The following is a 72,089-nucleotide window of genomic DNA, read 5'->3' as shown; positions in this document are numbered from 1 at the left end:
TGTTACCATGATTCAAAACAAGTTTTATAAGGCCCACTCACTGTTAGTTGATGAATACCAGACTTTTGGCTCATGAAATCAGGAGGGATACACTAATACACAGCTGTGTCCATGCTCCATACACAAAGACACAACATTAACATTGCTACAGTATGACAGGTTTAACCCAGTCACTTATGGATACGTGTTTGTGCACACAATAGTAGTTATTTGCTAGGCATTTGTGTTTTCAGGCAATGGCCATGGGTAGGAAGCTACAAAAGGAAAAATACTTAAAATATTTTTGTTTGCTAATTCCTGTTGCTAATGCTATTGTTTGCTAATTTGTAATACCAATGTTTGCTAATGACTTCCCCAAACAACTAACCCTCATTTTAACCACTCAAAGTTGCCAAATACTGCTTAACCCTTAATGTAACTCAAAATACTATGTACAGTAGCTATGTTGCTAATATGTTGTGCTTTGTGGAAATATGAACATGTTATTATTGTTTCTGATATACATTTGCCTACAGGAAGTGACTGTATTGGATGGGTTTGATTGAATTCTAGCCTAAGTGATCTGAGAACATTGTTCTTGAATATGTTATCATGAATATGATATGAGTTAGTTGCTCATTGAATACATCCAGCCACGTCACTTCCACAGGGCATATTGCTAACCTGTGGCCAACATTCAGTCCACACAGATACTTTGAAGTGGGACACGATTATGTATTTTGACAATCAGATGATAATAAATGTCTCTCTATCGATACCTAGCAATATGTTTGGCTATGTTGACATCTTAACCCCTATCAAACTTCCATGCTGAACTGATGATTTTGTTTTTTGTTTCCTTGAGGGTGTGTGGTGAGGCATGGATACGAATTGGACCCTGTCACGCCTGAGGTTGCTGTTCTGGTGACTCTGCTGCCGGCTCATCACCATTCATTCCGATCAGCTGTGTTTTCCTACCCTGCGTTGAGTATATATAGCCTTTTGTTCTCCTGTGTCTTTGTCGGAGATTCTCCCTGTCCGAGCATAAGTTTATCCTGTCTGCCAGTCTGTGTCCATATGATCGAGTTGTTTACCCCGTTGCCTTATCCTTGTTGGCCTGGAAATTATTATTTCTTAGTTCAATGTTTTTTCCACTTATTAAGTGTGTACCTTAGTTTATGGAGACTGGTTTTCTACACTTTTATTTTTACCCTTTATTCCAGTATATGTCTTTGTACCCTGCGCAAATCCTCTCATTAAAGAGATTCTTTATTTTTGCTATGTCTGTCGTCCTGAGTATCCATCCGCACTTGGGTTCACCCTACCAATACCCTACCAGGACCCTGAGTTTAACCTGACCAGGACCCAGACTTTGACTAGGGCCAGTCTCAGGGCCCTGCTTATAACCCATGGCAACATCACCATAGTCTTAACAAACTACACTCTGCTCTAGGGAAACATAAAGACCTCTTGAGTTTCTGTGAAGTCTGAAATCTTTTACTGAAACAGGTGGAACGTGTTACTCTTAAAGCAGAATTTGATCCTGTAATCTAATGGATTTATTGTTCACTATTCAATAGTAGACACACTTACAAAAAAACACGTTTTAAAACGACCTCCGAGTCAAAATATCTTGCTTTGAATGCCCTCATCAGTCCTGATGTTCCAAATTGCTTATTTGATACAATTCCTACAACTTCCAAGATTCCCCTCTCCATACCATGCGAGGTCCTTCTGTTGAATTCCGCAAGAGCTAGCGCGTGATGCTCTCTGGGAATCACTGGCATAGTAGAGCAGGGTCAGTGCAAAAACTCTTGTCTGACATATTGTAAGGTGGTATGAGACTTTTTTAGGAAATAAACATAGACCTTGTGTTTCTATGATGCAGCTGCATACAAAATTATGATAGTTAGAAACGGTATGCATTATGGATTGACCAGATATACACATGAAAATGGATTTCGGGTAAACTACCCCTTTAAAAGCCAGTTACAATGACTTGGCAAATATAATTGAATGTGGAACCCAGTCCAACGTGAGAACAAGTGTTTCCCTCCAATTGTTTCCCTCCTCCAGCTTCAATTAAACTATAGTACTTCATCAGGGTTCTGTCAGCATTTGTTAAGAGAGCCATAATTTGTTTGCCTAACCATATCCTCTCAACTTTGGCTCTCAGGTTGAAATAAAATACTTCAAAAATCAACTGCCCCCAGTTTTAGTAAAGGTCTCAATGATTATATATATCTATATATAGCAAATATTCTGCACAAACAAATACTGTATTGTTTAAAAAAGTGTAATTTCTATAGCTTGTTGGGCGAGACATCAGTAGACAATGAATAAACAATAGAGCATAGAGAGTCTACAGACAGTGTATTATTTTGTTCCCATATTATATTATTTAAAATATATTGTATAAGTTCGTAATATAAAAGGCAATCTTACTGTCAGATCCAATGAATCCAAAAAGGCTTCAAGAGGAGCACATGTGGAAAATGGCCTTGAATTCCTCAGCAGTGCAAAGGCTTGTGGGAAATGAGCTAACTAGTCAAACTTCCATTTGGGTTAGAAACAATCCACAGCACTTGAGAGACAAGCAATATAAAGAATCTTCAGTAATCATTCCCAGTTTTGTTCCCCTGAAAATTCTAATTTACAGCTGCAAGCAATTATTAATATGTGACCTTATGTGACCTTTAGTTGAAAATCTATCAGTATTTTGCCAGTAATGGCGTCATGCCTTTTGAATGCAAAATATGCATTATGGTCTTGACAATATTCCTGGTGAGTTTTTAGGATGGGTAAAAAGCTTAAAGGGGTAATCTATATTCAAACAATAACAAGCTAGTCTCCCCGCACCTTTTTTGGGTAAACAGATGAGGGATGGGGCTGGAGAAATGCAACTACTGACTTTGAGATGAAAATGATAGTTTCAACCATGTTTTTAAGAGAAGATACAGTGTTTGTTTATATTATATACATACATTTGTTTATATTATATTATATAGTTCTGATGGGGTAAGACAGTTGAACTAATGTCATGAGGCATTTCAAAGTTATATTAAATTCTATATATAATTAATTTAAAAGTCCAAAAATGAATGTACCAATCCTGGATTGCTACTTTAAATGGAGTATACAATTAAGTAAACAACAACTTTGTCAACTCTGCAGAGAAACAAACAATAAAGAATACTCACAACAGTACATCTGACTTTTCACTTTCGTCTTTCACTGCGGCATATTGATGCTAATTCAATGCCAATTATGATATGGTAAACTGTAAGATTATGTTTTGTTTGGTTTAAGACAGATGGTAGATAAAATCTAGTGAAAAATGAATTGTTACTGTGGAGTAAAACTTGCAATAAACTTTGATGGCAATGATTTGCTTGTTCTCTTCCCTTCACAGCTCAAAGTGTTGCAACAGTAGATTATTTTTTCTGCTCAGGTTTATTTGAATTAATCACCCCTGAGACAAAGCCCTGAGTACTGTAAGAACTCTGTATAACAAACCTCTATCAGACTGCTTGTGAAATAAACTGATCAATCTGACAGTCCTCCAGACACCATTGGAAGATTTTAATCTCTCTTCAAGTTTCAGTTTGTGTGTTTGCCAAAGTAATAGTACTAACAATGTTTAAGAAGGTGCTGAAACCATCAAAGTTTGTGTACTTGAAAATACATGGTTGGTTACATTGTTTGGTTACTGATTTCCTGACTTGCTTCCATTGTATGAGTATCTTTACATGGGCAGCTGTCTACCCAAAACACTTGGAACATCAGAAGTAAACCAGACTAAACAAAGCTCATTCACTCTCAACTGTGTTCCTAGGTTTATTTTATATTGTAAAAACATGTGTTCCCCCATTGCACAATCCCACATGCAAAATGTGTCCTAGCAATGGAAAATGTCAGTTATTTGTAAAAACTTGGGGTATGCTTTTAACAAATATGTCTCTCTAGTATCACTGGCATGCTTACATGACACGTATAATCACCAATAATTTTTATGTACTGTCAAATGTTTGGTAGATTTGACAGCCAAATATCCATTGTGTCTACTGTAGCTATCCAACCAAATACAGACACCCTCACATTGTCTGTATTGAAACTGCACACTACCTCTTTGTGTTCTGTTGATGGCAGAGGACAACTGTTGACCTATTAGTCACCTATTAGTCACTTGGAACATCTGAGATTTTCACACGTTTTCACACAAGAATAAAAGAGGCAAAAACAGTACATTTCAAGGATTTTGCTTCTTTGGCCTCACTGTGTCATAGACAGGTGATGGATGCATTCATGCATTTACTAATGTCTTCCACTAAAGCTGCCATTGACTGTCATGTATCATACATATTGGTTTCAGAACAGAACCAGAGATTCTCCAAATGTGTTATTAATTTAGATTGTTTTATATCAGCTCTTAGGGAATTCCTGAGTATAGATAAATAAATGCATTACATAAAACCTGTCATGTAGGCTTGGAAAGGTTTACAGGAAAGTCTGAGTTGGGCAAAGTCACATGTCTTAAACAGACTGAGCACGCATGTTCAGTCTTAGCACACAACTTAGCACAATTGTTCAGTAGGGACTCAGTTACACTGTTAGATTTGTCAATGTACAACTGGTGAATAAATATGACCTTACACTGGCAAAGGCCTGTAGTTTCAACTCATTTTGAGTTTTATCAGCATTCATCATTTGGGTTACTGGTAACTTAATAGTATTCATAACCATTCATCCAAGAGATTATGTAACGAAGGACGTCAGAAAGTGGGACATTGTTCGTCAGCTTCTTGTTAAATGCCTCAGCACTTTGAACGGCTGCCGAATATCTGTTTAACAAGTTGAGCCTACGTTCTCAGTAGAACTCTGCAAGTTCATGACTTCATGATAATGTGAATGTCAATATTTGTAAATGGATATTATGGATACTGGGGGTAATGGTACAACATGCTTTATGAATTGTGAACCATTGTCTGATCTGACCTCTCATCACCTCTGGTAGCCTACATTAAATGTTTTTCAGTGAGAAAACATAGTATGTCACAAGCCTCATCTCTGCAGCACACATCGTAAGTCGTCTTACATTTCCAATAAACATCAGTGCTGTATTTAGAGCTCCCAGTAAAGGCTAAAATAGGTGCTGCTTTGATAGTGGCATTGTGTTGGCTATGTATCATACTGTAGGTAAGACCACTCCATGTCTGTAGTTAATGGTGCGGCACACCATTCTTGCCATTGTCAATATATCAGGCAACATTCCATACATCACAGTTTCCATGGCGCTGTCAAGCGGCACACTCCTAATGTGTCTTCCTCATAGTATTTATTTTCACACCGTCAACACGTGTCAACATTTTTGAGCAGAAAGGAAAGGATGTCCTGAATCGTGTCTCTTGTTCATTGGCATTACCAGCATGTTAGATGATATGAGTGATGAAACATTGGAATGGTTTACAAGTTTATCTGATGGTGTCCAAGACCATATGTGAGTGTTTAGAAATCACTTGCTGTCAAATAGCTACAATATTCAAGTTCAAGGGATGGATAATATACTTCAGTAAACAATGGGGAATGACTGCAGTGAAACACTTAATTTGAATTCACATATTCTAAGAGTTGCAAGTGGCAATTTGTTTGTTTACCTCACTTGTTAACTGAGTGTTAAATGACACATTAAGCACCCAACATTGAAAAAAGAACACAATAAGCTACTCCATTGCAGGCATCTACAAATTAATGGAAAGTATTGTACCAGGGACTGGAACATTTCACATTTTCTCCCCCAAACTCTCGAAACATGAGATGGTCCAACTGGTGGAATTGAAATAGTGTGCAGTTTAGTGTTGGCCCATGTGGGCTATATCTGCAAAAAAAATTCCAAATCACTAAACCTGCTGACAAAAAAAAAACAACACTCTAATTTGATATTTGGAAGTGTTTGGCAAAGTCTATTTTGCTGGTCCACCAGCCATATTTCCATCTGACTAAACGTAATCTATTTTGATAATCACTAAATTCGTAAATATCTGCGATGATGTCTGTCAATTTGGCCTGCCAATGTCAGGAGCATGGCGCCAGGTCAGAGTCCACCACATGGCCGGTGAAAGAAGGCCACTTTCTGAGAAGTACGTGTGAGTCCATGAGGTTATAATAGGTATGCTGGGGTTGGGTGGGTTGGCGTTGGGTGGGAAATGAAGGCTGTTCTACCTCTTCCAAATCCCTTGAGAACGGAGGACATGCTCTTGGGGTCTTGTCAGGAAAAAAAAAGCCTCAATGGTTTTCTCTTCAGCTCCTCTGCTCCTCTGTGTTGAACATGTGGACCTTTTTCCGCCATACAGTATGACATTCATCGGCGAGTGGGATGTCCAGTGCATTAAGAGGCAATAAAACAATGGAAGAGAACAACTGATTTCGATTACCAAATCAGAACGAGCAAAACGTTTGACCCAAATAACCCAGTGCTCTCCTTTCCTCACATAAAGAGAGGGTGGAAAAACTATCCATCCACATTGTGATGGATCAAGCTGGGGCTGATCTATTGTTCCTACAGGTGCAGGGGTAGGTCCCTACACAGGACTCAGCCTGCTCTTCCAGGTCATTAACCACTGCAATTTTAACAAGAGTCAAGAGATTGAAGACACAGCGAGTCAAGAGCATGGTAATTGATTTACTCTACATACTGCCCCATTTCAGAAACAAAAATTGTCGTGGATTTATTTGGGACGGTTGATTTCTTTGGTGAAAACGACTGGAAGGGTTATGAACTAGAGGCCCAGTTATAGTGTTGAGTGAGCTCTCAGGATGACGAATTCAACACAACGCATGGATGACAGATTTCCCCAGGGCAAAGTGCAGATAGTGGTAATGATGATGAACTGAACCTTGAATTGAGGTTAATCACCAGTAGCAGATGCAGGCACTCCACAGGCTGGCCTGTGTCTTGAGTGTTGCTGAAGGATTTTAGAGGGGTGTGTTCAACACTGGAGTGTTTGAAATGGGGCTATGCTTTGACAAAGCCCAGGTGGCGGACCGCTGCAGTGAAGTGAGATGCAAAGGGACAAGGGGAGGGAAAACCGCAAGCAAACAAAGAGACCTGCTGACCAACTTTTGGAAACAGCAGGAAGCCATCAAGAGGTTGTGGTTTATAAAAGGTTTTAGAAGATTGTACATGTAGATCTTGAGAAGTTATGATACAAATATGAACTTTGAGTTAAATTAAATCAAATCAAAGTTGGTGCAAATCGTCAAGGCCTGAAAGCTTCAATATTTCATAAGGTAAATTACAAAGTTTTGCAGGATGCTACAACACCGTGTTGCAAGCACAGATTTAATTGAAAGTGCCATTGCAAAAATATTCCCTGATGGGGCATTACTCCACTGTAATTGTTTTTAAATCAAGTAAAATGATCATGTGACATAGTAATGATCATAGTCGATGTTATTTGTATTTGGCCCATTGTTTTATTCAGTAGGTCCAGTAGTCATTTTGAGCTTTAAAATAGTGGCAAATGGCCATGATAAATCGGAAGCGATCAAGGAATGAGATCACATGATGAAGAACGTTCAGTGAAGGGCGCTGTTTTGATCCAAACAAAGCACTTCCAAAATATGGTATGGTCGAGCACCGGGCTCCTTGTTTAAAAGGATATGCACATATTTGCCGCTATAAGAAAGCGTAGCGTATGTATATTTTCCAGTTGTCAGTGTGGCCAGAGGAGGCAGAAACATGCAAAACTACATGCTTCATCTTTAAGCAGTTCTGACTTTTAAACACCATTTGAAATAAGTGAGGGAAAATAAAGATATTTATTGGTTTCAGCCAATAAAACCCTAATAGTTTTATAGTTGTTATTCTACTTTATAGAGCTAATTTGGTCTTTGTACAGAGCATTGAACAAATCATTTCAACAGTCAGATTGATTCATTTTGAAGACATTCATTTATTTCATTACATTTGAATTGTTTTGTAACAATACTGCTGTAACTGTTTTGAGAGCGTGATCTCTAGATGAGGGTCAGTTCTGAGGAAGTCTACCAGTTTTTTCCTGGGATGTCAAAAACTCCATTCACCTGCTCTTTGTGCTTGCTTTTCTTTGACCTCCACCGCTCTCAAATAGTGCACAGATGAGAATTACAGTAGTCTTTGTACGTGTCCCCTTCATCTTCCTCCCCTTCAACTAGTGACAAGAATGTGAGAATCTGCATGCTTGGCTGGTGTCCTGCAGACTACACACGTGTACCTGGGAGTCCATTCATGGTGTATGGAAAAGAAGTAACAACCAATCAATTGGGTAATTACCACATTACCATGCAGCAACCTGAGACCCTTCGCTTTAGCTGTGTTAAAGAAAGGAAAAGGCATGAAGTGGCTGTTTGGACATCTCCAGGTAAAAGTGAATACTTCCATAAAGTTATGTCGTGGAACAAATATGTTTCTTCATCCCAACAGTATATTTGGTCTATTAGGAATGCATGGAGGTTTTTGTATTTGTTTCTCTTAAGTGTGTGTGTGTGTTGTGTGTGTGTGTGTGTGTGTGTGTGTGTGTGTGTGTGTGTGGGGGGGGGGGGTTGGCGGTCCCCAAACCAATGCCCAGACCAGGGGGAAACAAAGAGGGCATTGTACAGCAGAGAATGATTTTTCCTTTAAAGAGAAGAGTACAGCATAGAGATTGTTATATAAGCTTAGCAAACTTCGCTAAACTGGCACGATTACAGCCTCTCCTCTGGCTTCAACACTCATCATGGTGATATGTTGCAGGTGTTCAGTTGATGCTTTTGCAGAAGAAACCTTTCAATTGATTTAAGGGGCTCCTTGTTCCCAATAACAACTTCTATCAACTCAAGCCTGTCAGATCTGTTTCTCAAATTTTAAGGACATTGTCCATGCCTCATTCTGAGAATGTCTTGTGGCTTAGATGTTTTTTGGCACTGTATGTGCATGTGTACATGTTGGTGTAATGATGATTTACAAGAAATCAAGCTGTGACAATTAAATTGCTTTTTCTTTTTTTTTTTTTTAAGTTTTATTGACCAAACCAGTAAACACCTCTATTTTTCTCACGCATTTCATATTATGCCTTATAATCAGAACTCAATGAGAAAAAGGATGCGACAAATATACATTGAATTGGTCACAAGATAACTTGGGTCTGGATTTATTTTCTTGATCATATGACCTGATCAGGAATAACTGGTGAAAAACATGAACCTACTCATGACTAGCAGTCACTATGATTGTATCCTTTAGCTAGTCCACAAAAATGAAGAACATCTGTTATTTACTATCAAATAGAAACCTTTATTGCCTACTGGATGACAATGAGTCACAATCCTAATTGGTGAAACACTGTGAGAGCCATGTGCCCTACAAAGCAGGTCTGAGGTGAAGCTGTTCCTGCATGGTTGTGAGGGCCAATGTTGTACTGTAATTACCTTGTGTCTTAACCCCCTCTAATTAGTCCAAGCCCCTGCCCCCCACAAATTCTTGCTCTTACTCTCTTTTGATGTGGTATCATTTCACTTTTACTGGTTCGGGCATGAAGCCACCATGGCCCTCCAGTCGGGCAATAACAACATTTATATACGCAAGTCAAGAACATGAAACAGTAACCAGAGTTTCACAACTGTACACAGCCGTGGTGTTGACTTTGGCTACCTACATGTCACTGCTTGTTGGTCACTGTAAACTCCCTTTTACAGGAATGGGGCAACAGGGTTGTTCTGTAAAACTTAGGAGCACAAAGAGTTAATGTCTTTTTCAAGTTGCAGCATTTCCTTTTTTCTTTTAACAGCTTTTTTAAGGTCAGAATACATATATGCTTTCATTGGCTTCTGTAGCTGTATTCACACTTCTGGTGGCGGTTGGTCACTCTCTGATTTTGTCCATTGCATAATTCCGGATTAACAGAGAGTAGTATGAATCATGAACGTGTGTTCATTGAGTTGGAAGCCCGCGTTCTGTCTGGAACAACTGTCTGCCCTTTTCCTGTCGCATGCAATGGCACGTGTGGGAGGGGGCTCCTCACATAATAGGCTTGGAAGAAGTGTATGGACATCCCCCTCTGTCCCCTCCCTTCCCCCTATACTCACCCCACACCCCCACCCCCAGTCCCAGGGGCTCGCTTCTTGGTTTCTTGGCAGGACGACATGGTCACTGCCTCCCAGAGAGCTCACTGGAGGTGGTTACTCCATGGCACCACTCCACTTCTGTCAATTGTACTCAACGAGGATATGCTAAGTAGTGTACTGTGCTCCAAGCTGCTGGAAACATGGCCCTGGTTACTCCTAGTGTGCACGTGAGGCGGGGATGGCTGGGATGGGGGTGGGTCATACATCACTGCACTACTAGCCCCAGTCCCTCAATTTAGTGGTGCCCCTTGGCACCTGCATCCCAGTTGTACTTGAGCAACAAAACATTAGAAAAAAACAACACAAATAGTCATAGGGGGTGGGAAAAACCGGCGTGATGAAAAACATTTCACAGGGAAAACAGGGAAGAGAGAGAGAGAGAGTGGAGGAAAGAAAGAGTGTGAAATTCAAATGAGATTCCACACATTCACCCCCCCCCCCGTCCCCACCCCTCCCAACTCCAAGCCTGGAGAGAGTGTGTGTGGGGTTGTGATGTCAGCAGCAGGCCCCTCCCAGAACTCTCTAGGTATAGATGCTGCAGGTCCGGTAGTCCTCTCCACTCAACAGTGTGTCCACGGAGAGTGCTGCACAAATCCTTAGTGAGCTGCTACAGTACCGACTGTAAGTGAAGTTGTCCAGCATCCCCATCTGTCCATCCATACATCCATCCATCCATCCATCTTTCCAGAGATCTCCATGGCAGGCACCATGCTCCTCCAAATCTCCCTCCTGCTCCTTGCCGGGACCCTACTTCTCAGCTGCATCCCTGCTCAAAGAATCAGAGGCAAGTGCCTAGACCTAATCAAGTCAGGTGTATCTTCTCATTCATTCTTAACAGGTTTTTAGCATCCATGCATCCATGTTTTGTGGAGGATGCATTTGTAATGGACAGTATGTTCTGAGTTGTGCAGCATGCATGCCGACTGCAATGTTCTGCTGACTTTGCATTTTTTCCTAAAATGCCAATCATGTTGTATGTAAAGAAAAAGACATAGAGGTAGAGTAGAGATATAACATATGCTTTGATTTAATGATCTCTTAGATCCAGTGTGGACAGTCCCCAATCAGATTATCGAAACATCATTCCAATATTTTGCCTCCTGCATTGTAAAGCTTCCAAATGCAGTAGGCAAGTGCACACTTGACTGCAGGTACTGTAGATTACAGCAAACATGTTATATTGCTGAACTGACCCTTGATGCAATGTATTTCAGGTGCACAAACATTGTCAGGCAAACTGCCATGTGTTTGCCATATACTCGCTGTGCAAAATAATAATCTTTTTAATGTAATTCTATTTATTCAATATTTTCTTAACAAAACATATTATGTCTTATATTTAAACAATGATGAACAATGGGCAAGGACATAAACATGCACAAGAGTGAGCAATGACTACACACAAAACTTTATTAAACAAAGTTATGTAATATGACAAACTCAATTTTCAAGGAATGAAGATTAAAATGTCAGTCTTAAAACAATGGTTGCTACAGGGCATTACCTCACAATGTTATCTCTGACCAGAGGTGAGTGGCTGCAGAGTGGTGTGTGTAAATCTGTGTGTGAATATGTATGTTTTGTTGCGGAAATCTTCTCTAATGTGGTGTGTGTGTGTGTGTGTGTGTGTGTGTGTGTGTGTGTGTGTGTGTGTACGTGTGTGTGTGTGTGTACGTGTGTGTGTGGTTTCTTTGATTTCATTGTTTTTGCTGAGTGATCTCTGGAGGTAGCTCTTTAGTTGTGTGGCCAATGCTCTATGGCATTAACTGCATTGATAACTTGATTCTCTTGAGAGAATTACTATTACTACTGTATTTAAATCCTGTATTTTGAGGAAATAGAGGAAACCTCAGTATATCTGTTGCTTGGTTTATGTCATAATGGGATGTTTCTTGTACAGGTCCATTGACAAAAACAGTTTGAGAGGTAATGGAAAATGTTGGACCTGTCTAAAATCTTATCTTGAGTAATTGAGTTGCCGTCTGGTAAACTTCCCATAAGGATGTTACTGCCTTGTGATTATGCTGTCCAGGACTGTAGCTATATAGATAGCAATGGTGCCCTCAAACAAAGCAGGGAAGGGGCTGGCTTGACATGGCATAGGAGTCTGAGAAGAGATATTAGTTAGTTAAATGCTTCTGTGATCTGATCTTCCATTGACAACAGTCACGTGTAGGATCTCTGTCCCTCGGTAGGTAGATTGTAAATCTAGGTACATGTATGTACCTAGAAAGTCTGAGGTTGCTGTTAACCTAGCTCTGGTGTGCAGCTGGTGGCAGAGTTCCCCCCACCTCTCTTCATGCATGGTAAAACTTCATTAGGGCAGATCAAAGAGTGGCGGATTCCGGGTCTCATATGTCAAAAGGCTCATCAGTTGCACAACATTGCTCTGTCTAAATATTCCCCTACACATTTTTCTTTACTGCTGTTTCTTATGAGGTTGATAAACAGATGTGAAGGACAGGGTGGGCACTGGTTATCAAAGGGTGTTGCAGGACACACTTTGTACAGAACGCCACATAGTGATTGGAAATTGGAATGGAATCGATTCCATTCCAGTCAGTTTAATTGGATGTGTGAGTGTGTGCGTGTGTGCGTGTGTGCGTGTGTGCGTGTGTGTGTGTGTGCGTGCGTGCGTGCGTGCTTGTGTGCTTGCAAGCGTGCATGCTTGAGAGCGTGCCTAAGTCAGTGTATTCTCCCTCAGTAAAACTGCAATGATACCCATGACAGTTCCTGCAGCTTGCAATGCAACTACACTGGGGAGGAAAGCAGCTGTAGGGCTCTGGAATCACAGCCATACTAAATGTGACTGGAAGATATACTGTATGAGCCCAGAAGAACTGGGGGAGTGCCTCAATTTATGTTATCATGAGGTAAAGCGCTGGAAGAGAGTTGATTTATGGTAGATTTTTTAATACAGTACGCTTGAATCATTTTCAGATCGGAAGGTACTAGGATGCTCAAATTGTATTGGTAGAGATGGAGGAATCATATACTGGATACAGCACAGAGTGCACTATCTGGGGTTCATGAATGCTTTGAGGCTTCATATTCATTATTCCACAGACATAACGAACAATCACAATACAAACACAGCACTAGAACATTGCTGGAAGAGTGTATACAGCGTATCAAGATGTTTGCCAGTGGATTATATGATAACTTTAGAGTTTTCCCTGAGTTCAATACCTCTAATGCTGGTTATTGTTCATTTGAACTGAACATGGAACAAAACCATCTGTTTTCACCCGTGATCGACATCATGCTGGGTCAATCAGCTGCAGTTGGAAAGCCTTCAACTGTGAAACACATAGTCAGTGCCAAGAAGGAACTTGCATGATTACACACGTCTAAAGTGTCAACCCCCCCGAGATACTTTCCCACCATTTGAGAAGGCAACAGGATGTCAACACAATCTGCAGAACAAATACCCCAAAGAAAACGTGAAGAGACTGAAGATGGACGTACTTGATCGTTCACATTCTGTCTCTTTGAGAACTTGACTCTGCCAAACCAAACATAACCTGTCTACCTGTGTACTCTTAAACACATTTGGCATATTTTGTTCCAGATAGCTTGCTAGAATCATTCTAATAGTGTTAAAGGAGCAGGGCATACTGTAAGTCTGTTGGAAATCTGCTACCTCTGGCCACTGTGGTGAAATTCCCTAATAACTCCCTAATAATAATATAACCCCCAAAATGGACTTGCAGTGTCGGACATTAGCTGTTTTGTTTCCACTCCGCTATAACACCCCTGGTTAGTAACAACATGTTTGTATGCAAACAGTGTTGGGCGAGACACACCATTTTAGTAAGCCAAGAGGAAGAGGATGCAGTTGTCACTTTTTTGCAATCCTAGGCTTTGGTGGGACAATTATCGAGTAACCTCGTGAAGTGAGGAGCTGTCCATTTAGGTCTAAATGAAAACCATGAAAAGTTCTCCAACCAGAGGACACTGATGATATGTCCATTTGATGTTTTACTGGTTTCCCATGAGGCATCTTCAAATAATTAAATCATATTAGTGTTATCATTTAGTATTTTTCATAAATGTTTTCGCTGTAGTTAGTGGCCCATTATATTTTCACTTTTCCTGTCAACCACAAGGGGCAAATCATCATCTATAGCTGGAGTGCTCGTAAGTCTAAGGGAAACTTTTATAGATCCTGGTGGATACAAAATCCCCTCTGACTGACAACATCCTTCTCTCATTAAATTTATGAAGGGCAGCAATAACATTTGCCTTAAGCCAGGTAAGCAGAGGTTATATCACACTGCTTGGGGAAATATGTTAATTCACAGCTAGGCTCTCTTGAAAAATCGATATTGAGTTACAAAAGCAATATACTTATAATTTGACAAGCATAACATCCCTTTCCCATAACATCCCCTTTTTTAACTTCAAAAGACCCAAGATAACCCTTTTGGGTCAAGTGGAAGTATCTAAGTGGAGTTCTGCACTGATTAAAAAGTTCATGCTAAACCATGTCTTGCTTTCTAAGTAATAAATAGAATCTTCTGGAAGCCAGTGTAACAAGGCTAAAGGTGCGATGTGATCAATTCTCTTACTTCTGGTTAAAAGCCTCGCAGCTGCATTCTGCAGTTAGCTGCAGACCAGAGCGGGCCTTTCAACTGAGGCAAGAATAGCGAGTTGCAATAATTAAAAGCATGGATGACTATCTCCAGGTAAGCAAAGGACCAAACCTTATTTTGGAAATATTTTTCAAATAATAAAAGCATGACTGAACAACCAAAACACCTACTAATTACCCTACTATAGCTTTCTAGCAAACGTTTTGACATTAGTAGTCAGACAATCAAGATGACTAAGAATCAAATTAGTGGAGTTAGGAGGGCCAAATAAAACTATCTCTTATTTGTTTAGTTTTCATGAAGTTGGAGAAATGTTTTAGACATCCAACTTTTAAAGTCTGCAAAACAATCTTTAAGAGTGGCTAAGCTGTTTGAATCACTGGATTTTACAAGCAAAAAGAGCTGGGTGTCATCAGCATAGCAATGAAAATAAATATTATGTTTACAAATAATATGACCAAGTGGGAGCATATATAATGAGAAAAGAATGAGACCCAAAATGGAACCCTGAGGCACTCCACACTTGTGTCATGGGGGAAATAGAGCTACCCAAACCAACAGAGAACTGCCTTTTTGAGAGACGAGATGTAGGGCAGTGTCTATAATAATTTCTAAGATGGTCAATTAAGATGGTATGATCAATTAGAATGGGGTACTGGTATTGGTATCAGCCACTAAAATAAGGTCATTGGTGACTCTGAGTAAAGCAGTGTCTGTGCTGTGAAATGAGCGGAAACTAAATAGATCATTTCTGCTCATGAAGTCTGTTAATTGTTTATAAACAACTATCTCTAACACTTTGGATAGAAATGGAAGTTTAGAAATGGGTCTGTAATGACTAGGTATGGGGGGGTCCAGACTGGGCTTTTTAAGGAGAGGCTGGACAAGCGCACGTTTAAAGTAAGATGGCACTGAGCCAGTGGCCAGAGAGCTGTTAATGATAGAGAGACTGTTTGAGCAAACAGTTTCCTTGACCTCTTTTAGGAATCTGGTGGGAACTACAGAGTTTGGGCTGATATTGGATCAACTGAATTCAAGGTATCATTCAAATGGTAGGCAACAGTGAGAACATGTACAAGTGGAGTAATCTGATTTGTAATGTTTGTGAAAAAAAAAAAAAAGTGTGTGAAAAATAACAAAAAGCTTTTAGCATTCTTCAGGAGAGTGCTCAATATTACAGATCAACTGAGCATATACAACCTGATTAATGGTATTAAATAGTATTCTTGGATTATGACAGCTCTCAGAGATCAGAATAGAAAAATACTTCACTCTCCTAACAGAAGTATTACATTTCATCATCAAGTCCTTCATATGAATACAATAAATGTGTGAAAATGTCATGGGTTCTGGTCGTAGGTTTACTCTTTGAATTACATAGCTATTAGGCTATGTTACACATTAATTACTGTCATGCTTAAAGGATATGGAGTGCCAGAACGTCTGTTTATGTGTGGCAGGCAGTTGACTGATGTTGAGATGACACAAAACTGCCACAACATCATTTTCCGCAAACCCACCCTGATCCCCTTCATGTGGCATATTAAGCCTGCTTTTCATGAGCTTTTAAGGGCCTCTTTAACCCAACACAATCAGTCAAGTTCCTGAGAAATGGGAAACCGGTGGAAAGTGAAAGCCTGTCCTAGCTAAAGAGCTTATTACCAGGATTAAATGAGCCCCAGGACTGACGTTTATGAGATTTCCCAGACAGCTATTTAGCGTAGTTGTACAGTCGACAGAAATAGTTGTACACTTTTGGATATGATGAACCTCAATTTATTGTGTTATGAGGTATACCAACCTAACATATCTATTACTTTTACACAATTTTCAAATAATACATTGTTTTATTTTTATTTAACCTGTATTTAGGCAGGGAGTCATATTGAGACCAAGGTCTCTTTTCCAAGGGAGCCCTGCATATACACAATTTACAATTATACATCATACACAATTACAATATTATGAACACAATCAAGATGAACAGTCACATTTTACATCAAAGAGGTCTTCAATCAGTATTGTAAATTGCCTGAGTGGCACCAGAAAATACAATTTTAATGTATTTTGCTGATTGTTCCAGCAGTGAGGGGAGGTTTTAACTCAGTAATTCAACCCTACTAGTAAGATTGCACTCGTTCTAACCATAGTTCCCTCTGTGCCTTGTTCCCACAGTGAGAAGACAGAATATGAAGGTGCGCATCAATGCCACCGGCGATACCATCATCATGAAGTTTGTCCGCCCCAGCCCTGATATCAAGCTGGAGGGTTACATCCTTGGCTACGGCAGCAGCATGTTCTCTAAACAGTTCATCCAGCTGCCTGAGAATGGGGAGCCCTACGAGACTGAGATCGGTGAGATCAGCCTTATCCAGATTTTCTTAACTCAGGTCCTTGGGTATCTAGCTCATTTTTGCTCCAGCCAACTACTCACTTACCTGTTCACTTACCTCAACAACTCAACTAATTATTATGATTAATTGATTGATAAATCAGGTGTATTTGAACAGGGCTAAACCAAACATGTTTGAGGGTACATCATGACCAAAACACTGCACTTACTAACCCCCTGAACATCAGGGATCCAATCAATCATCAGGGATCCAATCAATCATCATGAGTAGGGCCAGTTTTCCAGACCATAAATCCTAAGTATTTGATAGAATGTAGCACAATATGCCTTCTTGCAGTGCTGGGGAGTTCTTCATCTGAGCGGCCTACTCACTTTCACAGAGAAGTACAACACAGAGATTCCCCCATGGAAAGGGTGAAAAGGGCACACTTCACACACTGTTTGCCTTCCTCTTTAAAACCCTTTCCTGCATTCCATCCATCATCATCAACCACACTCTCCTGTGAGATATTTTCAACATCCCAAATCCTACCTTACCAGGGCAGCAGAAGGTCAGAAGAAGAATAGCTCTGGTGCTGGTGGTTTTTGTTTTTCCCACATTTAAAAAACCCTTACAATTTGAATCTCTTTCATTTCACATATAGTACATCACAGAAATATAGTGGAAAGAATTAGAATCAACATACAACGCCAAAGTTTCTGCCATGTCACATTCACTTACATACTGTATTGATATATGACAGGCAGTACACAGGAACATGTTTTCGCTTGTCGTTGACAAGTTCTCAATGGCAAACATGTAAATCCCAGAGAAGTAGAAAGGAATCCAGGTACCAGTGAGGATTGGACACCTCACTCGGCTCCAGAATTACTGAAAAGAGGCTGTTTGTTTAACACAAAACAGCTTCTGGGTGCCCTACTATTCCTTGAGGCCTTTCCCCTGTGTTAGAGAAGTGTACAGAGGGATCACACATCGTCAATCACGGCTCCAGCTGGGACCTGCAATGTAAAAAAACCACAACGAAAAACAAAGAATTAGCAAATTGGTATCAGCTGGCCCAACTGAACAGCTGATAAAAACTCCTCTGGCTCTTTTCAGATATTCATGTCACATAGAGTAAGACTATGCAAGGTGCATTCCATGCATCTATGTATGTGATACTACAGGTATGCTAGTGTGGATGTTGAACCACGTACAGGGTGATTTTCAAAGAAACTGACTTACTTGCACATATTCCTGCATCCACGCTACACTTATGTATTGAGAAGCTATTTTCAAAGACCTTACTATACTGCACTTGGTGCGGAGGTGAGCACAAAAAGGGTCAGACACGCCTTATTTAATTAACTACTAATTCATAATTTTTAGAACAATAATTATTATTAGACTATCCCTCCAATTCATTTCTGTACTCCAAATGGACTCCAAATCCCCATACTATAACTCTGCAAAGACTCAAGAGAACAACATAGAAAATGTTTCTAAAGGCTCAGCATGTAACTCATTTGTATGATGCCCCACCCGTGACATTGTGCCAGCCAAAATCCTGCTCACCAACTCCTACACCCTTCTTCCTGGCATCTCAACTCAAATGCTCAGGCTTTGTCTATAATCCATTTAACACCCACAGGCTAATCTGGCCAAAGAAAAGGATTTCAGGCCTCGCCCCTTCACATCATGTGCTTTGCAGTTATTCCTTAACGAGTTCTCGATTACATCTCATGCAATAGAAGCACATTTTTTTGGGATCTACATTTTTATTACAGATTTTATCCAAACTGCCAGATTTGTTTTAGCTATTTTCCAAATGTACACCCATATTTTTGCCTCAATTGGCCTAGGTCATTGCCTTTTTATACAGTAGATGAGTGATAATATGAATTTGACAGGATTATATGAGATAGTGGGCTAATCTCATTATCTCTCCCAGGGAGTTTGCTAAATCTTCCCTGGAAAGACTTTGTTACATAATTCTCGGGACCAACTCCAATCCAAATGTACTGTACCCCAAAGTGACTGCACTGTATATGTTTTTGTCTGTTGTGATGTAGTGACTAGTGAATGCCTTACATCTGTGCATCTGTTTTCTATATGTTTTTTTTATGGCTGTCTACAACACTGCATGCTGTTTTTAACACCACAGACTGAAGTGACTCATCAAGAGTCTTTCTTCTTTCTTTCTTTCTTTCTTTCTTTCTTTCTTTCTTTCTTTCTTTCTTTCTTTCACCCTACTCTCACTGTCAGGAAAATATTGTGTGTGTGTGTATGTGTGCGTGTGTGTGTGTGTGTGTGTGTGTGTGTCTGTTTCATACAACTGTATGTGTTTGCCTGTGTGTATGTGTACAATGATTTTTTTAAATGTTTTTTTTCCACAATTTTAGATGCAGAGCCCAAGTATCTGGTTGCTGTCCAACCCATTCCATCCAACGATGTCAAGAAACAATGTACAGGTATAGTGAAGACATGCATAATGTTTAACACTACATTATAAAGGTTGCAGAACGGTGTGTGAACTTTGACCCGTGCCCTCACAGGAAAGGTAAATCTGGACAAACCCCTCCACCTGGTAATTGGCTCCATCACCCCGACCTCTGTGCTCCTGTCCTGGGGAACCTACCTGAAGACGCCTTATGAAGGCAGCATTATGAACGACTGTCTGGAAGATGGGTAAGTGATAGCAAATTACCAGCAGCGGGACATCTGGTTTCTGTTTCATGTTGCCTTTTCGGGCCAAAGCGTTCCACATGAATAGGTTCAGATCCAAATGGATGACAGGTGAAACATTGGTACAGATTGTTTAAGGATTGGGAGGATCTTTACAAAGGAATAATATCTAGTTGTCATAACATGCAGACTAAGGCTGGGATTCAATCAATTGTAGATAATAGCTTTCTGTACTGAACATTCAGAAGTGCATTTTATTTGAACACCAGTGTGTGTAGTGTGCCCAGGATGGAGGCAATTGACACCTCAATTTAGCAGTTTTTTTTAACTCCCTCTATTTGGGGAAATTATGTTGTGCAAATCAAACCCACACCTTCAAGTGCAGTCCGGAAAGCTACAGAATTCCAGCCTCAGTCTTAAAAAACATGGTATCATCCCACTATGAAACATTTACATTTTTTTTGTGCATGTGTCCAAACAAGCTTTCCGCTCAATGTAAAGTCAAACGTGGGATGATTCATGATGAATAACAGTCCTACAGAGAAACATTAAGGAAGCGTGTGATTTCTCTTGCATGGAAAATGGCGTGGGGATGGAGGTGTTTTCCACAGCAGGTGTGTGCAGGAGTTGAGTGAGCATACACGGACTGCTGGGACACACTGACACACTTTTCCACTACTCTCATTTTCTCTGCCTTTCTTTGATACATTATATTATTTTTTCCATGTTTGAAAAGGGGAGAAAGTTGGAAAAGCCATTGGAAATCTTGACCAAAGCTGTACAGCTGAGAGTGTCTCCTTCCATTTGGGGTTCTTATTAAAAAACCTAATGTCAGTTCCTTCTGTTTACTGCCCTGGCTACTGCTAGGAGCGTTACTGCGAAAAGAAAATACATGAGGGAACCAAAACGGATCACTTGACACTGACAAGTTGACTGGTGATATTCCAGCCATAATTAACAATACCTAATGGGAGAAGTTTGTTCCAGATTGAGTCACAGTGGTCCATCAGAGCTACCCACACACATACTGTACTATACCTCAGATGTGGTTTTAGTGTGGCCGACCAGGTTTCGAACATGGGTCCTCTCAAAACAACGTTTGCCCAACGTTTGAGGTAATATGAGTCTTCAGGTTAGGGAAAGGTTACTTATCTCGAGAAAGTAGATCGCTTAATGACTGTGCCTTGTTTGTCCCTCCCCATGCAGACACTACACCATCAGATACAGAGAAAGGAACAGGAAGTGGATCTACCAGACCTGCCCTACCAGTGACACAGTGATTGACAACCTGAAGCCCAACACGCCCTACGAGTTCGGGGTCCGTCCCAACAAGGAGGACCGCAGCGGAGTGTGGAGCAAGCCAGTCATTCACAACACCAACATGGGTGGTACGCAGTGTTGGGGACTACATGTAGCTCAACTATTAGTTTAACTACATTATGCAGTGGCTTGGTGATAGTAAATTCAAATTACCAGAAACTTCTAACCAAAATAAAATAGCAGGAACTTCTTATCATCCTCAGGAGGTGTTAGGGCAGGGCTGGAACAAAAGTGTGAAGCCATTTAGCTCTCCAGCAATAGCTCTCCAGCTACCCTTTATGGATAAAAGGAAACAGAAAAACTGAAAGCAAGCAACAGATAGCATTTTGTGTTACTGTTTGTGCCAGACCTGCTGCCCTCTTCTTCAAACTGCAGTTGTTTTCATCTGTTTTCCCTTGTTTTCCAGACAAAAGCATCCAGAAACCCTACAAGCACAGGACCCCTATTGTGAAGCCAATGGTATGTGTTGTGTGTTGTCGCCCATAATCCTGCAGCATCGGGGCTATGACCCTACAGGACAATCTCTGCATTTAATCACTTCCACAGACACTGCTCTGCCATTGCCATGACATTTTTATTTCAGAAAATCATACTTTTATCAATTTATCTGCAATGGGAAAAGAATCCATTTGCAGTGAGAGGGCGATAATTAGAGCTCATTTGCATAATCCCAGTGTAGACTAGCATCTGCTTTCTCACCACTGACCCCAAGTCACCCTCCCCATTCCTGGGAGACACTTTAATGCGGGTTAAAGAGGGTCATACTCGCACCCCAGCTGCAGCAACACAAACATGTCCTCCTGTTCTGCAGTCCTGCCTGCTCTTCCATGGCACTAGCTCACACTCATAGCTCATTTAGTTGTGTAATAATTATATAGGCCTTGTTCTCCTAAGTATTCAGCATGTTTTGTTATGGGTCTAAATGTATGTGACATAGCTTTTCCAGGTGGAAGTCAGGATGGATGTGTTGGGAGGTTGAGGTTGAGGACATATTAGTTATGCTACAAACCCAAGGGAGACACTAAGATGTTGCAGTCAAGGCAAGGCAGCCAAAGCTATCATCATCATCATCATCATCATAAAACAAATGTACTGTAGCATTACCATGGTTTTTCCATGTATGGTTGCTGTTTGAAATGTGTCTCTTGATGTGTCGAAAATACCACCACCAACAAAGTGTATTTATTTGATTTGTGTTTTCAGAAACCAATTGGACCCCGTGCTCTGTTCCCACCTCGACCTGGTAAGCCATTTCAGTGTTCTTGCTTTAAATAAGACTACATGAGAATACATTTGTGTAATAGTCATATTACCACGTGTAGCCATTACACCGTGTTATCGCTTTTACAACAGAACCTTTTATCTCCTCAATGACAGAATCATCGGTCTTTCAACTTGTTCAGGCAACACCTTACTGAAGCATTATTGGCAAACTATAAATAAGGAATCTATGTAGTTATAATAGTGTGTTACTGTTGGTATGTAAGTACAGGCAGCTACATGGTACTAACCCATGTTGCATCTGTTTTCAGAGAAAATATGAAAACACAAGAATATACATGGCTAATGGCCACCATAACTTCATGTGTCTGGACTAGTCAGTTAGAGCATAGGCTATTGTACAGGTGGTTAGTCTGGTATGAAAAGTATAGTTCACTCCAAAATCTAAGTTTGTGAAGATGACCACATCATATTGTCAAGATGAGTCGATGTTCCACATCATTGACGGTGTAGCTATACCTCAATCATAAGTTAAGGATAAGGAAAGAAGCACAGTCTAATTTCCACATATTGGTGTCCATCATTTACATTTACCTTCGATGAAGCAGAATCTACAACCAATTTTGTCTGAAAACATGGAACAATCTCTGGTTTTCAAGTGAACTATCACTTAAAATGTTAATTGGCAGCATTACAGCAATAAGAACACATTAGAAATGCAGTGATGGTATAATAATTTCAAAGCCATTTCAAAATAACTATTATCTCTTGTTGATTTCCATATTTCCCCAGCTCTTCACAACAGGACCCAACCTAGACTCTCTCCTCTGCTAAAAAAACCAGGTTTCCCAGGAGCACCAAAGACATCTTTTGGTGATTACTCTCTCTCTCTTCTCTCATACAAACACACTCCCATCCTGATGTTCAGTTTTTTATTTGGGGTTGCACAAGTATTGTGGCCTAGAAAGAAACTCTATTCTCTTAACTTCTATTCTCTTTTGAAACAACCTGCTGTGGTCCAAAACAGGTTTCCTGACCGACACATTCTCTTTCTTTTGACACTTTTCCTTTACACACTTATGAAACGTGATATTATTTTCTACAGCAACGCCAGAGAGCCACCAGGAAACTAAACCCATTCCCAGGTCCAATGAGCCACAATGGCAGCTGTTCCCTCTGGGTAACAAAATATGCTTATTTTGAATCATACAGCTTTATTCGCAGTCAGTCATCGCTTGGCTATGTCCATATTGCTGCTGAAAGGGGGTGTGGTCTGAGAACGGCATCTGTTATGATTGGCCGCATGCTGGCATGCCTTGAGCCCTCAGAGTTAGAAAGTCCCAGGAACCTTGGAGATGATTGCACAGGAGTGCCCACCACAGAGCTGGAAGTACATGTGTAAGTTTCACCCATCAAAGGCAATGCGAAGAGCACGCATGGTCTCTTGATTACTTTCACTTTTTTGCGATTTACCCACGCCTCCCATTTAACCCAAGCACTGTAAAAGGATTGGTTGCTTGTTTTGCATACTCTGCCCACAATACTGTACCGACACAATACTGCTCTGCATTTTATTTCTCTCTCATGTGGATAGTTTTTTCTTTCACTCCACACTCATCCTTTGATCTATTCATCCATCCATTTTTCATTGATTTCAAGCTCTATCTTTTGTGTACTCTACCTGTTATGTCAACTCTTGTGAATCCTTTCCACCCCCAGCAGTATCCATGATAATCTTCTTTTATGTAGAAAAACATTGGTTTTGTTAGTCTACAGTGTTTACAATTGGTCTGGAATATGGCACTTTAATCCAATTGTCCAAAATATGTGTAGCCATCAAAATGTTGTTGAAGAAGTGAATGAGGCAGCGACTGTATTGGTCTAAAACTAGTCCTTGGACATAATCAATGTACAAATGACATGTTCCATCAGTACAGTATGGAAAATATCTATTTCAATGGATATGAAAGACCAAACAAGTAATCCAACAAACACTTTTTTAAAATGTATTTTTACAGTAGGCCCATAAGAGAGAAGACCATTTGTACATTTACTTTTACAAATGGCTACACAATTTGAATTTGCATGTTCATTACTTAAATCATATTTTTCCTATTTTTGTTTCTATACTGTACATCATGATCTCCAGCCATCAGTCTCTCTCCATCCTCTCTCCCTCCCTCTCATTTTGTCTTCAGAGTTCTTGCACTTTAAAAAGCCAGTGGCCATGCTGGGTTTGAATAGTCTGCATGAAATCACTGCATGCCAAAGACGCAGACGTGTTTGGGTTTCCCTTTAGGGGAAGGCAGCACAAAGTCGATCTGCATACCTCTCCTACATCCCCACTCCCACCCCTCTGTCATCTACTGTCCTTTTAAGAATTCACAATGATAATAAGTGTGTGTAGTTTATGAGGTGCTACAGTACATGATTATGAGAACAAAAAGATCAATTGGAATCCACTAATGTGTGGCTCATTTAGGAAATTATTGAAAAAATTATTGAATTTAATTTGTGCAATTAAAAGCAGGCATTAGGAGACTCATCTCCCCATAGCATTGAGAGCTGATGAAGATGATTTGAATGCTATCCATTTAGACCATAATAATTAAGCACTATGAACATGGAAGTGACAGTATATGATGTGATCTTCCAAAATGGTCTAGTCCCCATAGTCAAAGTACCTTTTTCCTCTCTCCCACCTCAGACAGAGGAAACAGTATTAGAAATGCCTCTTCCCATCCTGCGGACCTCCCTGCTGCCTCCCCCCAACTCCTGCCCACCAAACCCCCCAGTACCACAGCCTCCCCACTTCCTAACCCCTCGTCAAACGGTGAAAGGCTTCAGGGACAGGCACAGCCCAGAGCACCCACTAGTGCTACAGAGAAGCCACGTAACCCCTCTGGTAATTTCTACCTTTCAAACTTGTTTTTCTCCCCTTCGCAGGGCCTGTAAAGTCTGAAACTTTATAAGAGTCGATGTTGGTCACCTGGAAGAGTTCGAGTAAATAAACTTTTACAGAGAACTAAAAGACATGTTTTCAACTGGTTGAACTCAAAGGGTATGAGGGATACTGGCAAAGATCATTGGTTTTCTTTTAATTCAATGGGCTGTCTTTGTGAATGCTGCCAAGTACGAGATTAAGTGGGGGACAATCTGGAATGACTCATACCACTGTAACTCAACCCTTCCCAAACAGATAAAAACTCTCTTTCCCATACAGCACTCAACAAAACACAAGAAGGATCATCACTGCTGAGAACCGCCCAGGGCAGTGAGAGAGCCAATAATAATAACTGGGGTAACGATGACCTCATCGTATGAATGCCCTCACTTCCTTTTTGTTGTGCCCTAATGCTGGTGTGGCTCCACTGTCTGTGTCTGCTGGACTGTACATCCCATGTCTGTGCCATCATCTCAATCCACAGCTTTCCTGTCATCATCCAGCCTCATGCAGATTCATTCATTTGTCCACAGGAATGGCCAACAGCGGAATGTCCTTTAATGCACCTCCACATTCCCCACTAGCCTCCATCCACCGCTGACCCCCATGTTTGCATGTCCAACACAATCTCACAGTCATGGTTACATTCTGCTGCTGATGCCCATCAGCTTGTATGACTGTGAACTCCTCAAGATTGTGAAAGCTTAAAAAGCCACATAATTCAATAGTTTGTTTAGCTATATCCTGTGATTGATTCATAGTCAATTAAAATAAAAACAACTTTATAAAACAATTTAATAAAATGCAACAAGTGATGCTTTGTCCATCACTAACAACCACTACAGTATGTCACTGCTAAGGGCTGCTGCCTCTGCTTCAAGCACACCTGAATGGCACGATTATTGGCAATGATATATTCATTGTAACGAAAGTCTTGCAATTGTTTTTGATCTTCTAGGTCAAGGCAACCAGAGAAATTTGAACTCATCGTCATTGGCATTGAAGCCCCATGGCCCAGCCATTACAATGATAGCGCGGACCATGAAGTTTCCTGCCAGACACCCTCTCTTTCCCCTCACTAACGGCATAAGACAATCCTCTCTTCCTAGGGCCCATAACTCGTCTCAGACCTCCGGGACACAAGGGGGTAATGGAATCTTTCCTCCCTACCCTCCGTCTCCTTCCTCCCTCCTCCTCAAAGCCCCCCCCCCCCACCCCCTATGTAACCACTGTGAAGTATTTACCCCAGACAAACGTCAAATGTTGTCACAACTGGGCAGATTGAATTTGCAGTGCTGGCTTGACTATGAGGGCCTAGTTTAACCGTTGCAACATGTGGATCACGGTCATGCTTCAAGGTGGCTTGTGAGATCTTATTTGTCATGGATGTCTACTGTATCTCTTGCACCATCTGCTGAAGTCACTGACTTTGTGAGTTTAGGCTTGTTAGATTAGACTTGTTAGATGTGATGGACATTGTCTCTTACATCCTGGTTAGACCACAACCATGGTAGACATTGTTTTCAAGGTGTCTCTTCACTTGAGGCTTGAAAGCTAACAGGATTCTATGGTGGCTCATTATATATCACACACTTTCCCACACCAAATCACATCTCTTTATGTCCTGCTGTCTTTTGTTAATTTTCAATCTCACAAGGACTGTTCTCGAGTTCACTGTTCTGTCCTGAAGAATGACATCCTTGCTAACCATGATACTTTTACGTTCCTATAACATCCCTTCTTCTTCATCCCTTCTTCTCCCTACAGCAAATGGAGAGCATCACAAGGGACTCTCCCTTCCCAAACCAGTCATGTGGTCCAGACTGAGAATGGGTAAAAAGAGCTGATTTCTCCTCTGTGTCTCTCATCCATTATTAACAAACAGTCGCTGTCGTTGTGGCGGCTTCATCTCCATTGCAGCCCATGTTGGTGTCCTTCATGCATTGTGTTTGTCGATACATGTATGTGTTTGTCCTTCCATCCATGTAACCGTCAGTCTGTCCTTCCATTTGTTTTGTTGCTGTGCGTCTGAGAGTCGTGGTGTTAACTCAAGCTTCTTGCAGATTCAATGCTGCTGCTGGCTTTAAAAGCTTATGGCAAAGACTTGGAAATGCCCATTTGCTATATTTTTGGAGTAGTTACAACATGCCTGTATAAGCATTACATTTGGTTATTGGTGGCGGGAAAGTATTGTTTGCATTATACTGTACAACAGTTGGTTAATGTTGCCTGCACAGATACTGAAACTGTTTCAGAGGCCTCCAAAGAGCCCTTATTGGGTTTTGTAGATGCTGAGCTATATACCCAAGGCTGTCTCTCTGTCACAAATTTGCCACCAGTCATTTTGACTGGGAGTTGGAAAAAATGCAGTCATACTTTATCTTACAGTCAGGTTTTACCTGGTATGTACTTGAAAATGAAATTACACAGTTAATGGTAATTGCATGACACTTTCTTATTAATTTACCATTACATACCATGGTATGAAGTAGTTACCGACTGTCAACTTCTTTGAAGTGAGTACCACCAGAAAGGACCAGGTTTTACCACACAATTTCTTAGTACGTATGTACCAGTCAATTCCACTGAAACTATAACTGTATTATTCACACATCTGGTCAAAGTAGTGCAGCAGAAATGACTCAACGTCTATCCTGGTTTTCTCCACAGCTTTGGTTTGGGGTTCAACCTGCGCATGATTGTGTGCATGTTTTTTTTGTGCAATAAGCATGACCTGTGATTGGGTTGGGGTGGTTATGGTTACCTGGTTGTATGTTTTAACTCTATGTTGTATGTTATAATAATCTGGTAATAATGTACAAACTAGTGTAAATTATCTTTAAGAAATCCTTGACCCTCCGGACACGATAATGCAAAATGGTGGAATACTTCAACTCAAATCTTTTGAACTCAAATCATTTCATGAAAAATTATTCATAAGCTATTATTCTTGTCTTCAGGTCACTGCTTTTGAATTGAAAGCAAAAAAAAACAAAGACAACAGAAAGGGAGTAGGTTTTAATCCTAGTGCTTTTCCTGCAGCAAACAACTCACTGTTGGAGGACATTAAACCTGAGTTCCCTGGTCTTTTGGGCCGTTCAGGGTCTTCCATTGAGGACCAGTTCTATGGTAAAGGCATGAATCCAGTCTTATCTGCACCCAAAGCTATAGCCCCTCTCGCTGACTCGCACTCCCCATCATTCCTACCCAGACTGCATGAGTCGGCCACAATGAATGTTTAAACTCAAGTCTCGTTTTTGACCAAAATATTGGTCACCATGACTGAGAACTCGATCAAAGGCTTCAGCTAAACAAGCCTTTGGAAAATACTTTCTTCTTGGAAAGTATGCAGTCTCCTGGTCGTTTATTTTTAAGAACCTTATTTTGGCGTGTTCCTTACCAAGCTTTGCACTTTTTCTCACCACAAGATGTTAAGTAACGAAGTGTTCTTTAATAGCCCTGTCCTGTAATGAACCTTACGTTTTGATTGGAGGCTCGAATGTTATTTTTATATATTTTCCTGGGTAGGGTCCACACGCTTAAGCCTGTTTGCTTCTGGCTTGATTGCAAGTATTGACTTTTTAAGAACAATAAGCTTCAGACGGTAGTGCATCGCTGTGGAGGTGCCAATGTTTAGAGTACCCTCATGCAATCAGGAGAGCATGGCTCGCATCAGCTTTTTTCATCAGCTGTGGAATCCAATGTTTGTTTTTGGTTACAGGATTGTGTTTGTTATGGATTAGAATTATACCAATATTTTTGCATGAGTGGCAAAATCACAAGTACCTGTAGAATAAGTCAGCAATCAATGAACAAATTATTTGCTGGCTTATACACTTTTGAACAGTTTATTATTTGTTTGTTTTTTCTTTTTCTTTTTTCTTTTTTTCTTTTTTGATTATTTTTGTTCATTACTATTTTTACCTTTTTATTATTAAATTGGGCTTGGACAAGACAAATGCAATGTCAGTCGATGGCTGATTTCAATGTTTTTGATATAGTAACATATAAGCTGTTCTGGATAAGGGAATACAAACAGTCAAGAAAACAAAAAGTATAGAACAGACGCATGTCAGTGACTTGGGCAGGTACCAGAGTTCTAAGTATAGGCCCATCAAACAAAGGAGAACTGTGTATGTATGCCCCTAAGTCTGTTTCGACCCTTGTCGTCAGGACCTTATAAAGACCTTAGGCTTAAGTTTGTTACAATAAATACATTGGGAACACAGTGTGTGTGTGTGTGTGTGTGTGTGTGTGTGTGTGCGTGCGTGTGTGCGTGTGTGCGTGCGTGCGTGCGTGCGTGCGTGCGTGCGTGCGTGCGCGTGCGTGCGTGCGTGTGCGTGCGCGTGCGTACGTGCGTGGAGCCTTTGTTTTAAAGTAGAAACATATCTTTGGTAGTTGCAGAATTCAACAAAGCAGTGCTAACTAGAAACTGGTCGTCTTTCAAACATTGTTATTTACATGATTTTAAATTGATTGAAAGGAATGCACCCATATTGTTTCATATTACAAGCTAAAATGTTTGAGAATTGGCTTTCATGTTCTGGGTTTGCACTTATTATATTTTCTTCTGGAACTGGAACAATTCCTTGATTGTGAAGAATTTGGCCTCTCTGGAAGAAGGGGATAATTGGCAACAGGTTGTGCACTTCTTTCTTGGTAAATCTGAATATAAGTAAAACCTTATGGAATTACATGGCATTGTTCATGTTTTAAGGTTCATTGGGCATTAGGGAATGGGCATAGGGTTTTACCATCACTGAATAAGGAGTTGGAGTACATTTAGAGTTCCTCCTCAGCAAAAAATGCCAAAAGTAATTCTACACAGCCTTTTACAGTCATCTGTGTGATGTACTGTATGACGGATGACCATGGAGTAATAAGATACCACTAACTTTTATGTAGATATTATTGTTTGTTTCATTTCTAACAATGATCACAGTGTGGGTTATTCTATTGGTATTGAAAGAGTGTTCCACTGTTTTTCACTGATGACCTTTCCAAGGCAAAAAAACATCCTCTTTTGCAAAGAACTTGAGTTGGAGTTTCTCTCTGTATGGTCTATAGCCATCAGGACACTGTTGTGTGTACTCTTATTACCTGTAATGCCTTTGCTTTGTCGGATAGAAGCATCTAGCAGTGAAATAAATCAAACAAATAACAACAGAGATGTTGTTAATGTTGCTGACGTTTCTTTTTCCCACCATGTTTCAGGATCTCCCGCTCGCCCATCCATCCCAGTCAGCAAAAAGACCAACCTGGTTGGCAAACCTGGTGGCATGGGTAAGGCCTAGTTTCTGCCAGAAATGACACACCAAGAACACCTTAACATTGAATTGAAAACCATTGTTAAATTAAATTGATTAAGATTGTTATTGTGTTCATGAATTAATTGTTTGTCACTGTCAATGTTGTCATCAGAAAGTGTAGCATTTGCATATGGTTTTCCTCTCAGAAAAAAATATAATCATTTTCAGTGCAGCAGTAAACAATTTGCTTTGGCCAACTCTATGTTCCCTACAGACAAGTTGAATGACTTGAAGCAAACAGACAAGGCCTCGGTTCTGAAGCCCAACTTCCCCCAAGCAACAGCCAAGCCCTCTAAGCAAGAACGCAAGCAGACAACAACTGTTGCACCATCAGTCAATGGTATGAGTGAGTACTGATTGGTTGCATCAGAGTGTGTGTGTGTGTGTGTGTGTGTGTGTGTGTGTGTGTGTGTGTGTGTGTGTGTGTGTGTGTGTGTGTGTGTGTGTGCGCACCCCAAGGCGTGATACAAATAGTTTCTTTTTTCGCTCTTCTAACAGCTAGCAGATTTGAAACCTGGGAGAACTCTTCCTTGTTCAGTGCCCTACCAGCTTCTGATGTGGATGCTTTGGGCAAGAAACGATTTGTGGGTAAGACACCTCCTCCTAAGTATCACTGACTTCTGTTAACACAAAACATAAATGGAGAAATGGAGAAATTGTCATTGTGGACAGAAATGACATTAAATGGTATAACTCCTTTTTCTCAAAGCACCTCACGTGGTCTACAAAACAGACAAGAAACCAGATGAGCCTTGCTCTATCACTACCTCCCTCAACTTCTTCCCTGAAGAAGAGGGCGGTGAGCAGAATGTGACAGCCCCACCTAGGTCCTCACCCTCCAATCTCACTGTAGTGACTGTGGAGGGATGCCCCTCCTTCATCATTCTAGACTGGGAGAAGGCCGACAACGACACTACAGGTGGGGAGAGAACAGCGATGACTGAAATGCAATGATCAGCTCAGTGCAACATGATGAAAAGAAATTGCTCTAACATGCTCCAATTGTTCCAATTGATGTGGGTAAATTGGTAGGTAAATTGATGTGATACTGCTTCTTTGTTAATGGAAGGAACCATGACTTTTCTAATTGTCTTGTAGAGTATGAAGTCATCTCCACCACCAAGGGACCAGATGGTGAGCAGGTCTCCATCCTGACCACCAACCAGACTCACACCGCAGTGGAGAACCTCAAACCAGAGAGCAGGTATCTAGAACATCCATGTCACTCATCCTTTTCATGTCATTGTCTAGAGTTTACTAGATTTTATAAATAATTACTTGAGTGCACTTTCTCTAATTCCTCTTAAAATAAAATTAAAAAGATAGCCAGAAGCTTTCTACAGCTCTCTGAAGCTGTATGCATTTGTTTATCAGGATCTCCATTAGCTGCTGCACATGCAGCCACTACTCTTCCCCAGGTCTAAATAGAACAGAAAACACATGACAGAGTACAGAACAGCTATAAACAGAACAATTATACTGTATACAAGAACAACATAAATATACAATAACCGGGTGTATTAGTTCAGAGAAATAACATGCAGAACATGCAAAATTCCCTTGCTTCCAAAGAGCACCCTGTCAACCTTAGTCCCACGAACTACGAACAATAGTATACTGTAGCTCCAGATCCAGAGAGTTGGGCCATGTCTGGCTAGGTTCAGGACCTTCCGTTCTCAGAGGTGTGCTTGGAGAAGGTGTTTGACATGTGGAGAGCAGGCTGTCTAGAGGGGGGTCGCCAGGCTTGCTAGGGTTTTAATGAGCCTGAATATGTGGACTATTTGGCATTAAAGAAGTGATAGAGCATAAACCAGGGCTTCCTGTGAAGTGAGGCCGCTGGCACGTGGGGCCATCGCTGTGCCTGAACATCTCACATGGAGGAACCATTAAAGGGAGGGGCCAGACTCTCTTCCTCTGTCTGGAGAAGACTTACTGTAGATCATATGTCAGCGTACAGTATACACTATTCGCCTCATTTTTCAAGTAACAACAAGACCAAACAAGAATACCCCAGCTTTTCCATCAGATACTGTGTCCCGTTTAATATAGAGGATGAAAGGAGAACATTACATTTCAGTAAAAATGATTGCTTACAACTGGAATTGAAAAGAAATTAGATTCTGGAATGGGTGGGGGATGCTTGTGAGATTATCTGATATTGACATTGCCTGCTCTTACCTCACAGCTATGAGTTCAAAGTGAAACCCAAGAATGAGCTTGGAGTGGGGCCACCCAGTGAGCCTGTGTCTTTCAACACGGAGTCAGGTACAGTATGATTCACATCCACCCAAGCCGTACACTCTTGGCATATGCTGTACATCATGTAGCTTCATATCAGATACAGTATAATTAGAGGCAGGATTTTTTCTTGTTCATGTGACCAGGAATATGCTGGGCCATAGTTAGAGCATACAACCAGGTCCTAGGCCCTGTTATTAGTTTAACTGAGGTCAAGGGTTGTTCCTGGTGAAGTCATGTGATCAGGAAAAACTCCTCTAGAATTGACTAATGTTTCATAGAACACCCAAGAAAAGAAGGTTCCTACTAATACAGTATACTTCGCCACCAGCTAGTGTAGTATGTAATTATCAGTAATTACATTCCATAGTCTTATAGAGGGGCCTCTGTCCGCAAATAGGCATGCACTAACATACGTAAAATCATATGCGATCCATCCCCATTTACCTTTCGCAGAGTCCGTAATAAACTGCCTGTTATCAACATAATGCTTTCAGCATGGCCCTCCATTTTCATAACCTTGGCTCCCAATTCTATATAAACTGTCTAGGTCCCAGGGGTTTCTGTCTAGGTGCCAGCTCCCCCTCAACCTTCAGAGCAGTGCACACACTCAGTAACAGCATATCATAAATAACTACAGAGTAGGGAATCATGTCATTGTAATGTTTCTGGGAGGACTTTACCATTGGGCCTCACTGGTCCGCCTAAGCTTACCCTCTCTATCTGAGGGATGGGGAGTGTGACAGAGCTCTGGAGTCCTTGTATCACGTATTTGGCGTTTTGTATCAGCCCTCTGATGCCAAAGGCTCAGGATCAAGTACAGTGCATGAATCATTTGCCGTAGATTTCACACAGCTATCCCAAAACGTATGCAGATATGTTTAGTACTTATGTATTTGTAGAACCTATTCTGAGCATGTTTACACACAGTATACACTTACTGTATTCTTATTTCTCTCTCATTTTTTTTCATCTCACTCTCTCTCTCTCTCTATCTCTCTCTATCTCTCTCTCTCTCTCCCTCTCTCTCTCTCTCTCTCTCTGATAACTATGTATGTGTGCCACCAGTGCTGCACGCTCACTATTTCATTGATAATGAAGGTGTATTAAAACTCTAAACTCTTTCTCTCCGTCCTACAGCGGATCCACGAGTGAGCGAGAACGTCTCAGGTAAGCCTGCTCTCCTTTCCGTCTTCTAGCACGAACAACCAGCATTCCAGCATTCTGAATGAATGGCTTACTTAATGAGAGCTACTGGCACAGAGAGTCTGTCGAGACTCAGACCTCTGCCGGCACTGCTCTCCAATCCTATGAGTTCACTTCTTCCACACCCAACTCCCAGCCAGACCAAACATTTACACAGCAAATGAAGGCAACCTCTATTCTTTTTCCTTTCGTTTTCCACCGCCTTTTAATAAAGAGACAATTACCTTGATGCTCTTAAAATAGGATTTTGATTGGGTGTTCACTGTGCTTGTCTTGCCTATTGTTTGTAAACCTCTTGCTAATTTTGCCTTTCAGGAAAAGATGCCATCTGGACACAGTTCCCCTTTAAGACAGATGCCCACTCAGAGTGCAACGGGAAGCAGTATGTGAAGAGGACCTGGTACCGCAAGTTTGTGGGCATCCAGCTATGCAACTCTCTCAGATACAAGATCTACCTAAGTGATTCTCTTAATGGTGAGTTAATTTAGTGGTCTGTACTCTGTTTGATACCATTTTTCATTCCATTCCATGCATTACAATGAGCCCGTTCTCTGATATTTACCTCCACCAGACTCCCCTGGTAGTCACTTCCTTCAGTACAGTAAATGCAGTGTGCTGTCCACATACACTACAATATAACCCTTATCCTTGTGGGCATGGAGCTGATTGAAAAAGCAGACCTGTTACAGAAACTGCAGCACAAGAATACTTGTGCTTTTTCCACTAATGAAACTGAATGAAGTTCTGATAAACATCAATGAGTGTGTTTGTAATATTATGTATGACACATATTGGTGTTTCAAGTCTGGTTTCAACAAAGAAAGTAAATTGTCCCTGTACCTCAGTGCACATTTGTGGGTCTCTTTTGACACCTGCCCTCCATGACTGTCTTGCAGGTAAATTTTACAACATTGGGGACCAGACTGGCCATGGTGAGGACCACTGCCAGTTTGTGGACTCTTTCCTTGATGGAAGAACGGGGAGCCAAGTTAGAGCCGACCAGCTGCCATCACGGACAGGTATAGCACCGACAGCTTATGGTTAGAGTTATAATAGTCATTGTTGTCATCAGAAAGTGTATCAACTTAGAATTTTTTGTTGTTTCATTTTTCTGTTTCAGGGTATTACAGAGCCATGAGGCAGGAACCTGTCCACTTTGGTCAGATAGGAGGGAACTCTCATGTTACCTATGTTTCATGGTACGAGTGTGGAACGCCCATTCCTGGTAAATGGTAGGACCCCCAGGGGTACCCGTGGAGATGCCCGAAGGGAATATCACACAGGGTTGGGAAGGTGACAGGACGGGCCATTTATGCGTCAGATTCCAGATGCTGCATATCCCCTGTCTATACGTCCCGTAACCCAACCATGTACACATTTGTACAGGATCTACATGTCAGGGACTTTTATCGAACACATTTGTGATTATGTAAAGGCAAACACGCCTCATCTCAATATTTATCAAACATGACAAAAAGGCAAAACAAAAAAAGAAAAGAATGAATAATGGATGAATGGAGACATTTTTACTTAACGCAATGTGAGGTAACAAACATACAATAGATTAAAAAAAATAAAAAATTAATATGGGGAAGCTGGCTCCCTGAAACTGTTTTGATAACTTGTATGATATTATTTATCAACGTTTTTGATGCCATGTTCCTTGTGAGGGCCTCTGATGAGTCACAGGAAATGGGTTATAATGCAATGCTTCTGCTGTAAAGAGTTGTAGAGTTCCAGATTTCATGTTTTCATCGACAGTGACTGATTGATAGTACAAACGTTCCGTAAAACATAGCTGTTTGCATGGACTACATCTCTCTCATAGAACGTTTTAGTTCAGATTCAACTCCATAGAAAATATGGATCAACATGGAAATCCATTCTTACACATAGCTAAAAACATTCATCATATGAATTATTATGCACATGATACCCTGGACAATCAAAGAGGGGCATAACTTCCACTGACAGTCACAAAAATATGCACGCAAAATAAGCACAAACACAAACACAACAGTCGTACACACAGAGGAAGCTTTGTGCCAATACAATGTTCCTCCTCCATTAGCCCTGACATATTGGGTGGCTATGGACCGGAGGTCTGTACACTTGCAATTTGCACAATATAAATGTATTTATATGTATATGGAGAAAAACTATTTTGTTCAACTAACTTTTGCAAAAACACCTCCCTTAATGAGACTGTTCATGTCATACAGGTCTCGATTGGCAGCATTTCACCACCTCCGATGCAGCATGCATGTAGATGTTGTGTTCAGGGATAGTGTGGTAACAAAGGTGGGTTAACTCTGGACACCAGTGATGATGAAGGCTGTAGCTGTAGAGTAAATCTAAATGCTAATGCTAACAATGCTAGTGTAGTGTATGTGGGCTACACATAATTGGGCAGCTGCAGTGTTTACGCCCTACCATATCCCTGGTCATATTCATATACAGTGTTGCATATTAGAGGGAGACATAATTGAGAAGTGGTAGAGAAAGGAGTGCATTATTGAAAAATGTCTTGTTTGTGTACAGAAATACACTTCTGGCTCAAAGCGCTTGCAGATGAGTGTTTTATGATTATTTTTATGGAGAATGTTTGTGACATAAAACTGTTTTTTTTTGTTTTAAAGCCTACTTTCCCATCTGTAACTATTTACAGTAATAAAGACAAATATTTTGTTTCCTTTTTATAAAAAAAAAACAACTGTTGTCCTTGCCATTTTTAATTTTGGGTTTCTTCTAGGTAATATTCTCTTCAGTTTATTTTACAGTTTTACCAGTTCTATATTTGAACAAGATTTTTTTTTCTTCTGTTGTTCAGTCTTTCATAGAATTTTCATTACAGTAGAAAAGGTAAAGTTCCTGAGGAAACATTGTGTGCTTTATGCTGTCTAAAAGTTTTTGTGGTAGTGGAAGAAGTTAAAATAGTGAGGTATCTTTGAGAAAGGCCATTATTTTCTATGCCCTGCCAACAGTATTCTGACAGAGGGACCTGTGAGACCTTGACCACCACTGAGCCCATCTCCTTCCAGCTCATACATCCTGGTACTTTCCCCCGTGTCAGAGTGACTCCAATTAGACAAATCAACAGAGATCCATGGATTACCACACTTTTCCAGACCCAGAGAGAGCAAGCCCAGCGGAGGCCAATTTCAACACAGGGACATTCTTCGAAACCGCAGGGGCAAGGGAAAGAACGCTCATGAAAACTTGAAAACTGGCTCTCAATGTCTTTATTAGCTTTCCAAGAGAAATGTTATAGTCTGGGCATAACAACTAATGTCACTTCAAGGTGGAACTTTAACTCAGATAGGAGATAAAACCAACCCTAGGGTTCTGGCTGTAGCCCTTCATGGTGATTTATGGGTTTCTTAAATAAACTTATGTCACACTCATACGTATATATCACCAATATGCTGAATAGGACTACTGATAGAACAATCACTTTACCCCTCATTGCATCGATATTGCTCTGTATAATTGGGATCAGTTCCGTTTTCTAAGCAAGTTACATACCACTTTTGAAGAACTTACTGTACACATTAAATTGCATCTGATCAAGATCATTTGCAGTTGTATTAGCATTTGACATACTGTATCTATTGAGATGCTGTAGATATCTGCCGTAATATAAATTAACTTGAGCCATTCTCACTTAAACAGGATAGGTCACTTACTGTATAGCTGGCTCACTGTAAACCTGCCAAGCTAGCCAAACTAGCCATGGCTAACCAGGAATTGGTACCACTGGGAACTGTGCCAAACTGGACCATGACCGGCTCAGAGGTTGACGCTTCAGTATGGATGTGGTAGCCCATTTGTACTGCTGGGCTGCTGCATGTCCAATGAAGTCTTGGGCTGCTACCCTCCAGATTAGGATTGTGATAAACTCAAGTCTGTCTATTCTGTCAATAGAAGTAACCTCAACCTTCTTGAGAGGTTGCAGTTTACTAAAGGACTGTGGTGACTATTACTGAAATACATAGCTGGTTAAAAAGTTAAGGCCTGTTCTGTGTGTGTGTGTGTGTGTGTGTGTGTGTGTGTGTGTGTGTTTGTGTGATACAGTTGCTGGACACCCAACACTAAATACAGGCACTGCTGACACTGTTGCAAGTGTCCGTGTCTCACTACACTGCCCACCCACAGTGCTCTGCACTAGGGACCTGTAAATCCTACTCAGCTGTTTCAACAATGAGGCATTCGCTGTATATATGGACAGGTTCACTCTATGTGTTTTATAGCTAGACGTTTTTTTCATGTTAACAGGGTTAGAACTGCAGAGCTTGGCTGTTAATCAAATGTACTGGACTAATGATCACAACCAGAATTCAGTTTCAACGGATTATAAATAAGCCCCTCTGAGTTTAGAGCCAAAATGCCAGTGGTGCAACCATAATGGCTGGTTACATGACATCATTGGGTGGCGATCACTCATAATAAAAGGCAATGCATGTGTTGGATAACTTCACACTGTAGGGATTCTGCTCAAGGTATCTAAAAGAATATAGTAATCCAGGGCGTAAACATACTATATTTGTGTAACATTTTGCATTGTTGCTTTACTACCTTTGTAATACAGTAACACTATAACTACTCTAGTAACAGCATAATTGACCCTGTTCACACGTATGTTACAAATCCTTTTTATATTTGTTGGGTTGTACAATGGTTGTGGCTCATCTGTTCACGTTCTTATCCATATGCGATGATTCCAGATCTGTTGTACCAGTGAAGTGTACAGTAAGTGTCTGCCCTTAGTGGGGGTGTGTCTGTCTTTCACTCCTACCAATCAACCATATGCAAAATAAAACAAATGTACAATAATCATGTTGCCCCCGCACAAATGATGTAGCGCCCCTCCCTGGTAACTTTTTGACAGTGCATATTTGTGCACAATTGTGTTTTTATTGCATGGTAATGAATTTGAACAGGTTTGTTATTCAGGTTTGTTATTCATAAAAATAGCGACTATTACTCATTCCACAACTCAAAACAAAAGTACATGCAAGCAACTTAATGTAAAGCATTACCTTCAACTCTATAATGCAGCACCTTGGTGTCTAGTATCTACTGATCTGGAAAGGTGTAGAGAGAGTGGGATATACTGTAGGCATGTCCTGGCACATGCAGAGTGTTGAGACAGAGTAGTGGGTTCAAAGTATACTTGAAATATGGAAATCTAATTCACGTGAATAGGTACCAATCAATCAGTTATGAAACAAATACAGTATTTCCACTCAACCCAAGAAACATAATGCCTCCATTTCTACTTTGAATGTGTTGTTTATCCATGGGATTCCAGCTCACAAGCTTTCTACAATCCTATTTTTGAGCCAAGCCAAATAGGAGGTTTTATTATGATGAAACATGAGTACTGAAGAAGAATGCGACTCCGACTTGAGCAGTATTATAAAAACATACACAACATGAAGCTTAAAACGCAAAACAAATCCTTGTGGGCTGACTAGACACAATGGAATGACTGTAATTTTCTGTGTGTGTGTGTGTGTGTGTGTGTGTGTGTGTGTGTGTGAGCATGCACGTAGGTGCATCAACAGTTTTAGGTCTTTTCAAATAGCTTTACATTGCATGGCATTCAAATAACATGTACAGTATGGTGTGTCTATGTGTGTGTGTGTGTGTGTGTGTGTGTGGTCATAGGCGAGGACATACTTATCTTTACTGTTAAAGCACCCAAATTTGATATATTCAAAAGTGGTGGTGGTTCTCAGCAACAGAAGTATCTGGGCCTAGTCTCTATAATCTGCATGACTGCCCAGAAGAACATGGCTCTGAACTCTGTAAACATGTGCTGGTAACAGATCTCCTTGTGTCCAGAGGATGTAATAAAACGCCACTTCCTGGTTATTGACAGGAGGTACATGGCCATGGGCAGCGGATACTGCAGACCTCTGGAACCTGCAGTCTGGAGCCAGCTGGAAGTGCTCACTTTTCAGGAGAACGAGTGTGTGCTGGGGTCCCTCATCACATCCAGGTCTCAATGTATTATCGTCATGTCTACTTTCTGCTGTAAAAAAAGGCTATGTGATTGAAGCCAGTGACTGTAGGGGGTTCTCTGTAGAGATGTATGTTTAGTACCAAAAAGGTCCTTGTTTCCCGAAAGTGATGGAACTTAAGCTATGCAAGAGTTTTAACGATGCAGTGTTCCTTAAGAACAACAATATAACATCTGTTTCCCAAAACACCTTGTAGAGAAAGTTTTTGTTAACACTAGAAGCCCTGGGCTCTCTTTATTAATGAAAGTACCCAGAGAGAGGTCCGGAGACATCCATTGTCCAACAGTGTAATCATTGAATTAGATCAATACCATGCAACAAATAATCCACTGGTTGTATTTTGCAGTCAAATGTGAAGCGCCAATGCTTGATGCAAACGCATCAGTAAAGTCCACAGACAAATCCATCACTTCTTCTGCTCCACCATACAAACCATATTCAAAACAAATCTTCTAACGTTTCTGCGTGCAAGATCCATAGACTAGTCAGTTGCACATTCCACAGGTGTATCGAGTTTTATTCCGTGTGCATCTGCCCAACTGAGTGTTTGCGGGCTAGGGTGCATGATTTGGATTCATCACCACATTCTCAGACACTCGCTCACCCGCTGGCCGAGATGAATCAATCTTGTCAGGCGTGATAGCCATGAACTGCGTAAAGGGGCACTGTGCTTTTGTTGGAAACATGTGCATCAACAGTGATGTTGTCTCCTGGTTTATAACGAGCAGTCGAGTTACACACAAAAGTGTTTCAAATGTCTGTAATCAGAGCAAATTTGTCTGTCTCCCTGTGTGTGGATCCTGTGCCTTATCATATATCAGACACACATACTGTAGCCTACATACACACAAGGTGGAGAACAATAAAGAGGCCTAGATCGTGCTTCTGGCAGTTTGATAAACATTTAAAAGGATACTCATTGAAAACAATGTTGTGGCTTGAGCAAAACCAATGTAGAACCTGCATGGGGCCTGCATTTCGACATACACTCACTGAGCACTAATACTGGCTAGGGCCTCCCTTTGCTCTCAAAACAGCCTAAATTATTCGTGGCATTGATTCCACAAGATGTTGGAAATATTCCTTTGAGATTCTGGTCCATGATGACATGATTACTTCACGCAATTCCTGCAGATTTTTCAGGTGCACTTTCAAGCTGTGAATCTCCCGTTCTACCACATCCCAAAGGTGTTCTATTGGATTCAGATCCGGTGACTGAGAAGGCCACTGAAGAACACTGAACTCATTGTCATGTTCATAAAACCAGTTTGGGACGACTTTTGCTTTGTGACATGGTGCATTATCATGCTGGAAGTAGCCATTAGAAGATGGGTAAATTGTGGCCATGAAGGGATGCACATGGTCAGCAACATTACTCATGAAAAAGCACTGGCATGGTATTCAGTGTTGGCTGAATCAATGACAGATGTTAATTGTCTCTGCTCTCTCTGTTGTCATCTTCCCTTAATCCAAATGTGAGACTGTTTGAACAGTGCATGTAAAAATACCTTCAGAGTGCCCCCTCTGTAATCACTATTCACATTTGTGGCAGGTTATTTTGTGTTCAGACAAAAACATATGTTGTGTATCAATCTATCGTGGAGATTTAGTCATATATAAAAAAATTAACATTTAAAAAATGTCAGTCCATATTTTTGTTGTTTTTGCGATTACAACTTTTGCTGAGAAAATGTAGTCCCTAAATGAATAAACATACAATTGTTTTACAAGCATTACAAATATTGAGTAAATCAGGTGTGTGTGTGTGTGTGTGTGTGTGTGTGTGTGTGATTCATTTCTGTTTTAATGTTTGAGCTAAATGCTAAATGCTTCATGTCAGCATACATACACAAAGGCCCCTAACAAATGTTGGGGACAGAGCATCGCATTACTCTAGCACAACGCTACAGTGAAAAGTAAGTACTGTGAAAACAATCGCATCTGCTGATCTCTATGGAGTGGTCCATCCCCGTATGAGCCAGTCATCACAGCGCATGAGGACATCAATCTCCAAACCTCTATCCACTTGCATCCATCTATCCCCAGAGCCAGTCATTCTTCTCCTTACCATCCTCCTTCCATCTCTCCATTCATCCCTCCAACTCTATTTTTCCTTAAACAGGGAATCCCTGCCCAGATAGGATTAGGGAATTTCCTTTGGACCACAACTCATCTGTCAAGGAAACCCATGAGAGAAACATGACAAGGAGAGAAAAAAAGCTGTTTTGGAGAAGAGAGTTTCCAAAATAGAGTCTCTTGAGGGGATGGGAATTCTAATATGTGCAGTGTTTTCCTTTTGCGCCATCCATGCTGCAAGTCTCTCTCTCTCTCTCTCTCTCTCTCTCTCTCTCTCTCTCTCTCTCTCTCTTTGTATCTATCTATCTATCTATCTATCTATCTATCTATCTCTCTCTCTCTCTCTCTATATATATATATATATATACTGTGTATATGTACATATATATATATACAGCACATATACAGTACACATACAGTATACACATACACACACAAACACACACACACACACACACACACACACACACACACACATTTACATGAAACACGTGGAGACGTGTTGACATGGTGTGAGACATAAAGAGATAGACAGATAATGAGAGGCCATTATAGAGAAAGGGAGAAGGAGTGTGATTGAGAGATTGGTAGAGCTCACTTATAATTTAACAGAGGCTTTTTATGTTTTACTGAACATGCTTTACCTATAGTATTTCTTGGCATGCTGACCAGTACATAGAACAAGCTCCCATGCTGATCTGCTTAAACCATGTAGGACACCGATATCTCCTTGCATATGCTGGCTCCAAAACATAACAGACTCAGTCTCCAGGATGATAAACGATGCAGCTTTTAATGTCTGAGGTGGCCAGAATATTACTACATAACAGAACGTGAGCAAATTACAGACAACATGGAAACTATTGGGCAACCCAGACTCAAGATTTTGGCAGGGAATATGAGTGCCAAACTCGCTCATCAAACCACTGGTATCCAGGGTAAGGCATTAACATTGAAAATAAAAAACAATAAAATGATGGGAAGAAGTGGTTGAAATGGCACACTAATTTTATAGCCACTTAAAGATAAACAGCTCTCCATGCTCCGAGAATGTAGCGGTTTTCCTGAGCAAGGCCTTATGCTCGTTTTCTCACGGGGAGGTGACTCATAACATGGTTCTGAATTAGCGACAAAGTAGACTGGTGAATGTTTGATGATAGTGTTACAGTGGCTGTAGTCCAAACTGATGCCCTGTACTCTTAGTTCTGACCAACTAATGCTGAGGTCATTTAAGTCTTTGCCTCAGAGAACACCCGCATGGAACAGATATGCTCGAGCCCAATTCCAAACTGATATCTAACCCCTCGCCCCTTGCTTTTAAGTCTTTGTTCATCTATACTTTGTATAAACTAGCAGAAATAAAATGTACATGATACATTATGTAGCGTTTACCCACTGTTAACACTAAATTAGCAATTTGAAAATAATAATAATGTTTACTCTCATCTCAATGTCCAATTGCATCCAGTGGCATCCATCATTTACTCATATTTTTCTACCACTATATCCCCAGTTGTAAGCAATACCTGGAAATTCAATGGGATAAAAATGATCTAAACATCTATTAACTTTTTTTCCAGCAAAAATAGTATGCACAAGCGTCCATTGCAATCAAAGCAAAATGTGCCGGAGTGAAGAAAACCCCAAAATATGTGACTCCCCAAAAACAGATACTGTATCTGAGCATAGACAATTTCTAAAATGGTTCAAGTATACTGTGTCAACAGGTAGTGCCCTTTCTGGACTGCACCTTTTCTCTATCATTCAAACTCTTTTAGAAGAATAAGAAGATACTGTGGCGACGCATAAAGGAAGAATACAGGAAGACCTGATGATTGAGAAATAACGTGTGAGTGGGGTGCAGTGTAAAGAGACGCATTTCAAAAGACTCTATTCCCTTGAACCCGTGGAGTACCTGTGAGAGATTCAGTGTGTGCAATTCCACTTGGCTCTCCTGTCTTTCCCTTTACCTGTCCATGGCCTGTTATCCATCAAGCCTGTTGACATAACACAGGGAAAGAGAGGTTCCAGTTTCCCCCGAGTCACTCTTAAGTTCATTGGCATAGGAAGTTTATGTCTTTTCGACAAAGTGGCGAGGAGGAGCTTCCATCACTCCCACTATCTGTTCTAATTTGACTCTAGGTTTGCTCTAAATTTTGTTGTGATAAAAGGTTTTGACAGTACTGAGGACTGAGGGAAACATTCCTCATGAGTACATTCCTTTAGTAATAGTCTGGCTGTGAAAGAGCTTGACCCTAACCATTATCATAAACCCCATTGCATTTGAAACAGCTGTACTCAGATACTTTTACATTCAAGATACCATGTCTCCTCTGAAAACAACATTTCCAAGTTGCCACTGACATGTTGTGAGGGATTCTATGAGACCTATAAAGACAAAACAGCTGCCATTTCTGCTATTTCACACTCCTCCTGTAGAAAAATTCCAATTCCAAGACCATGCATTTGGTTAAGTCTTTTGTTCTTGAGAGGAATTTCCTTGACAGACTGTACAGCTCTAGCTCTGTCCAGGATCTCTCCTCACCTTTGTTTTTTTTTGTTACCTTTGTTTTCTCTTTAGCTGGCTTAGATCTAAATGTTTTTACAGTACAATAAACTGAACTAGCTTCCCCACCTGCTCTGCCTCCAATTCAAGGCCAAACATTTGAACAATCAAACTTCTGAAAACCACTGGAAAGTCTCTATGTCTTTATAATTGAATTACCTGCTGAGAATTTGAGTCCAAAAACAATGTGAGGAAATGTTGTTCTACTAAAGCAGATATGCTTTAATGGTGGAAACATCACATGGAAAAGACCCCTGGATACTAGAGAGTTCCTCAGTTGCTATGGTACTATATGTGGTGAATCTGTAATTCTGTGATGTACAGTATGTAACCTATGGTATGACTGATGAGAAAAAAATGTGATAGAATATATTATCTTATAATCATCAGCATGAGAGGTCCTTAGTTGTAATTTGCAGTATGGCATTGCCTGGTTGCATTTTGTAACTATTTTATATGTAGCATTAAATCTTGTCCAACATGGCAGCTCATGGCTACAAAATTAGATGGTGTTTCCCACTGCTATCTAGTTAAAGCTATGCAATTTCTAACCCAACAGCCTGTTACAAGCCTGGAGATGTCTAAGAGTCAGTAGTTATTCTGCCTAGAAGGCTGTTTGAATTTGGATGCAATGTTCCAAAATGCATCTTTAGGGCTATGTTTTAACAGTTTAAAAACCTGTCTTAGTGCAAACACTGGCGGGGGCACTGGTGGTGGTGCTAGGGGGTGTGTCTGAAATATTATTGCTATTTTCAAGGCCAGAATTATTCAGCGCAACTGACGACACTTGGCCTGCTCATTGTCATGAACACGCCACTATTACCACTACTCCACCCACCTGAGCGCAGGCAAGACAGCGCTGTGGTAATTCTGCTTGTTACCGCCGACACAAACTGCCAATACGACCTGCGTCCGTTTTGCACTGGCTGAAAATAGAGCCCTTAAAGTTTAATGCTCCATGACTTTATCTAGAAAGTGCAATACATGTTTATACAGCAATACTATATTACACTTAACTAGAAAATGCTTCAAGTCAGGTGTTATCACAACTTCCCCAGTATATATTTATTTGCATAACACATAAATATACAACAAGCAGTAACATTGCAAGGAATGGTACACCATCGATGCCTCTGAGGGGAGAGCAAGAACGTGTCACTGCCCCCGCCTGCTCACCATCTGCTCTCGTGGAGATTTTCCTTAGAGTTTCAAACAAAAGAAATAACTAAAACTAATGGAGCTTCCAAAAGACATCACTTAATCAACGCTGGACCCCGATCTTACACCAGGGACTTGCTGCTGTAGGGGGAAGTCCAACTCGCTGTCATGTCCAGGACCTTGATTGTTCAAACAGACAAAAAGACGAGGCAAGCAAATCTTCCAAAATATCTTGTATCTGATTGTTTCTACAGAGAGGAGGCTCCGCATGCAGAGCCAGTGGAGTCTGGCTGTCATGGAGTTGGGAAGGGGGGGATGAATTCCCAGAAGAATGATTATAATCTGAAGCCTTGGCAGTGACAGTAGATTTATGCTTGAAATTATGATTCGACATCCACTGAGAGGAATGGTTGCAGAATATTATGTCTGGTGTAGTTTTCACTCCAATGATCCAGAGCATTTCTTCTTATGGTCCACAATCCCGCTAGTTCTCATTACCATTTTGAGACCTGATTTTTATTATTTGGGGTGTATTTCCACTTTGAGGGAGACATGGAATATATGTGAGATCGTAAACATACTGTATTGATCACATCTGCTTGAATAAAGGTTGTAAAAATGGCAGCCGGGTGATGATGTCATTCTATATGGCGTGTCATGGTTCTAATAGGGACAACCAACTCAATGTTCTACAAAGCATCTCAGGAAAAAGTTTAACACTCAAAAAGACGGTGTTTTAATGCCAATAGATGACAGAGAAAACGGTAGAGGGGTTCAAATGTATCAGAATTTAAGAGCATAAATAATTGGTATTTTCTAGGATTCTGGGATCAGTACAAAATCAGTGCTCTTAAAGAGTATACATAATTGGGCCTTTCAAAGTAGGGGGGCTAAGTACTAATTTAGGCGTACCCACAAAAGCCCTCCCTGAGGCCTTAGTGACTGGCTGATTGTATGTCCGCTGTGAGCCTGTTGACGTTTAATAGCCAGTTCTACGGCTTTATGACATCTAGAGTCGTACTGACACACTACGCCGCGTACATGTTTTTTATTTTCTGAGGGAAAACCGGGAGGGGTTGCATAACACAGTGAGGCCTCTCAACATTCAGACTAGTAACGATTACTTTTGATGAAGGGAACTGTCTGCACTTTTTCATCTGGCAGCAGGAAGCGGTTCATAGAAAAAAAATGACAGTGGTTCTACTCCCTCTTGGAGTAATTTGGCATAACAGTCTTTGTGCTCATGTTGATGAAAATTGTGATTGATTTATCTGACTTAGGAAAACATATAGGGTGGATAAGGTCCGTTCACTGTTATTGCAGGCCTCATATCCCTTTACTAGCAAGGATAAGAACATAATGCTCGCATATGTCTTCCTTTATCTCACTGAATGAATACTCTCAGACATGGGGGATCAAAATACTGCACAAATACATGTAGTGAAGGCTAAGTCCTGTACCAGCAACACACCACGGTCTAAATGAGAATAAGTACAGTATAGGAACTAGTAAATGCTCAAATATCTCACACAGGGGCCAATATTAGACGTTTTACCAAAGGGGAACCTCATGGGCCTTTTGAAAAGACTTTGATGTCATCATCAAAGAAAAGTATGAGGATCATACCAGGAGCATAGCAAGACCCCCGTCATCTGGCCATATAAAATCACACAGAGCAAACACACACACACACAAATGCACAATCTCATATACTGTATATATATATACATAGTAACATAACATAAAATGTCAAGAAATACAAAATCATACAAATTGCTGTAACTTCAGTAAATAGACCCACATGATATTTTACGAGACAAAATGCAATGATGTATGAAAGGATGAAAGACATTGCAACTGTGGGCAGTTACAGTGCCTACAACAGGCCCACAAAATGAATGATGCAAAGTGTGATCCGTCACGCATCGTCCACTGTGCCTCTGGCAGACCATACTGTAGAGAACAGAGGCTGTAAACAGATATTAGATTTCATAACACTTGTTATGGTTTCAGAGCCGAATGATATGTTAGCTGTTCCTCTCCCAGTGAAGCTTAAAGAGGAGCAGAGAGAGATCTCCCATACAGCTTGTTTCCATGGTCTAAGTTGGTCTTGAGGTCAGGCCATGAGCTCTACATGAGACAGTGTCTCACTTTTCCAGCTAACATGACAGGTTTGGCTCACAGTGGTGGTGGAGTGTCACTGTCACTCAGGAAACCTCTATAGACAATTCAACTCCTTGTTCTACTGGGTCCTCACATCACATCACCTCATCACTATGGATCATCAGAGATGAAAAAATAAATAAAGACGAGAAGATCACTAAAGTCTGCATGATGTCTGTCTGTGTGTGTGTGTGTGTGTGTGTGTGTGTGTGTGTGTGTGTGTGTGTGTGTGTAGCATAGTGTGTTGCAGCATATAGAGTTTAACCTATGATTTACATAAACCTTTTGATTACAGTACACACAAATTTCAAGTTACAAGTTTTTTTGGCGCAAATTTTATGTAGGCTAGTGTTTTGCACATACTATACTGCTACTATTTGCTATACTTTTCCCTCAAAGTGGAGAAGTGATGCAGTGCAAACCCAATATATGCTTGAAACCAATACTGTCCTTGCAATAGATCTACATAGATCTTTCAATCACTACATCTAACCAGAGCACAGAGACACAGGCTTAAGCACAGGGTCTGTCTTCTGAATCTCTCCAAGAGGAAAAACTTGGAAACATTCAACTAAAATCAGTCATTCTCACACAGTCATGGATCTGCAGCCTGCAACCCCATAGATAGAGTGTCCATTTCACCTTCCTCCCTTTACCTGGCTTGTCATAACCACATTAAATAACCTTGCTTAAAGTTATAAAACCATATCGGCCACAAAAGAAACAGAGCCGGAGAAGTGCGTCATGATATACGGCACCCGTTTATAGACCCTTCAGAGTCTCATACGATGGGGGCCCTGAATCGAGTCCGGGAAGAGCCGAGTTGTTTTTCCACCTGAGGGGGATGGGGGTCTATTTTAAAAACACTTTTACTGCTCATTGATTTCCCCCATGGCTTCATAACTTAAAGTTGATCTGTTAGAGAGCGAGATATAAGAAAGCGCAATATTTTACTGTGGCGAAGGCTTAATCTGTAAATGGTTAGCAGGAAATTCTTGAGGTAACAAGTGACAAGAGCTCTCAAAGAGTGAACCCATGGGCTTGGAGGTGTCCAATGAAATCCAGAGCAACACACATACACTGTGCCATGTTTAAGCGACACACGGCACCTCAGAGACTGACTAATGCAGTGCAAGTTGGGGCCTGTGTTTAATCAAATTCAGTAACCAGGTTTCTGGGACTAGTTAAAAACAGTCCAAAGTGATCCTTATAGCAGATTTATAAGAATTTAAACGAGCAAATTAACATGTGTCTTAACATGTGAGAAATTAAGAAAAAGCTCTCTAGGATTCAACTTCTTTGGTAATTACCTTCCATGCCCAGTCTCACATAAACCAATTAGCATTTAATTTTATAGGTACCATTTACAAGGTTAATTCGTGAAAAAAATACAAATAAACACCTTAGTTATTCCAACCAGATTCACATTAATTCTACAGCTGTGACCTGTGTTGCCTTACAAAAGAAGAAGCCTTTACATAATTTACTCACAATTAGATGATGGGGATGCAAGCTTAATTATTTGCTTCTGAAGAGTAATTTGTCATGTTTAAATGTGCTTTTTAAACACGATTCAGGCCCCTTGCGTATGTACCTTTCCAATCTAAAACAGTCCTCGCAAGGGAGTGTTAGACAATGCCAGCCCCTGGCCTCTCAAAATGTTCCTCTCCTCATTCCCACACTCTTTCAGCTGCCAAGCAGTCTCTCTTTCTCTCTTTCTCTATCCTTTTCCCCATCAGTTGGAAAGAGAGAGAAGAGGTATCCTCAACTGACCAGACTATGACTTTGGCAAATTGATTCGATTTGAGTCAGGGCCATGGGTGTCTTCAATTACTTGCATAGTGATGATGGATTGGTTGATACCCTAACCCTAACCCTTACCCTGATGTCTGTTTACAGTGTGTACATTACCAATTTACTGCATGATTGCTCTTTTTATGATTTTTAACACCTGTACTCTGAGCTGTGTAGTATACATTGAAAAAGCCTACAGTATGGATTCTCACCAATTAATGTAGACAGAAAACAAACAAACAAAAATACAAACAAAAGATTGCAACTATGATAGATAATGGTCCCTTGTGTAATTGCAAAAACACTCAACTTCATTGCTATCCAATTATAATGCATTTACTATAATACTATGTAACAACAAGGCAATGTTGTTTTTTTGTACAATTAGTGTTACTACACGAGACAAGATAAATTATGTTTGCGAATATGAAAATTGTTTTCTAGAAAAATATTGTTGGTTTTGCTTGTGTTTGAGATATGCCATAGATGAGGACCAATGGAGAGGTCTTTGATAATGTAATTGGTAAAGACATCTTTCCCAAGTGTGTACGGTTGCAGCAGCTGTTGCTCATTTGGCCAGAAAGCATGGCCAGCATCTCCAAACTGATTTTCATTGGTTTTTGAGCTGAAATATGAGCTTGCAAAACAGTAGGCCTCGATTACAGTGGAATGCAGGCTGTTACAACTGGTACAGACAAAGTTTGGTGAAAACCACTGTGGCCAAATTGAAGCCAAAACAAAGAGTAAGGGAGAGTTTTAATGAGAACATGTTTGGCTTTTATCAGTCAACAAGTGAGTGACTTTCATTTGGTTGAACTCTCTTAGCTCATTCATTCACTCACTCATTGCCACATTGAGAATATAATACACAGCATCGACTTGCAGTACTTCCAGACTCTATCTAACAGATAAGCGTGAGGGCTGTCCACCCTCAACCACCTTCACTTACCTCAAGCTTTATATGTTTTGCCTCAGAAAAGACCTCCAAAGTCCTTCACCTGAAAGAACCTGCACACCTGAAGGTGCCGTATCTGTTAGAGGGCTATGACAGCACGCTCCATCATCTTGACTTGAGGTTTTAGAGTGTAGATCAGAGAACTAACCTGTGTCTGCTTCTGGTTAACATTCCACATGAAAATGGGTTGTTATTATTATTGAAACCAAAGTGTCTCAGGTCAGGCATTTATTATGATAATTCAACTCATCTCTGTCATAGTTTTGTAACTTTGAGCAGCATATACAATTAAACATTACAACATGAGGGAGTTTATACTCTATCTAGAATGTGAATGACCCATTCAGCACATATGGTGAACCTGGCTAGAGCCACTGACATATACAAACAAAACTCCCTACATCCAGGACATCCAATGCAGTTCAGAAATCTGCTATCTGCAATTCATTGAATACTGGCACAAAAAAGCACAATAGAACACAATGTATGAGACAGCGATCAGGTTTGTCATACTGTAGATAACTGACAAATTCCCAAAAATCATTCAATGTCGCTATGTTGAGTTGGGCAGTGTGCTTCTCTATGCAAAACACCACCTGTGTCAGTGACATACTGTAATAGTCCAGTATAAATGCGCAATGCACTGTAAGAAATTCCTCTGTAATCATGTCCTACATTGCTGGATCCTCAGGAGACTTGCACAAAGTGTAAAGCTCAGACAAACAGAATGTTTAAGTTTTATGTGAAATGATGGAAGCAATGATAATCAGGGGTGGAGGGGTAGAGCACCTGTGATATAATTATCGTGTCAGAGTGCAGCTATTGGATGACAAGGTCAAGATCTTCACAACTCCATCACCATTTAGATCACATTTGGAGTGATGGTACAGTATGTGATCCTTGTCCCTGAGTAACATCCTGGATTTCAGCTCGATGTAGACATTACAATTTAATCAATAACAAATACGTATATGAAGCACATATAGACAGTCTCCAAACAGTTGGCCAGCACACTTCTACTTTGACTCAGGAGATAACTATCCTCCTTGGCTGTCTGATGTGTTTACCCTTTTCACCCATTAGTGTGGGCAACCTGCATTTACCACAGGTATGTCTGGTTTACCACAACAAGCCATCTTTGGGCCAACTATACTGTAGTAAACTCTCATAGAGTTAACCACATCCATGTGCATTTGCGCTCATGAAATGCTTCTAAAGCAGGACAAGACGAAAGACCGTACCACATATTCACCCACTGAAACAGCAGAAAATGGGTCTCTGACAGTGACTGTGAGACACGAGCTGGGGCCTCACATTCCTGTGTTTGGGTCTGTTGTTAAGCTGGGCGATGATCTAATGGGGATCCCGCTTAAAGTGCCAGCTCCATCCAAAATCATTGTTTGTCAGATGTTTTCTGAACTCATAAGTGGTCTACTGTTCGACCTGTTGTGTAGATCCATCCATTTGAATGCATCAAACTCAAATGAAAGATGAGGCACCGTCTAAAATGATGAAATGAGACCGTGCTCATCTATGCAAAGATCCATGCAACAGATGTTGTGGGACGTGGACTCACCTCAACAATAAACCTTTTTCCAAGTCTGAAAATATTGTCTAAAGTTTAATAATGGAGTGAACTATATCTTTAAAGGGCTTATGGGTATCTCTGCCTCAGTAGTCATTATAAGATCATGATGATATTCCCGGCAAGCTCCCAGGCCTAGTCAAAGACAACAGGAACTATTTAACTGCCACATATAAGCCACATCAGATAGAGGGAGGATGCTCCTGTTGTAATTGAGGAGTGAAATACCACCCTCTTCAGCTCCCTCTGATAAACGACCTGTCGACAAGCCAGGATCTTGGAAACATGCAGTGCGCTCAGAGTATCTGGGTATTCATAAAAACAACCCGTCCCTGAGATCCCTGCACCTCCCTCATAAAAGGTCCCCTTCTCTTAGGCAGTCATTGATAGAGGTTGTTGCCAGGTAACAGGTGTGGTGTAACCCAAGTGGTAAAGGGACTCCTGACTGATAACTGTGGTTTACTCGGATTTATTTAAAATGGAAGGTTAGAAAATGTCTTGCTTATAAATCTCCTGGAGAGATGGAGCAGAACGGCGCAGAGAAAAACCTGGAGCACCGGAGCAAGCTGGTTCAAGAGGTCCCAAACCACCATGGCGCACTCAGTAAACAAGTTTACTTTCCCTTTGAGTCATAACAATGGATCGCTCCTCTGCCAAGCTCACCCCTAATGAGCCACATAGAATGGATTTTTATTATCATGTACCATGGAAACAAAATGGCTATTCAAACGAGTAATGAAATATCATGTCTTGTTACAACCAAATTAGACCTCTGAGACACATCAAGAAGGGAATATGAGGACAGGAACTCTACTAACGCCTATGGCTTCATCCTGTGTGTGTGCCATTCAAAACCCCTAGAAATGGACAAAGCTCAAACAGTAAAACTTTGGAGACCCATAATTCCTATACTGGAGAAGGTTTTCATGAAGTATTTTTGTCTGCTTTAGACAAAGTCTTTACGTATGTTGATGTCTGTTTTCATCAATAGTGTTCTCTTACAAAAAGCATTTTGAAATGATTGTCTTACACACAGTTTTAAATCTCTCTTTCTCTCTCTCTCTCTCTCTCTCTCTCTCTCTCTCTCTCTATATATATATATATATATATATATATATATATATATATATATATATGTATATATATATATATAATTAGTATGGATAGGACCATTTTCCTATGGGAGTATAACTTGGCCGGGGTGAGACCTTAAAGGAGGCCAGGAAATTAAACACCATTACTTGTTTTTCTTTTGAGGAGAAATCATTTGTTTCTCCTGTCATGTGTGCTGGGGAGGGCTTAATCTCAATGTGGTGAACATTCATGGGGGATGTAGCCTTTCAGGAAACAAGCCCCAAACAATGGTTGAATTCACAAGGAGCAGGGGTAAATATTTTAGCAGACACAGAGGGTCACATAAGAGAAGCTGTCAACTTAATTACTACACAAATGCAAGGAACATGCGCTGTTATGTTAGTTTCTGACACCGTAAAATCCTTGTTGAGTTTCAAAGGTAGAAAAAGAACAGAAAACTATCTTAGAAAAACATGAACACGTGACACTTAAAACAGACTGTTAAAACTGTAACTCCTCCAAACATTTGTCATCTCTGTTGTCCTTGTCTTCATCTCTGTTGTCTGTCAATGGATGACTCACGTAGAGAAACCATTGGCTCAATCAGTAATAACGGATACAATGGATTAGTCTGGCTGGGGCCTAAAACTGACTTGTACTGGACAGATAACCATGTGAAGAGTAGTAAAATAGAAAAAATATTAAACATCATTCTGTTATACAGTTGGAGTCTCTCAAAACATCATCAGATAGGTCTGATGTCATGTCACAATGCACTCCACATCTCTGCAACTATTTCAACCACTGCAGCTGTGTGCAATTATGAACAATTATATTCAATGTTTAGATTATTTCTACAGAGCACCTCTAATCTGCTCCAGACTCCTCCAAGGTCTGCTCCAGTGCTCCATTGCAACCAAAACATGACTCCTCTTAACCCTCCTTCTCATCCTATGCTAAACGGGTGTGCAAACAAACCACAGACTAACTTCACATTCAACCCAAAGGGGAACCACATTCGACAGCACATTATGTTTCAAGGGGATGATACAGTGTTAGTTTTATTGGTCAAGGACCATACACATGTACAGTATACACAATAGTTACATAGGCTTATTGTGTTACAGACTAGAAAAAACTGAGGTACCTACAGTGCCACTTTTGCTGGCACCTTGTTTTTACTCAGGAAACAGAAAAAGCGAAAATGACCATACAAATAATAACAAGCGAAAATGACTACCCTGTTCTAATATGTGTCTGTGTTAAGATCATTGAATGGTTGCCTAGTTATCATGCTGCAGTAGATCACTACATCACTTTTTGGAGGGATAAAAAGTTGCCCGTAGGCACAGATCTAGAGTCCTTTAACCCTCTACTAACCTAAATCCACCATTAATGGGAGAAACCCAAAACTGACCTCAGACAAGCATTAAGCATCAACCACCCAAAAATACTGAAGAAATACACTTACACAACAGAAACATGAGGATGGTTACAAAACCGGCCTCAACTCCGGGCATCATAAACATTGTTATTACAAAGTAAACACCTGGTGAGTGTGTCAAAGACACAACATATGGTTCAGACACATGGCTAATAAAGCAAGACATTAATCATGGGTTTAACAGAATTGAATCATGGGTAAGAGGCATTACACACACAGCGATAAACAACATAGGATAAACAAATACAATAAAGACAGCCAGCAAATGGAGTGAGCTTAGTTCAGGCGGAACACTCTAAGTCATGTAGCTTGCTGGGGAATCCTCTCTTCGTCTCTCCCTCAGTGGCTTAAGGAACGCATCCTGAAGGCCTGAAGGCTTCTTCCTATGACTCTTCCTCTAGTGCACAAGCTGGTGTCCTCTAAGAAGCGGGTGTTTAGTTTCTACAGTGTATGAATACTCTACTAGGGTTGACTTAAGGTCCTTCTTATGATCTCATTCCCTCTTACCTAAATATGTATAATCACATGTTCACTATAGAACTTGAGCACTCAAGTGTGATAGATTTAGCAAGGGACTATTTTTTTGTACCCTCTCTCTATGTCTCACTATTTGCAATGTCGGGCGATGTCTGAATCACCATCTTGACTGAGACGGGCAAACCCATGACGAGGTCCTGGTTGGTCTGTGCCAACGTTGTGGGTCAGTGATGTGGTGTGCAGCAATAAATAGCCTAGAAATAGAAGGTGGTTAGCTGGGTACTGATTCACATATAGCAATGTTATGAACATGCAGATCTTCATGGTGGTTAGCAGACGTGCACTGGGGAACTAGCTTCAAAATACGGATGAGAAGGGTGATGTGTTTCATGGCGCCATTTATGAATCATAGCATGTGATGTCTCATAGTATAGTTCATCTCTATAGAAGTTAAAAGAAGAGTGTGTGATAGATTTTATCTGATCATATCTGTCTGTCCATTTGGAGTATATTCAGATGAATGCATGTAATCAAATATAGTCATAATATAATCAGTCACACTGACATCTACAATAGCAGTTATGTTTTTACTCCTATAGTACATGCAATTAAAAAGTTAGACTTCATGGTGTCTTGAAACTAATTCCCAAGCTTTTGGGATTCACCTAAATGTTCTTTTAGTGCAACGATAAATCTTTTTTGAGCAATGATCTTTTTCTGTTTGGTTGTGTGAAATCAAGCATGATTTATTGCAGCACAGAATCACAATGTTTCTGAATTTACTGCCTTCACCCTTGATCAAGTGTAGGGCCATAAAGATTATACCAATGAGAACAGAGAATTCTAGAATTCTTAGAATTCTAGGCATGGAGAAAGTCAGTACGTGCTCTCCTAATCACACATGACCACCGCCTTTTCACTCTTCCCTAAGGCAAAACATTCTTGAACTAAACCTATCCCATGACATACAGCTGTGTTTAAGAGGAACAAAGCTGAGGGAATATGTGGTCCACCTGTGCATTCTTCCTAGACAAACACCATCTGTGGTGCTGTGCATTACTTTTAGCAAAGTCACATATCAGCATCATATCAGTGCCAGCTATCACTCTCTCGTTGCTTTTACCAAAGTCCTAAGACCACCCCATATGACATGGAGTGAAATGTGCCTATGTGTTGAATGAGACATCAGCTACCACTCAAAACGAGCCCTCGGGTAATTCAGACCTCTTAAAGCAAGTGTTTCATTTTCAAGTATAGGCGAAGGCTGATTGGACCACATCTTGTGAAGTACTTTTTGTGTTTTCAGGTGGTGTTTCTTGTTTAGGGAGAACTTAATTGTACAGGGGAAGGAATCAGCAGGATTCTGCTGTCACTTTCCTCAAAAAATTCTTAGCTACTTTCCCAGATTTAGCCCCAGACCTCAAGGGTAGAATTCATCGCTTTGCCATAACATGGTGCCTCCCACCACCTGCTGCAATATAGTCATTCAGCATCTGTACATTTGACATTCCATCTTTAACCACTTGATATAATGCCACCATGTGGTCATTTGGTATAATGTTTGCTGAGGGTGTTGTCTGTGGCCTTTTACCTGCATGCTAAGTTGAAACCTCATAGGCTTTATAAGGTAAAGGATATAGTCATTTCAATATGTGAGCAGTGGAAGAATAACAAAAGCCAACAAATAAAACAGGGTTCCCACATCTCTATCTACTTAGGTGACAGAGACAGCTATCTGGCCTCCCACACATTTGCTCCGGCTATAGTCGAGAAGTGACAGAAGACATCTTACTCTATGGAAATAGACAAAAAGAACAGAGGGAGTCTGTTCGCAAAGTCCTTTAAATACTGTACTACTTTACTACTGAGTCATTACCTTGGATACTGGGAAGAGAAACACTTCTTTATGAATAAAATAAAATAATGGAAAATATTCCATCCACCTGTTCCACTCAAGCTGTTCTGGCTCCTCCTTATTTGAGTGTGTTTTCTGTCACAGCAGTGCTGACTAAATGTCATGAAACAGCAGTGGCAATATAAATTAAATGCTCACCTACACGATTGTATTAAGGTCTCATGCTTTGTGGAGGGATGTAGTGGTAATAAAAGATGAATAAATGCTCTATACAGCTGGACAGAGAAAATGGAGAGTGCAAACACTAACACTAGAATTGCAAATTCAAAAAGGTCCTTAAATGGCTTTAACATGTGATTACAGTCCACTGCATCCCTGGTTATAGCATTCCTTTCCACATTTATGGTTACACTCCCCAAAAACCGAAATAGTTACCTGGAAAAATTCAAAACCTGACTGTGGTGAGGAAGCAGATGGCAAGCTATTATTTATAGACTTAGCTTAACACACCAGTTCCCAGCCAGCTGATAAGGTTAAGATGAAATATATGTGCTCTGTTGGAACGGCCTGAGACATTCTGATATCTATCATGGCTATGGCACTGACCATTGGCCAGCTCCCTAAAAGGAAAAGTCTCTGCTTTTGCTCGACACACTCCTCAACATAGGCAAGAGGGAAAATCGCCTCAGTCAGTAATCTATCTTGGTGATTTACCGTGACTCACTTGTTTGCCAAATACTAATCCCTCTTTCTTTAAACACATATAGAGGAAAGAGACCAGATTCACAGGGAGAGGCTAATTTACGACCTGAAGCACCATGTGTCGCAATATCTATCACTTCACAAGGAGTTTTCAAAAAGCCAAAGGATTGACCAGGGGTTCGGGAGCTCAACTCAGTGTGAGTCCTACATGATTTACAGTGGAGGAGATATCTTTCAATTAGCATCATAGCATCTGATTTGCACCTGGAACAGAGGAGGTTGGACTGACCTGAGATGCACCAGGATGCAGTGGAGTTCTACTGAAGCTACAGAGATACACTTCACTTCACAGGGATGTGAAACTGATTTTACCCTCAGTGAATGTTTGAATGTTCCCAAATCTGGCATGAGGTCAGTAGATCATCTGTGTCACCAGACCCAGTGACATATGTATGACATCATTGTGTGGTGTTGGGGCCTCAAAACCAGAGAGAGGCTAGTGCTGGGTTTACGTAACAGGGCGAGAACGTTGCAGGCCTGGTTAGTCATTTGGTTCTGGATAAATGCAAATCATGGGCCATGTCCGCATTGGTCCCGCAGCAGTGATGTTCGGCATACTAAATCATAATAATTTCCTTGTGTCCAAACAAAGTGTGCACTGTGTCCTTGCTGCTGTACTTCTCTCTGTAGGGGTTAGGAGCATGGTCTGGAGATGGGAAGGTGGGGGATAGTTATTTTTATGAGGATCAGCTCCCCTATGACACTCCAAAGGCCTGTCTGCTGGTTTTCCTCTCCAGTGACACTGGCTCTCCCCTCATCGGTGTGGTTGGGAAACCAGAGACAACTTAAATATAGCATGAAACACAAAGCACACATCATCATCTTATTAGCTTGCGTCTGTAGATGAGCTTAATTTCCCACACAGCGAGATATTAAGGGACAGTGCGGGATATTAATGGAGGAAAAATAACCTGAAAGAAGTAATCGTCTTCGAAAATGCACTCGTACGTATAAAAAAGACTGTTTGGCTCTGACCTGCTGTGAGGGTAAAACCTCAGTTCAGACTAACAGAGATACTAGGGACAGGAAATCCTTGCATATGGTATATGACAAAAGTAGGAATATTCCACAGCTATGTTCCATACAAAAATTCAGTGTCAGCAGATGTGGTATGACGGATTATGCAAGTGAAAATAAGACATCATCATTTCTCAAGTACACAAAATAATTGCCTTCATTCACTCATTAGCCTTTTTCTGGAACTATCATACAGTACACGCACACACACACACACACACACACACAAATGCATGCACACACACGCACAGACATACAAATCCACACGCACACAGGTCAGACACGGATGTGCAACATAACCTTACTGTCGCCAGAGGCACACTGAGTGCCAGAGCGAGTAATAATGAGGTCTCATAAGACAGCATCTTTACATCAATGGTCTGAAGAGGTTCGAAGCTGTCACTAAGTAGTGAGACCTGCCCCTCATTTACCTTCCCACTCTACCTCATGCATAGGTTCTTCCAGACACCAGATCATCCATTTGTCCTTCTTTCCCCTCCCTTGCCCTTCTCTTAGATTAGAATCTGGTGAAGCGAGTTACAAGAATGGTTGTAAACAGCTGTGGGCCTCAGCCACAAGAGCACCCAAGAGATATGCACAGATGTGCTGAGTATTAATATATCTCTTGGAACAAATGCAATTTCCAAATAACAGAATAACAGTGAATAATGGTGTAGCCCTAGCATTACATTTTTCATCTCGTGAAACCACTTATGATGTCATCTACAGGTATGCCGCTCCCTTCCCATGCCTTGGCATCTTCTTGCAGTTACTGGGATGCTGGTGCACTGAAAAAGTCATCCATCTTCTCAATGGCTCACAATTAAACACCACAAAGGCTTTAAATAAAGCTGACATATGAAAACAGGCCGGGATACTCATCTGAAACATTAAGACTCTAATGTTTCCACCCAGGTTTTTTTAAAAGAGGCCTTAAAAATCATAGCTTTTGGAAGAGTGAATATTCACTCCATTTATAAAGGGCTGAAGTGCCTGTTCTCGATGCACAGAGGAGTCACCTTTTCCATTAGCATGGGATGTTGCAGGGGCATGAGGTCTAGAGGATAGAGTGTGTGTTTCTGTTGTTTGTGTTTGTGAGAAAGAGAGAGAGAGAGAGAGAGAGAGAGAGAGAGAAAGATAGAGAAAGATAGAGTGAGAGAGAGCAGTCTCCCTCGGTCATCATTGCTGCATATGCTGTTTGTTACTGAGTAGTCTAAGCATATGTCCAAAGGACAAAACGACTCCAAATCAATCAAATCATCCCAGAGGGAGCCTGATCTCTCTTCCCCAAACCAACATAACTAATACACTTCACATTTGGTTATTGATATTGAGGTTTCCACATTAATTCAGCAGATTTCAGATTTTCAGACATTCAGTGCTGAGGAAACAAAGGAGATACATTGTGAATATGCTAAACAACACAGGTCATAGATAGTCCACCAATGACAACCAACAGCACATGTCATAGATAGTCCACCAATGACAACCAACAACACAGGTCATAGATAGTCCACCAATGACAACCAACAACACAGGTTCAAACATTGGATCTGTTTAATGTTTCTGTCAGGTGACGAGCATGTGATGTCTACAATAAACCCCACACACTAGATCAATCCACACATCCTATTTCCGACATGAGGTGCAGACCGCAATCTCTGGTAATAGTAGAGGGGATGTTCCATAGAGGCCGCATCCGCCACTAGGCCTTGGCCACATCGCGGTCACAATAGCGATCTCAGGTTGACACTGAATAGATACAAGTGCATGGAGAAGCAGAGCTGTAAGAGTGCCATCATGACTGATGAATGTATCTTCTTTGTCTTCCCTCTCTGAGCTCAGGGGTGCATCCCGCAAGGAGGCCTGGCCCATCCCTCGGCACACATGCCTCAGTTCAACAGGCCCACGTGAGGTCATACCTCTGGCACGTGCCGACGTTCCTGGGCACGCCGCAAATACACAACGCTAAACCTTTGGGTCAGACTCTTTGAAAAAGAAATGGGCTTATTTTCTTTTCCCTCTCTTTCTTGTTTTACCACTCTTATTCTAATATTAGCTGAACCGTTCAGGGTCCATAACTGAGAACAGAGCCAAGTGTTGACAGCACAGGAAGGGGGTCGGTGGGGAGGAGGGGGGACAAGCTTCTCAAATCATCTAACAGTGGATGTTAACACTCAGGCGATCCAAAATCAGACACATTCCTGAAACGCACGTGAAATTTCCCACAACTATAATGCATGTGGATACAGTCAAAGCAGTCTCATGGTAGTCAATAAGTCAAAAACAACATGATACGGTTGGACTTCAATGAGTATACAAGAGTGTATGCTGAGGTCTGTTGCTGGGTTGTCTTTAATGATTGCGTGATTGGGAGAGAGCGCAAGTGTTATGGCTGTGGTTTACATGCATTGGGATATTTGCAACCGACACACACACACACACACACACACACACACACACACACACATACACACACACACACTCCTAGCAACCTCTGCCAAGCCTTTGGACCTTATCCAAGCTCCCACGAAGAACACCAAACTACCAAAGGAATGATTCAGTGCTTGGATCAGCTGGGGCTCAGGGAATCTCGACAACTCCTGTCCATAGTCTCTCACCCCCCGGTTGACAACCCTGGATCCAGCTGAGCCGTTGCCCCGGTAACAGACCGTTGTGTCTTGACAAATTTGCTTTTCCAAATCCAGAGCTTGTTTTTTTTATTATTGCGATGGGGGCTTTTCCAGTGTTCTTTCCCTGTTGTTTCACTTTAAATCAGGTGAGCTGGGGTGAAGGCAGGTTGACAGGGTTGAAAGATATATCTATGTATGTTATGATAGATCTATAAATCAGGTGATCAGGGGTAAAGATAGGTTGAAAGACATATTTAGTATGTGTTATCATAGATCAGACACAAGCCCTTGCTGAGTGAAGGATGATGGACCACTCACAGACTGAATGTTTAGAGAATGAAGACACCCATTTAGTCATGTTAGACAAAATGTGACCCCAAGTGTCCCAGAACACTACCACAGTACAAATCTGTGCTCATGCCTGGTTGAAATACTACAGTTCAACCACTGCTTGAACTAGTCTGATGGCCTTGAACACATACACCTTCTTTCTATGAATAAAGGCTTTTTTCTCAGAACCTCAACAAAACAGAATGTTCATGAGTCCAGTCCAATTAATCCATTTCCGTCTTCCGTATTGCTTTCCTCTAATACGGGAAATCAAGAGGCAAAAGGGTGAAATGTACAGATCATTATAACGGATGCCCTGCAACCACTTGCAGTCCTTCGTTCCGAGAAAAAGGTCTGATTCTCAAAGCGTGACGTGTGTGTCCAGGAAAGGACTGGAACAGAGACAGAGAGAGAGCAGAGGGCACACAGGGGGAAACTAATGACTCTCATAGTAAAAGTGAACATGTGCGCATTAAAAAGGGCTGAAACGTCATGTCAGCCTTTCTCTGACTGCTCCCTGTCTATGTACAGTGCTACCCTCAGTGCTGCCAAACAGAAGGGCTGCTTTTCTCACTAAACTGTGTTCCCTTACTTACCCAAAAGTCAAGCCTTTCCAACTCTGGTCCTGTAGAACTACTGGGTGTGTAGGTTTTCATTTCAGCCCTGTACCTACACACCTGATTCAAGTAATTGTGGCCCAAACTAAAGATTATGATTTATTGATTATCGATTTATTGATTGTTTGAGACAGGCGCGTTAGTGCTGAGCTGGAACAAATGCCTGCACACGTAGTAGCTCACCTGGACCACTTGGAGAAGCCCTACCACAAATGAATGAGAGACATCAGCCTCCTTTCTCCATCCATGGAACTCCATTTTGAGAGAGAAATATACACTGTACAGATGATTTCAAGAAGAAGCTAAAACATGCACACATATGATACGTTTTAAGTACAGTCAATATATTAATTTTAGATTAGTATTAAAAATAAATAAATAAATAAATATATGAAAATGTCATTGGATCTTGTTGACATCTTGCAAAGTCAAAAACTTTACAGTAATTGAAAGTGAAAACATCCAATGTATTTTCTTTAACACCCTCTGGCTTTATCGTTTTGAGATTGGAGAGGGTTGGTGAGCAGTTTTGATGGACATTTATTTATCTCAAGAAACATTTTTGGCAATAGAGAGTGAGCACCTCCATGTGGTTGTTTGAGTTACATACAAAAGAGACCATGTGTATTTGAGAACTAAATGGATAAGTAGAGGTCCTAACTGACATAGGCTACTGTACAGCAGTTGATAATAAGTAATAATAATCGACATCTGCAGATGTAGAGTATTCTTAAACAAAATAAATCATGTCTACTGTAAATAAGAATATTTATATGCAGTCATGGAACAAGCCTCATTAATACAGGTAAATCAATCAATTATTCAATCAACCGATAGGACTTTATTTGCACATTTCATATACAAATACAATGCGCTTAGAAAAAAACCACAAAGGGAGAGGTATCTGCTTAACAGATCTGTCAAAAACACAGATATAAAAACAAAGGAATATAATACAAGTATTAAGCCATAGAAGTTAAAAAAACCCCAAAAGATCAAGAGAGGACTATAAGGGACTGTAGACAAATAAAGAAGTCCAGTTAACAAAATAAACTGCTAACCCTAAAATTATCTTTTATGTATGTATGGCTAAATGTCTGCATCATGTGATTGATGAGGTAAAAATGTTTTTGTTGTACAACAACAAAAACAAATATAAAAAAAGAGATTGTGAACATTGTGAAAAACGAGAATCCTGAGTATTCTACAGTAAACATGATTAACCGTCTAAACACTACAATGTATAGGTTCTGACATCATAGCTTGGCTGTTTAGCCCTTCATGTCTATGTAAAACATTATACCACATTTCAGCTTCTTTGAAATGCAAATTGAGGCAAAACTATCAGTGTATAATACAGCTACAAATGTGAGACACTGTTAGCTTTACTCAAACTCACAGGCCAGTAGTTTCCTCTCCTGTCTTTGTGGAGGCAGTATCTGATGAACAAGGCACATCGTAATGGCTTGAGAATTCTGCGTTCAGGTCTCTGTATAATTCCTTCTTGCGCCCCCATAGGGAATACCTTTTCGTGGGGTATAGGGAAATCTCAGGACAAGAGAAAGATTTCAATAGACCTACTACCATTTTCTTGAAAAGAGATGTTCTTACTGTAAAAAAAAAGAAGATATGCAGGCCCTGTGGAGAGAAAGAAAACCTCAACTTATTTGCATCACTTACTTGTTCTTTCATACAGAAAACTGCTATTGTTCCATTTGTGTCTAATTACAACAAATTTCAGTTTGTGTACAGACTGTTGGGTAACACTTGAATTTTAAGTGTGTCTAATTGGAAATGATGTAGTTAGAAAATAAAAGAGTAATTATTAAATACTGTGTACTATATTGTGTACTGTAATTATCTTTTTTTTATCATTAATTTTCAAGTAATAGCTGAATGTAAAATAAAATATAACCCAGTGCTTTATAACCTGAGTTGTGGTGAAAACACAGAAGGCAATGTTGAGTATGTTGTGGAGGGTCTTGTTACTGGTGATGAGCATTATATAGCCTATTGTCCAAGACAGGCCTAGCACCACTGATAGTGAGATGCTGCTTTGGAACTTCTTCTTCTTAGAGGTGTGCCTTGTACTAAGGAAAATTGCATGGATATATTACTGTGTTCTTCCACCAGAATGCAACACAAATCTTGAACTCTGAATTCAACTCAATACTCGATGCTTGAATAAGTGATATACTGTAAGCCGAAAGCTAGCCAACTTCTGCAAGTTCTCATGTAATATTACGTTTAACATGTGATGTTGGGTTTCCCTTGTTAAGCATATTCTACCCTACTAGAAATACATATAAAAAATGTGTTGATAATATATTGTATCAATATTGTGTTGCAACATAATTTGTTGCAATGCCATGTTTCCAATGCATTTATTGCAAGTATATTCATATATAATTGAAATTATATTGAAATCAGGTTCTTAACACACTGGAATTGCAAATGGAACGTACATGGATCATGCAGTATGTGACATTTTCAGTAGAGTTATGGGGGAATTAAATACTCAAGAATACTGTACAACATGTACATTGTAAATGGCCAGAATATGAATTACCTGGTTAGCTCTGGGTTTGTCCTGCATGTTGTAAATGCAAAATATACAAACACAACAGTGTTCAAGATGAGTATCAATGCTACAGGGATCAGAAACCCCCAAAACATTGGCTTCTTGAAGTCAAACTTCCCCTCTCTGTCTAGAGCAGCAAGCCAGCAACTGGAAGGACAAGGTAAACAGTTAGAATGTGTGGTATAAAACAAAGAAAATCATCCGCTTGTTGTGTCGTAAGAGATGGCCGTTCTAAAGCCCTTAAAAATTAAATATGTGATTGATTTTGGAAGGGAAAAACACAGGTTGCTATTAAAGTCATTGACGGCTTCAATAGGCTAGACGTTCAGATTGTTTAAGTTTTAACTGATTGTTTAAGACCCAACTGGGTGTGGCTGCAAATTCATATGTAGCCTGTCTTATTGTAAGTGCTTTCATACTGCTTTAGTGTTTGTCAATAGATTATATTATGCCTTAGCTGAGGCAAGTTGTTTTGCTCTGTCAGATTGGAATTGGGACTTTTGCAGTGTTTCCAAATGGGATATTTCTTTTTGAATGCAAGATATATTGTCGTTATTGTCTCATTACGAGTTTAATTCTAAAACAGGCCCCACATCTGTAGAATCAAGCATTTTGTGTTTTAGCTCCTCAAAAAAATATGAATCAAAAACATTTGGTGGCATAGACACCAGACAATATTTAGTAGCATTGAGTGAAACAGTTACAAAGCAGTATCTTCCTTCCTCATCTGCCTGGACCATGCCAAACTTCACATTTAATTTCTTGTTCAATAGAATTAACACTCCCTTGGTTTTCAATTGTGCACAGGAATGAGTAATGATCTGATAATTCTTGGTTTTAACATATTAGGCAGTTATGTAAAACAACAGTTTTACTTTGGAGTGCAAAAGTTCAATCAAATGTCAGTAGTTTCATAACAGAAGTTAATATTTCCATTGCACGATGCAAAAGTTAAAACCATCTCAGCCGCTTGAAAGGTGAGTTTAAACCACGAACAAATTATTAAATAGATTATCTAACTTGATGGAAGACTTGACTCACAATTCTTCCTGCCGGTAGCCCAATGGGTCATCCACTCTGTAGGTAGCTCCTAACGTAATGGAAACCACCACTGCAGGCACTCCTAAGGGCCAAATAATGTTGTAAGAACATTGTTACAAAATGCATGTTTTAAAACAAAAATGCTATTTACTGTGCGCAGTGCATTTAAAGTTGGTGAGACACCACATGTCACAATTATCACAAGTAAGACCATCAAAAATAGATGCTAGAAGCAACTATAGTGCTAGAAAAAGAAATTAGAGCAAGCAGCTATAACATGAAAACCATTACAGAGCTGTAAAATGCATTCAGTGATGCCAATTCGATGACGCTACACTGTCTTGACTGGGAGCTAAGTGAGTTTATTTGGTGTATTCTGAAGGTGTTACAATTGATGCCATCCACTGTCACAATTACCCACAACCCTGTGATCCTCTATAGAGACCTATAAATGGTATGAATGATTAGATTAGTAGACAGAAGTTTCTAATATAAAAAAAATGACTAGTCTAGGTAGAGAGGTCCATGAGTAATAAAGTAAAAACATGTTGCATTTGTCCCCAGTCTCCCCTACTCTTACCCCATCCTGTTATCACAGTGAAGGCTGTGAAGTGTGACGAGGGCGCTGCAAAGGTGTTCCTGATGAGCAGGAATATGTGTGTGGCATAGAGAATGTTCCAGGTGAAGGTAGCCATCAGGAAGTACTGTAAAAGGGCTGCCACTGCAGTGCAAGGTCCGTGGTCCTGCTCTGTGTATGTGTCAGAAAGAGGGATGCTGTTGGTTTCCTTTATTTCCTGTGTGCCATTCTGTCTGTGAGGGTTGTCCACTCCAACCAGGAAGAGGACTGTAAAGACCAGGAGGCTTAAAGAAAGGCTCACCAAGAGGACTGTGGGGCTGGTCTTTCGAGATTTTCTGGGGATGGGCAATACAACACTGTTTGAGACCAACCAAGAATAGAACACTGTTATACCACTTCAGCTATCAGCTGACCTTGACTAAAATGCTACATGATTTTGGGATAATTTCAGCTACTAATTCTAAGGTTAGCACAAAAACAGGTCCCTGAAATAGATAGAAAATACTTTATTGGACTAAGAGGGGCACACTTCCCCACTTACCTGTGATGTACTGTACTAAAATGTCCTTGGATGTTCTTTTGCTAAATCGTGATTACTTTTGGGAAGCAGCATAGCGATCATTAGACTAATGCTAACTGTTAACATTCTTGCAGCCAGGTATTCACACTTTCCGACAGAATACAATGAGAAATTAAGGCAGGCTGATCTATACTAGGCCGTTAAGAGCTGATGGAGAGTGCCTTTGGGTATGATTAAGGTATTGGATCTATCAAACAACACTAAAGGTGCGCAATGTACAGTAGGTGTAAAAAGGTATGAAATAGAAAGGTGCATGAACACCTCAACGACTTTACGTGCACTTACTCCTCACCACATCCCTGCGAATATGATCTTACCTCGTCATGATCTGGAAAATTATTGTTAAACTCAAGCCTGCAATAGACAATGAGCATCCCAAGATGGTGATCCAGTTCAGGGCTTCAGTGTATTTATAATTCAACTTAAATGACTGACAAAAGAAGAAAAAAAAGATTGTATAAGTTTGTCAGTCTGGAGAGCAAATTGTCACCCGTATCAGTATGATCCAGTCAACCGGAGTGCAACGTGAGGGCAGTTAAATGGAGATTAATACACTTACCATGAGCACAGCAAAGTTAGTGGTGTGAGTACAGTGGCATCGCAGACCCTCTGATGAATTCTTCACTTTAGAGCAGCCCTGAGTGCTCCAGTCATTTAAGGTGTAGTCCCAGAACACACAGGCATAGCTGTACAAGGACAACGTATTGGAGATTTTCTGGGAACAGAAATGAACATACACTTCTGTACATTCTTCAGCGAAGACATGCTTGTATTTCTCATTTAAAACAGTCACAAGGAAATAATAAGTGACCATGTTATATGATGGATAATCTGTTATTAGAAAGCAAACTCTGACTTCCTTGTTCACTTACAAATGGTCAATGGATAACAAAGAGCCATTTTCATTTCCCCAGCCAGCTCAAATCAAAGTACCTACTGTACGCCTATTGACTATTTACATATTTATTGTTGAAACAAAACTCCTTCCGCAGCTAAGATTGTTAAGTAAATGTTTAAGTTGCTGATCCCAAAAAGGCAAAATGGCAAAATGTCCAGAGGGGAAAACCCATGCAGTATAGCAGAGATGTCTGTTTAATATTTTCATTTATTTGTCAGAGCCAGCACATGAACACCAGGACATTTCGACTGTGTTTTTCAAGGGTGTGATATAACTATTTTCCCCGTGGACACATTTACACATATTAATTGAAAATGTTTTATTTAATCTATGCACTTTGCCATAAAAACACACTTGTACTTTTTGCAAAGCAAAAAAAAAAGAAAAATCTTCTTCTAGCATTGTGAATGCCAATGGCCCCTGGTCTGAGTATTGATTACTTTATCTTATGATGTCTGATGGATAGATGATTTACTTACTTAAACAAATGTATTTGCTATATGTCGCTTTGGATGAAGGCGTCTGCTAAATGCCATAAATGTAAATGTAAATGTAAAGGTTGAAAATAAATAAGACAGCATCTCCCAAGGACTGGTCGTGCTGTGCACTCCTGCAGTGCATTCTGGTGGGATGATATAGAGTTATCAAACAGAGCTCTTACTGGGGGTCTAAAGAACATCTCCACATATTCAGGTTTCACAGCTCCTTTCAGGTTGGCAGATATGACCCTTCTCCTGGTGTTCAGTTGGGCTCTGAAAGCTGTCGATCTGAAGAATCTGTCATTTTGGTAAAGCACAAAACCAATAGAGAGGTTTGAGCTTTGATGACGCTTATCTGAATGAAAGGAGGGAGAGAGGAAAAAAGTAGAGAGAGCAAGAGAGAAAGTTGTGAAAAAATGTCAACTTTCATCTGTATGGTACATGGTTTAAGATTGTTTGACCTTTACAAGAGTTTACAGCATACAGTATCTCTACCACGTGACTTAAATGCTTAGGGCAATCCAAATGCTTGCTAACTGTTGACCTTATTTCAGAAAATACAGACATAAATGAAATACTGTTGGTAACAATACAAGGAAATTCTAGCTGGTAACCAGTGTTTTAGCACCTGTTTTGGCTCACCTGAGGGAAATCCTATAAATATCTGGACATCAGTATATCTGGACACAACCAGTTTAGATACATTGGTGTTCAGCTGGATTCTATTTGCCACAAAGCTATGGGATTGTCCTGAGGAATAAGGTGAATTTGTTTTGGTGAATTTAAAGCAGGCAAATGTGTGGAGTTATTGTACTGCTTACTGTTACTATAAGACCAATGACTGCAAATAAACATTTGAAAATAATAGAAAATACACAAAGCATGTGCAATTACAAATATCTCCAAGAGAATACAGATCAAATCAGATCAAATCGCTTAGATGACAATGTGTAGCAGGCACACCCACCAGTTAGACTTAGAGAGAACTGGACCCCTAATGTGTCCTCACTTTGCAGTTGGACACACTGGACTGCAAGATTGGGCTGGACCACCAGAGACACATTATTTCGCTGGGTCAGGCAGAAGTGCTCTAAGGTAATCGTGAGGCTGGTAGAGAATCAAAACACACACACACACACACACACACACACACACACACACACACACACACACACACTTGAATCCTGTGTGCACACCTTGAATATGACATTCAACTTAAGCAAAGTGAAAGATGGAAATCATATCCCCATTGGTTTGTTTGTTTACTGCATATTATCTACAGCACCTCTTAGCAGCATGACTCTCCTCTGTAACCTGCTCACTGGCATCCAGCAGCTGGCTGGTTGTGGTCACCGCTGCCAAAGCAATGTCCTGCAACCGAAACAACACTGACTGACCCCACAATGTCCAAATTACTGGTCCACTTTTGTCCACTAATCTACATCATGCTCAAGTGTTTAATGCCCCCAACACTATACTCATATGATTTCAAATCAAGTTTAACATGAGTTCCTGTAGCTTTTAGTTGAAAAACAAAACATTGTCTTGTTTATGATTAGATTGCAATGTGATAGTGTCAGTAGTCTGGCATATCAAGTCATTTCTAACATGACATTACACATCCGTTGGCCATCATCAATGGAGGGGGGTATTTCAAAAGATTATTACCAGATGGCAGTGATTTAAGATTTAAAAAATAAAACTTTACCTCTGTGATATCTGTAGACACTTGAAGGAGTGTGTTCACAATCTGAGCTGCAGTGGTGATGTTTTCAGCTGATAGCTGTTCTGGTCTGGACGTCAGAATCTGAGTATTGGTTGCCAACCGCAGCAAATCAGTGGTGCTGGCGATCTGAATTGAAAAAAGAAGGATATACTATGAAACCCAACATAAATGGCTAACAGGTTATCATCAATTAAAGCCACAATCCAGAGTTGGAGAAAAAAAAACATTTGCATAACTAAACTTTTGATAACAGTTGCGTAGCTGAATTGTCTCTCTGTGTTGTTTACCCTGAGTGGTGGCACAACCAATTTTCTGCTTTAACAACTCCGGATTGTGGCTTTACGGTGGGTCAATTGCAAACACAATTAGTAGGTTATTTTCTCTCTTGTTAATTCTTTAGGATTATTGAAATTGTCAAAATGTTGATAGTTGCACATTTACATTAGAGCCAAAATCACCACCAAAATTGATAATCCCTCTCAATTCTTTATCATAACTGTACAAAAGAGATCAAAACCAAGACTTGTCATGATCTGGGATACAATACAAATATGTACTTACATTCCCTTGAATCTCACTGAGGGTCAAATCACAATCCATAACTTGTGGATTATCAAACTGTGGAGACCCAGCATTTTCCAAACATCTCACTGTAGCCCTTGGCGGACCAGCTGGTGGGGCAAAATTAAGCAGCTGTTCACAAGATCAATGATGTGTTCAAAGAAAAGCAATTCATAACATTGTAGGCCTTAATCATAATATACATTTGTCTGAAACATACCACTGTTTGTGTCCAGATCACACAACTGCTCAGAATAAGCAAACCAGCCAACAGTAGTTCTTTGAAAAGAGAATTCTCCAATGGTGTCTTCGTGGCAGAAATGTTCTATTAAAGCAAGTAGTGAAACACTGTTCAGCAAGGACAGAATTATATTTTAAATTTTTACAGTTTGCTGAAACTGAAGCAAAAATGTGAGAGATGGGTCTGGGGTTTGGACTCACTTGTTGAACAGGTCTCTCCCGTCCATTCATCCGGACAAATGCAGACCCCACTCTGCAGCTCACCTCCATTGACACAGACCAGAGGGGGGCTGGTCGTGGTAGGTAGAGTGGTATTTGTAGATAGAGTGGTCGTGGTGGGGAGAGTGGTAGTAAGAAGGTCAACAGTCGTGACTGGGGCAGTCATAGTAGTAGTTACAGGGGCAGTAATAGTAGTAGTTACAGAGCCAGTAGTAGTGACTAGGGCAGTAGTAGTTACAGGGGCAGTAGTAGTAGTAGTTACAGGGGCAGTAGTAGTTACAGGGGCAGTAGTAGTAGTAGTAGTTGTCGTAGTAGTAGTAGTTACAGGAGTAGTAAGAGTAGTTACAGGGGCAGTAGTATTTACAGGGGCAGTAGTAGTAGTAGTTACAAGGGCAATAGTATTTACAGGGGCAGTAGTAGTGAGTAGGGCAGGCTTAGTTACAGGGGCAGTAGTAGTGACTAGGGAAGTAGTGGTTACAGGGGCAGTAGTAGTAGTAGTTACAGGGGCAGTAATAGTAGTAGTTACAGGAGTAGTAGTAGTAGTTACAGGGGCAGTAATAGTAGTAGTTACAGGGGCAGTAATAGTTACAGGGGCAGTAGTAGTAGTAGTAGTTGTCGTAGTAGTAGTAGTTACAGGAGTAGTAGTAGTAGTTACAGGGGCAGTAGTAGTAGTAGTTACAAGGGT

At 40.5% G+C, this 72,089-nt stretch overlaps 2 protein-coding genes across 7 annotated transcripts; one reads left to right on the top strand and one right to left on the bottom strand.

Moving 5' to 3' along the window:
- The first annotated feature begins 16,890 nt into the window (after positions 1-16,890).
- On the top strand, positions 16,891-36,688 carry abi3bpb (ABI family, member 3 (NESH) binding protein b). Of its 6 annotated transcripts, none has more exons than XM_083685154.1 (19): positions 16,891-17,069; positions 19,450-19,518; positions 19,603-19,735; positions 20,939-21,120; positions 21,459-21,511; positions 22,256-22,295; positions 23,066-23,146; positions 26,985-27,050; positions 28,260-28,346; positions 30,432-30,500; positions 30,741-30,866; positions 31,025-31,114; positions 31,236-31,445; positions 31,625-31,730; positions 32,712-32,791; positions 33,905-33,934; positions 34,286-34,444; positions 34,867-34,989; positions 35,091-36,688. In XM_083685154.1, the coding sequence occupies exons 1-19, from the start codon at positions 16,904-16,906 to the stop codon at positions 35,204-35,206; spliced, it is 1,986 nt and encodes a 661-aa protein (XP_083541280.1). In that variant the 5' UTR covers positions 16,891-16,903; the 3' UTR covers positions 35,207-36,688. The 6 variants fall into 6 exon arrangements, with proteins under 6 accessions (XP_083541280.1, XP_083541278.1, XP_083541281.1 ...); XM_083685152.1 differs by lacking the exons at positions 26,985-27,050; positions 28,260-28,346 and adding exons at positions 23,379-23,453; positions 24,981-25,178; XM_083685155.1 differs by lacking the exon at positions 28,260-28,346.
- A 26,638-nt stretch (positions 36,689-63,326) lies between these two features.
- LOC310815335 (adhesion G-protein coupled receptor G7-like) lies at positions 63,327-71,808 on the bottom strand. Its single transcript, XM_083685069.1, has 15 exons — positions 71,387-71,808; positions 71,166-71,270; positions 70,946-71,055; positions 70,367-70,510; positions 69,944-70,029; positions 69,626-69,765; positions 69,301-69,408; positions 68,841-69,013; positions 67,841-67,996; positions 67,599-67,711; positions 66,705-67,036; positions 66,125-66,206; positions 65,072-65,230; positions 64,433-64,592; positions 63,327-64,140 (listed from the first exon to the last, which is right to left on the bottom strand). Exons 1-15 carry the CDS (start codon positions 71,568-71,570, stop codon positions 63,898-63,900), a joined length of 2,295 nt encoding a protein of 764 aa, XP_083541195.1. The 5' UTR covers positions 71,571-71,808; the 3' UTR covers positions 63,327-63,897.
- Between the last annotated feature and the right edge of the window lie 281 nt (positions 71,809-72,089).

The sequence above is a fragment of the Argentina silus genome (genome assembly GCF_951799395.1).
Source record: "Argentina silus genome assembly, chromosome: 14".
Taxonomy (NCBI): Eukaryota; Metazoa; Chordata; class Actinopteri; order Argentiniformes; family Argentinidae; genus Argentina; species Argentina silus.
This window is presented reverse-complemented; position numbering and strand designations above follow the sequence as displayed.

Excerpts from the sequence above, each read along its gene's own strand:
- abi3bpb (XM_083685152.1), top strand. The coding sequence starts at position 16,904 with ATGAAGGTGCGCATCAATGCCACCGGCGATACCATCATCATGAAGTTT. Across the intron at positions 30,501-30,740 it reads TGGCAAACCTGGTGGCATGG|ACAAGTTGAATGACTTGAAG; the intron begins GTAAGGCCTAGT and ends TGTTCCCTACAG. Across the intron at positions 30,867-31,024 it reads TGTTGCACCATCAGTCAATG|CTAGCAGATTTGAAACCTGG; the intron begins GTATGAGTGAGT and ends CTCTTCTAACAG.
- LOC310815335 (XM_083685069.1), bottom strand. The coding sequence starts at position 71,570 with ATGACTGCCCCAGTCACGACTGTTGACCTTCTTACTACCACTCTCCCC. Across the intron at positions 69,014-69,300 it reads ATTTATAGGATTTCCCTCAG|ATAAGCGTCATCAAAGCTCA; the intron begins GTGAGCCAAAAC and ends CCTTTCATTCAG. Across the intron at positions 64,141-64,432 it reads GTGTTTTCACCACAACTCAG|GGCCTGCATATCTTCTTTTT; the intron begins GTTATAAAGCAC and ends TTCTCTCCACAG.